Source organism: Amblyomma americanum, chromosome 1 (genome assembly GCF_052857255.1).
Source record: "Amblyomma americanum isolate KBUSLIRL-KWMA chromosome 1, ASM5285725v1, whole genome shotgun sequence".
Classification (NCBI taxonomy): Eukaryota; Metazoa; Arthropoda; class Arachnida; order Ixodida; family Ixodidae; genus Amblyomma; species Amblyomma americanum.
In genome coordinates, this window is record NC_135497.1 from 230,610,706 (window position 1) to 230,682,794 (window position 72,089).

A 72,089-nucleotide genomic window follows, 5' to 3' on the forward strand; every position below is an offset into this window, starting at 1 on the left:
GCACCACCGGTGGCAGCACCTGCCATCCCTGGGCAGTGGCGCACCGACTAACCGCTTCACCAACTGCGCCAGGAGTGGTATGAGGACTCCCAGAGATCTATGAATGAAAAGTACACACTAAACAAATTCTCACCCTTAAGGGTGCAAATCAGCTGTCCCCAGACGAACACCCTTTTGGGTGCTAAAAAGGGTGCAGAGCAGAGTACCCTTCAGTAAGGGTGCACCGCATGAAAGTATAGAGGGCGCGCATCAATCCAAGGCTTTTGCTTCAAGGGTGGATCAATGTGGAGCACCCTTCCAACATGCATTCGTAGAGGTGTTATGGAAAAATAGTACCCTTTAATGAGGGTGCAACCATTACATCCTCTAAAGTATCTTTAAGTGCACCCTTCCTTAAGGGTGCTGATCTCTGCACCCTTTTTTAGCACCGAACAATTTGAAAAGGATGTTCGTCTGGGGACAGCTGATTTACACCCTTAAGGGTGAGAACTTGTTTAGTGTGTAGAGAATGACCATTTCTGCATATGTGGGCAATAACACCATTAGTTATCGCGTCATACCGTTAAGGCGGAGTGCGGGCCGCGGTACGGCGGAGACTGGCTTCACGAAGTTAGCGCGCAGATCAGAACGGGTGCCGGCGTCGTGGCAGTGGCTACGTAGAGTGTAGGTAAAACTGCAGGAAGAGCCACGGAGAGCTAGAATTGCCAGCTGCGTGGCAACGGGTTACATCACGCCGCAGCGCGCGGCCACTGCTTTCACGAAGTGAGCGGGCGGGCTTAATTACGCCTTCTCACACGTAAGCACTCATAAGTGTCTCTGCCGACTTTTTTAATCGTTTTTAGAGCGCAGCTCTTAAAGGGGCTCTGAAACACCTTCCGAGGAGAGCACATCGACTCGCTCAATCACTGCACTGTGTTGTCATGAAAACCTGTGCCAAATAATACTCTTCTACACGCAGCAAAGGGCCCACAATCAAGTGCGAAAGTTGGCGAGCCCTTCCCGGCGACGTTTTCATGCTCGCTCCCTCCTCCGACAATCGCACCTGCGTATACACGTTGAGAGATGGCTATTGGTTAGATTCGTTCATACGTCCGGCAGCTACCGTGGCCGCGGCCAATAATGCACGTAGCTCCGGCGGGTGAGGAGGATCCGCTCCCAGAGTGGGGCCGGCAGAGGACCGCCGACCGTCCAGCGTGCAAAAAGTGACGAAAGGAGAGGGAAAGGCGCGAAGACGCTGAAATTCAAATTTTGGCTACAGATAACTCAGCTTCTAAAAAGAACATTAAAAAATTCTTGCTGGACAATATTCGTGAAGCGGCGTGCTTCTATATCCCAGGAATACCGCTACTTTATTAGAGCCCCTTTCGGAACCCATTTAAGCGCCCGTTCGTGGATTGAGCCACGTCGCCGTCCCAGCCGTCGGTGTTACCGAGCTAAACTAGAGTACCGCCGCTCTCTCGTAGATGGCGCCAGAGTGGTGCGTGAATAGAGAGCCTTAGCGCCCCGTCCTCCATCACCACTACATGAGCGGAGGTAGGGCGGAGGGGAGGGGAGACCTGTCTGCGGCGATACGCGTAACCTGAGCGACATACATGACAGTAATTAAATTACTGTAATGAAATTATGGCAATTAAATTACTTTTCTCGGTAATTTGTGAGTAGTTCATTACTTCTCTGGGCTAGTAACTTAGTAATGTAAGAAATTACTCTGGGGCAGTAATTTCACGGCAAAAGTAATTAATTAGTAGCGGAAGTACTTTTGCTGAATAATGAGCTATATGCTCCTCCTTTTATCGACCATGCTTTCGCCTCGCGTTTGCGAGTTTGAGCCTCTAAGAAAAACGTGCGGCCAGCAATAGCTAGCACTCCAGCGAAGCAGCCGACGAGGGGCGATGTGCGCGCGGGCATCAGCACCGCAGTGCATACGGTCGCACACACAGACGCGCCGCACGGCCACCAGGGCAGCTCCATAACCATGACATGCCGTATTGCACCTTCCCACAGACGCATTGCGAGTGCTTCATTGAGTGCTTCCCTCTAGACTGCTTCATATATAATTGTCACGTCGCCGCGCTGACAAGAAGTCGTAACTGACATCCAATAAACTTGGTTGTGAGTTTTCGGGAAAACTAGCTTCCGTGGCCGGATGTAAGCCTCCATATTTAACTGAAGGGCCACATAGGCAACAGCGTCCCCGCGACATGCAATTTATTTCCGCCAACGTGCCTCCAAACGAATCAGTTGAACAATAGAATTGGCAGCTTGTCTGTGCCCTGGTGCATTTCCGGAACGATTAGCGTGAACAAGCAGTCGATACACTCAGCTGTTTACGCTGACGACAAATTCTTCGAAATCAGGAGAGTGGGACCATATTACGCACTGAACGATGCACTTATTGAAGAGTGATGCGAGAAATGATACAAATTTTGCTATTAGGTTGACATCACATACTTCATCAAAGCGGCTGTTCAATGGACTAGGGCTTCCTTTCTTCAAAGAGGGGCAAAATTTCCTTCGCCCGCTTTCAAGCTTAATGGCGGTGCAAACAAAGAAATCTAAAAATTTTGTAGGTACTATAACCAATGCGCTACTTTTTATGCACTGTTTAAAAGCAATTTTTATTACTTTTGACAAGTAAACATAATGTAATGTCATTACTTTTTGAGAGCAGTAATTTGTAATGTAATTTAATTACTTCGAGATTTATATGAAAGTGATTAGTATTGTAATTTAATTACTTTTCAAAAGTAATTTTGCCATCTATGCTGAGGAGCCATGCCGCGACAGTGGATATCCTGGATCTGCAGCATCGGCGCCAACGGCCACTCCGCGCTTCGCTTGCGAAATACTCCCCCCCCCCCCCCCCCCAACCTTACATGCCATTCTCCCACCCCCGCTCCAAGCAGTGCTTCCGCAAAATGGTGGCAGAATAATTGTACGCTCTATATAATTATAGCCTGTCAATCTCATTACTTAACTACGTTCCTTTTTAAAAACAAAGCAAAAACAACAACAACAAAGTAATGTCCTCTACTCTTTTCTTCGTTTCAGCAACTTCGTTTGGTGGTTCGTGTACATCCGAACGAGCCCATCACCTTCCCTACTTCGGCCTGCTCACAGAAAAGAAGACAACGCAAACTACGTGACGAGCGCGGCTACCAGGTAACGTTTATTTTCGTCAAGCCCGGTTACATGCGCAGCGAAACAGGGCGGCGCGTTATCATATGCGTGATAAGTCGGACACACGCATCAAAATACAAGAAGGGAAGCAAGACAATGGTAAAAAAGCCAGCTCTCAGCATTTGCGAGTTCAAATAGCCAGCAATGCTAACAACGTGACATCAAAAGCCGCGGTCTGGTAGGTATGGAACATGCATTTCGGTCTCCCTGCGTCTTTCACGCGTATCCGCACGTGCGTTTCGGCCACCTCTCCTCTGCAGATAATAGACGTTTTTAGCATACCGGAGACGCACTAGCGTATACGCCTACCGGTTTACCGGACCCCTCCTGCACATGCGCAGTGGCATTGTTGGGGTGAGGGGGAGCCACTGCGCGTGCGCAAGAGGGGTCCGGTAAACTGGTATACGTCTCCGGTTGTGCGCCTCCGGTATGCTAAAAACGTCTAATAGTAGACCTCCGCAGTCGCCGTACCTGCTGCACCACGCTGTGCGAAACCAAATGCTGTCTCTGCCTGCGACGCCAGCAACACGCGCGCCCATGACGCAGGCCCGCAGAGGTCTGCTGTTACGTCGTATCGACTAGAAACTAAGACGAGTTATAAACATCGCAACGAAAGCTCACCGCAGCTTCGGATAGCTGCCATATGCAATAGATCGCCTTCAGAGGTTCTTCGTACGTAATAGGCAAAGACGTTGTTTGAGCATGCTCATCATGCACGACAACTTGGTACAATATTTACTGTGTTTGAGAAAGAGCGGCGGTTTCGTGCCCACAGTGTCGCTTAAGCGACACAAATAGAGGCAATGCCTGCTTTTATAAGCCGCGAGAGGAGGAGCACGCGGGAGCATGTGAGGGCCCATTCACACATGAGAGTCGCAGAGGTCGCGCGACTGCTTTGGTCGAAAAGCGACAGTCGCAAACGGTCGCGTTGGTCGAAAAGCGACAGTCGCGGGCCAGTCGCTCGCTGCTGGATTTTGCAGCCTCGCGACTGCGAGTCGCAAACCGCTGAACCAATCAGCGAGCGAGCCGAGCTTTCGGCAACGACGCCGCTCGCGGGTGCGCCGAGCTGCCGTAGTCGTCACTAAGCCTAGCCGGTTTCACATCGATGCCGCAGCTGAGGGCGTTTCGGAACTGACCAGCGCTGTAACCAAGATGCTACTTTCGTTACGGCTTTATTGAGAACCCCGTCTCATGATAATATAAAAATATTCTCGATTTCCGCTACGCCTTCAGCAGCGGAGAAACAGACGCCAGGCGATCGAGCCGCTTTGGGCAACAGCAGTAAAGCAGCTATGAGAAGAAATTTGCTTGTGTCCAGCAGATCGGTATTGGCCAACGATCCTCAAAACTGATTCATTTTTGAATTTCAACTTCCCAGAGCATGGTATGAACGCGAACAAACAACATATTAGCGCATTTTTCTGATGGTAGCGGCCGGCATCCAGGCTGGCTGGCAGGCCGCTTGTACGGCCGCGGTGCACATTGCCGCTATATCTTCCTCTTCGCTCAGGTCGTCGCAGCCCATTGCTAATATCGAGGGACCAGAGCACTTTCGAGGGCCAAGCGCGAGCGCAGGAGACGCGGCCAAAGCAGACGAAACTCTCGAAAGCGCGCGAACGGCGTCATTCCCGAGAGTTCTCATTTCAAACGAGAATCGAACGAGAAGGCGACCCGCAGGTTGCCCTTGGAAGTGTGAACATCGGTGTTGTCGAACTGCGGTGTAGTCGCAGGCGACTGCTGGTCGCGCGACCTCTGCGACTCTCAAGTGCGAATGAGCCCCCAGAGTCGATGGGCAAGGCAGCTGGCGCCATCTACTCACGAGGGAAGTCAACAGCACATGGAGAATGCTCGCAAGACCGTTGACCATTTACCGCTGTTTGCGATCGTTCAACGCCGCGAACAGCAAGTCTCGAGACCACGACTCCGCCCTGGATTCGCTTTTTGTGGCTGAGGGCGAGGGAGGGGGTGGCGGAGTAAACAGGGTGGCAGATAACGGCGGGCTGTTTGTTGTGCTGCAGGGGGTGAATGAAGCAGGGGCGGATTTATGTATCTTTGCTCATTATTCTCTTCAGTTCGAGTCGCCCAGCCAGAATAGCACATGACACCGCCAATACACTGAATGTAAACATCTCGACCTGTTCTTGTTTCAAACTTATCGCATATACACGGTTTAAGTGACCGCTCATCTCTTTGTTTTCAAATACACAATATTCCCATAAAAAAACGTCAAAACAGCAACGCATATTCGCGATTATAATACAGTAAACCTTCAAGCAATTAACAATGAACTTTCTAACCCCGTTAGGCTTTTTTGGTGCATATTTGATAAAAAAGCATTGCAAGAAAATTGGAACCGTTTTGGTTAGAAAGGTACATGAACTAACGGACCGGCATACCCCATTACTATTTCTCCTCATTCACAAGCACCTTGGTATAAAACGCACATACAACGACTAAGCAACAGAAAAAAAGTGATTAATCCGTTCTTACAAACGCTTTTCTTGCGATGAGCGATGGACAGCCTATTAGGTTGCTAATTCTGCATATGTTATCCGCACTAAAAAATGCGAGCGCTAACTTCCACCAAAATACGTTACCGTCTTTGCTTAATAAACCCCAAAGAAGTTTTGACGCGTTGTCAATCCTACCGACAAGAATACAATAACTTGACGTGTCTCTGGCTGTGTAATGTTACCACCTGAGGCCTGCTGTGAAGCATTAAATCATTTTTTTTTTTGCGGTAACTTCGTCATTTCACCTAACTCAACATTCCCGGACATGCCATGCCATGAATTTCTACCTACGGACCCAGTTATTATTGAAGCAATGGGCATCGAACAGATTATTGTTTTTCTGAAAGTGTTATATAGTCCCGGAATTGACAAAATCAACCCCAAATTCCTGAAAAGCACAAAACTGTATTCCTCTGTCATCTTGGCCAAATTATACCAGCAATCTCTCGATGATAGTGCCCTCTCCTCAGAATGGAAGATCGGAAAGGTTGTTCCAGTCCACATATCAGGAATTAAAGGCTCACCCTGCAATTACCGCCCTATATCATTAACCAGCATTCCGCGCAAAATACTTGAACACACACTTTAAACAAGCATCGTTAATTTTCTTGAAAGGAACTTTTACTTCAAAAGCGCTATTCTGATGGGTAAACACCGAGCAAGACCTTGGGATGCTTGTGGGTTTGCGATGCTTGAGGTTGTGCCAAGTGAAATAAATAAATAAAGATAAATCAATCAATATCCGCCACTGGGATTCGAACCCGCGGCGGCGCGAACAATTCAGCTTGCTGGCCACTGCGTGAGAGAACTAGACTATCGCCGCATTCTTTTTAAACATGGTATTTATTACACTGAAATTATGCCTGAAAGCTTTGTATATAGTTCAGGCTATTGCCGCAGCCGAACACGCCTCGTGTTAAACAGCGACACAGCCTCGCGCTGTGCATTGCGCATCGTATACTTCATCAAGTAATGCTACTATCAAACTAGTATTCCGCTTTGAGCTGTGTGGCGGCAGTGACGGACAGATGTGCGCTGCATGCGTTGGCGTGGACAACGTTGTAGCATAGAAACACGGCATTAGAGCAATACGTGTTGGCGTTGACGACACTGCTGCAGAAACGCGGCACTGGAGCATAGGCCGCTGGCTTACATTGGGTAAATTGGCATTCACGGTGAAAAAGTCGAAGGCGCGGATAACTGGCTCCCTGGGTTGGTGGACACCTCAATCGCGCTTTCAGGTACGTGGCGGTGGTGTCCACCCGGAAAAAACTGCTTTCGCACACATACCCAACATTTCTGGACAAAACATTTTTGAGCGGGAAACAGTTTATGAACGCAATTTTTTCATGTAATGTAAGATTTCAATACAACAATCAATATATCCGCCGACCACCGGTCGGCAGTCCTGAATTTTTTTTTTTTTGCTATTAATGTTTTTGCTATCGTCAAAAACGTTCCCCATATTGCCTTTCTATGGCATTCTTAACTGCTCGATGCGAGCGATGGAAACACGCTATAGGAAAGGTTTTGTTACACATCACAAGAAAGGACAATTACCTTCAATATTTCTATAACAGTATCTTACAATTTTTGAATATTCAATATTTTTGTCAAAGAATGTTGGACAAAAATATTTCCTGCTTAGCAATGCTTAACAGCCAGCTATTTTTTTACGCGTGCGCAGCATTTCTTCCGCAAGGACCTCTCTTGAGAAACGCAGCTAGAATCATCATCATCACCATCATCATCATCACCAGCCTGACTACACCTACCGCAGGGCAAAGGCCTCTCCAATGTCTCTCCAATTAACCATTGGATTAACACTAATTAATCCTGGGCGAGCTAGTATCATTGACTGATAAACCTTATATTACCGTTGACCGCCGATCCACGGCCGGTTGTGTTTTCCTCGTTTTTTAGAAAGCTTTCAAAGAAGTGTATACCATAGGTTACTCCTTTCCAAACTAAGCAAACTGAACCTTGATAAAAAGATTACAACTTGGCCAGTGCACCGCCTCTGTAACCGATTACAGTTCATCTTATTTAACAGCTTCAACTCCCTACTAAATGCCGTCCATTCCGGTGTGCCCTAAGCCTGCATTTTAGGACCTCTGTTTTTCCTTATACACCTTAACAACTTAACCAAATATGTGTTTTCTAACATACTTATTCGCGAATGATTGTGCAGTCCTTACTCCTTAGTGAAATGAACGACCAGAAGGACGTCATCATACTTCAAAATGATATTAACGCCATTTCCGATTGGTGCAATCTCTGGTTATTGGAACTAAACATTTACAAGTGTAAAGTACTGCGTGTCTCCTGCACCTCTACTACTCCAATAACGTACTCTCTCTGTAACATGAACCTGGAATCCGTGTCTTCATATCGCTACTTTGGCGGTCAGATCACGTCTACTCTCACTTGGTCCTTACATATTAATAAATTATCAGCGCTAACCGTATGCTAGGACATATGCGCTGTAACTTTTCCACTGCCCCGATGTCACTAAAACTACTGTTGTACAAATTGCTAATCTGTAGCAAGCTTGAATATGCCTAATCTATCTAGGACTCCAGCAGTTGCAACTTGATTAATTCCCTCGAATTTGTTCAAAACTACCTCCGCTCGTTTCATTCTTCTAATTATAATCGCCTGGCTAGTGTAATTTCAATGAAAAACTCGTTGCAACTTACATCTCTCACCTCAGAAAATTTCAAACAAAATTTTACAACTGCGTTTTGCATAATGACATTCTTATTTCCGCCTTGTATATCTCTCCTCGCATTGATCACGCACAAAAAGTTGGCATCGCCTTTTTTCGTACAAAAACTTCCCTCCAGTAATTCATTCCACGTACTGCACAGGATTGGAACGGCCTTTCCGGACTGCTCACCTCCATTGTTGATCATTCCCGTATTCGCAGTGTCTTAGCTAATATTGTATAACTAAGGATGTAACAAAGCTTGTAAATTATTTTAGCTTATATTGTATAACCAGGAAGCAATCATGCCTGTAATTCAAATGTTCTTGTAACCACACCCCTCCCTAATACATCTGGCCCTGAGGGTAATTCAAATAAATAAATAAATAATAAATAAATAAATAAATAAATAAATAAATAAATAAATAAATAAATAAATAAATAAATAAATAAATAAATAAATAAATAAATAAACTCTGAGCGGAAGCAGGTGGAGACTTATCTGCAATGCATTTCTTGGACATTATGTGGAGAAAAATGACGGAAAGTACGGTTTTTACTCGGAAAATTAATATTTTATATCCAGGTGTACGAGGGCATGCCAGCTGAAGCTGTCAACTCTGCACCAGCTATCATTCTTATTACTGTAGCTATTACGCCATATGTATAGTGCTGTTGGTTCTTAAGAGCAACGGAGTGGATTCCAAGACAAGGCAAGCTTAGCAGGGGGCGGCAGAAGGTGAGGTGGGCGCATGAGATTAGGAAGTTTGCAAGCATAGGGTGGGCGCAGCTGGCAAAGAACCGGGTTAATTGGAGAGACATGGGAGAGGCCTTTGCACTGCAGTGGGTGTAGTCAGGTTGATGATGATGATAAAGGTGTGGTACAGTAGCAAACAAAACGATATGATAATTTCGTTTTCGATTTTGAATTTTTTTTTACTGCATTAAAACTTCAGCTCGACTTTTATAGGAAGTCAATATCTGACTTTGTACACAATAGGAACCAGTATTTATTATCATATTAAGCAACAATTGTTTCCACAGCAGATTTACTGAACAACTGCTTTCTGCCCTGGGTGAAGGTGTCGTCCAGAACATTGCTTTTTATTACAAAATGAGGCACCAGTTTCAAGAATGCCTTTCCACAATAACCGAATGCCGTCAGCATTTCGCACGCAAGCCTTCTGCGCTGATCTTTGCCTGACACCGTCGAGGCATGGAGTCCAGGAATCTGCCAACGAACTCTGTTTCCCCACTCTTGCAGCAGCTGGTCGAATTTTTACTTTGTCCAGCTGACTTTTTTGTTCATCGGACGACGCACAAGGCGTATCCAAATGTGTTCAATTCAATTAATGTCAGCAGACGGCTTTCCCGTTCCGTAATGTCCACTCTCTCCTTCTTCAACCATTTTTTTACAAAGGATAGAAGAGTGCTTCGGGTAGTCGTTCTGTCCAAACAAATATCGAAAGCCAAAATTCTTGACCACCGAGGGGAGCCGAACTTTTTCAAGAATTTCCTTACAAACCCCTTTGCTCATGGTACCCTAAATTCGGTGAAAGAGACTATTTCCATGAGTGGAGAATCAGCTCTGTGCCATTACGTTCCCGTCTAACGAGGGAAGTCGATGGCGAGGTTCATATCAAGGTGCGATTGGTGTGACGTATACAACAAATTTCATCAATCCATACGACAAGAACTTCATTCGGATAACGAAATCTCTCTTTTCCCTCGTTCGCCTTTCTACCCCAGGTTTTCCTTTGCCTACCCATCCTAGCAGCCCAATTCTTCTCTCTGATGTGCGGATTTCGTGCTGGGCTCCTGGCGTTTAGCTCAGTACATTGCAATTGACGCCTCACAGTCCATGGAGCCACTGCAGAGCCTGATACCAGAGCGAGATCGTTAGAAATGTCGATAAAAGACTGTGGAGGGTTTTTCCGGCTCGTGCGAAGAATGTCTTTGCCGACAGTTTGGCTGGTCGATCGGGGGCGTTCCGGCGAAGTTCGAAAAAGCAAAGCTCCTCTGAATCTATACCTCTTCGCAATTTGCAAAGCCGCAGTCTGCGCTACTGTCAAATGCATTGGAAGCTCGTAATGTTTCATCCCAGAGTTGTGGCCGCAAAGAGCTGCCATTTGAACAGACTTGGTGACGTTGCGTCCGGCTTGCATTTCTCCCATTGCTGATAAAAATATCCAGTAATAGATGTAACCGCAGAGTATCTTACCTGAAAATGACAGCGCGTTAGTAATAATTCAGAATAGACGAAAAATGAGCGCAATGAGAAGCGCCCATGCAGCCCCCGCGGTGGCTCAGTGGTTATGGCACTCGGCCGCTGACCAAATAGACGCGGGTTCGATCCCGGCCGCGGGGTTCGAATTTCGATGGAGGCGAAATGCTAGAGGCCCGTGTACTGTGCGATGTCAGTGCTCGTTAAAGAACCCCGGGGGGTCCAACTTTCCGGAGTCCTTCGCTACGGCGCCCCTCATAGCCTGAGTGGCTGAGTAGCCTGAGTTGGCGCCCAACAACTCCTGGCGAAAAAAGAGGGCATTATTGCATCAAAATATACTCAGAAAAAGTGAATGGGTATTTTAACACCTAGATATCTTTAATTTGCCCCCCCCCCCCCAATTAAAATATCATATCTTTTTGTCCACAGCGGTATGTGTGATATCACTAGTATGTGGTGTTCAATAGTGACTGCGACATTGCAACTAGCGTGGAAAGCACAAGGACAGAGGCAAAAGGAACAGACGAGACAGCACGCTAGACCTACACTTTTCTTCACTGCTAGCACGGTTCGCTATGTTCCTTACAATACCTAGAAGAGAAACAGGGTTCTCTTCGGGCTCAATGCAGAATTTTGGACCAAGTTTTAACACATCTTAGACCTTTTTAGGTAGCTTCTCCAGACCAATACAAGTTATCGGTGCAGTCCTAGCAGGCAATTTTTTGCTACGGTTCCTCCAAGTAGTTAAGCTCGGCAGGCACTGCTTCCACAAAAATTCACAAACATTTGAAGCCTCACGAGTTCTCGTTCTAAGCACAGCCTCACAGTCCCGATGTACACTCACTTGCGACGAGGTGACGACGAGGTGTTCAATGTCCCGAAGCGACACATAGGCTATGAGAGCTACCGTAGTGGGGGACTGCAGATTAATTTAGCCCACTTGGTGTTCTTTCACGTGCGCTGACATTGCACAGCACACGGGAGTTTTTGCAGTCCACCTCCATCGAAATGCAGCCGCAGCGTCTGGGTTCTACCTTAAGATGAGCAGCCGAATTCCAGAGCCTCAACCACCACGGCGGGTTTTACCGGTGTCCCTAACATACCGTCGAGTCGTTCCATAACGTCGTTTGTAGTGCCAGTGATTTTGACTGTTCCTTACTTGTAAATTATGGACAAAAGTTTATGGGATGCGGGTTCGCAGAAAAAAAATTCTGGGTGGTCAGGCGAAGCAGGTAAATGAAAAACAGCAGCACGAGGGGCATGTTTTAGTGGCATCCATGCCAATCATTCATTACGTACAGCCTTTGCTAAAAATGCACAGGCCACAGGGTTGGCTGCTGGGTTGCATAGTGGAGCTCTCACAGAATCACTGGAAGCCGCAAGGTCCGAAAGGATGATGATTAAAATTCCCTTCACCCTTTAAAGCTCTGGGGCGCTGGTGATGAGAAATAAGCCAATCTGCGCATCCCAGAAGTGAACGCGGTGACCTGCGCCTTTTTGACAAGAGCTATTTAAGTTCAGTGATGACTTTTACGCACTTCGTAGAATACTATTCATTGATGAACCTTGTATTCTCGTAGAAGACATTCATATTTCTATTAGTGAACAGGCACATGCTTGAATTCGAAATTTACAGTGCACTGCGATGGCAACCAAAAAGTTCGCACCATCGGATAGGAGAATGTCGCGTTCGCGTAAAATGCTCCAATAAAAGATCTCTAATACGGCTTTTTGTTGCCATCAACTCCTCCCGTATTCGATGTAAAAAATACTGCGACAACTGTTGGGTGCCGTACGTGCTATAGCAACTTCATTCGTCTCATCAGTCTTTACACATGTTACTCGTTGCGAAATAGCGAGCATCAAGGAAGGTTTCAGTGGTTTATTCGAGTAAACAAATATTTACACAAACTCAGCTGCCTGTGTCGTTCAGCATTTTTGAACGTCCTCCAGTAAATGCAATAAAAACCTGCCACAGTTCCCGGTAGCTCAGAAATAATTACTTCGTTGGCTCAGCCCCTTGAAGCTCTTCCCTCCCTTGTTCACTTTGCGTTGGCAAGAACTCTCGCTATCGTGTACTTCTATCTAAGTGATTCACAGTTTAATCAGCGGAATATTCATTTGTGGTTGTCACAAGACTACAACTGCCAGTGTTCTTTTGCCAAACCAGCCAACACCAAACAAGAGAAGCATTCGAAAGGCTTATGTTTCGTTTTACAGATCGGCCTGTGTAGGCGAGGCATTCGTTTTGATTGCTTTCACCGGCTTTTAGAGGAAATGTGTACAGCAGAGCACTTGTAGATGTAGACGTTCAGAACCTGTTGTCTCACGCATCCCCTTTCCCATGACCTACATATTCCAAACAAATTTATTAAGGCGCTAGCGATTTTAAGACTCACGTATATGCAGAGACTCCCGGCGGCTATCAAAGATGCTGCGAATATTAGTGCTAGTTAGACGCTTAACACCGCTTGACTATGTTGTTACCGACATAAGGGCCTTCGGCAAATGGTGCATCAACGACAGCTTCTTTTGAACATGGCTAAAACGAAAGTGTTATTCAACGCCCGCAAAAATCACCCCATTTCGTTTCCACATACAGTTTTTAATGTATCTTTACTTCGCGCGTCTAAAATTGTGGACCTCGGTGTGATTTTCGAAGGCGCCCTCACATTCTTGACTGATGTTCGGTCTGTTAACCAACGAGGCCTTCGCCGATTGAGCGTTGTTTGTAGTGTCTTAAAGACCTTCAGTCATTCTAGTTCCTTCTTGAGGTTTTATATACAAGAGCATCTGCCGTCTTCTTCTTGAATATGCAACAGTTGTTTGCAACGGAAAGCGCCGACCGAGGACATAGGTCATTCATAATGTGCAAATGAAGTTTTTGTTGGTATCTATAAGCCCCGTTTTTGCCGCAGCATTGATGCCCTTCATAGCCTTCAAGCCCCTTCCCTCCCTGAGTGCTAGACGCGTGCAGGCTGGCCTCGTCTTGCTGTTTAAAACCTATGCGTGGTTCTATACCTTGTCCACACCTGCTGTCTGATATCTTCCTTAGAACACCGCTGAAAACCACTTGAAAATCTGCAATTTTCCGCGCATCCTCATCATACAAGAGACACGACCCATCCTTCAGACTACAAGACACATACAGGGAATTCGTAAGGCTTTAAGACTTTATACAAATTTTAAATATAGGCTTTTTGACTTAGAAGAGCCCTTTTATTCGGCATAGCATTGTCAGCGGTGTAGTACTTCAGAGTACAGCCAAGACGTGCCAACTAGAAGGTTGGTTAACTAATATCGAATAGTGAGCTGTTTAACTATTACTGTTGGACTCCTTAAATACTGACAGGCGTGTAGACCTCCTTAATTAATATCCATATCAGTTTTTACAATTTCGAAAACCCGTTACCCTCTACGCTCTGGCCCAACAAATTTTGGCTTTTTGGACGGGTTACGTGCCCTGGAGAGGTTGGTTTGCCTGCAAGCTTCTCGAAAGCGCAGGTATTTTGGCGCGCTGGCAGAATAAAAAAAAAAAAAGACGAAGCAAAAGATAGTTGGCAAATTGCTTTACTGATTTATAGGCTCCGGTGGGGCTATCAGTTAGGCACAACCGAGGTGAGTAAGTGCTGCGATTTGTTGAAAACACCCTTTCACGAATCCTGCTGCGCGGCGGCCGAGTCAGCGTTCCACAGCCATGGTTGGTTTTCAGGCATCGCAAATAAGCATAAAAGAGACACGAGCAGGTCCTATTATTTCTTGCTCCAAAGTTCAAAAAAATGACTTCCTGCCTAAAACCAAGAAAAGGGCGCCGTTACTAGCACTGGTAGCATATATGGCCTAAATATAGCGATTAATAGTTCTTTGCAAGTTCGTTGTAGATTAGATTACCGACTCGAAACATGGGCTAGGAGGGACGCTCGATAATGGAGAGCAGCAGATTAATTCCGTCCACCTCAGGTTCTCTAACGTGCGCTGACATCGCACAGCACATGGATGTTTTTGCACTTCGCTTTCATCAAGAGAGATAGAACGAGAAAGAAGCTCGGTCAGGTTGACCACGCGAACTGTCAAATTCGAGTCTTGGTCACAAAAGTATCCAATTACTACACTTCTCGCCCATGAGTGCGTTTGTATCAGCAACGCACCATGGCCAATCCTCCGCCGTGGGTATGCTCCATTAAGCCTGATGGCATCATCATCACCAACTGGCACTGGCTTAGGGGAATGGAATGGGGCGACATAACAGGTAAAGCCTCAGTCAAGAATGAAGAGTGCATGGCAAAGACATGGTCTATCGCGCAGGCACGACACCATAAAAACAAACATGAACAACAACAACAAAAAATACAGGGCCCGGCAGGCCTTGGGAGCTGTCGATCGCTGCGGCCACGGTCGAGGACCCGCATTTCTGTCAGCGAGCGTGGGTAATAATGTCCAGTGAACAGCACAGGTAACCTCACTCAACACTACACACTGTTTTTACTGGCGAGGAGGAAAGCGGCTTTGGCGGGAGGGAGGGAGCCTCTCTGCTCAGTGAAAGCGTTTTTGCACGCTTTGCTTGCGCGAGTATCTGAAAATCAGCCCAAAGGAGCTTCTTTCTAAAAAAAAAAAAACTACTTCATATTTTTTAAAATTAAAAAGCACCTTTTTTTGCTTCACTAAATAATTCACTGCCACACTGCGCAGCGTGGTTCTATTCAATGGAGATCCTAAATCAAACGCAATAACTTGGTGCAAGTGCACTCACTAAGCTGAATTTGTGCAAAATTTTAGTAACGTCTAGAAACAAAGCAATGGCCTAGTAATTTACAATTATAAGTTGCGCACTCGCGAAATATTAGGCCGCCGCATCATAATCGCGCTCAGTCACGCGCCAAGAGATTCTTACGCTTCCCTACGCCGTTCCTTGTGATCGCGCCTTTCCCTGTGTTTTCCGATTTGCTTTTTCCTTACTTTTCTGCAAATCGTACGGTTGAATAATAATAATAATAATAATTGATTTTTTTTGGTGAAAGGAAATGGCGCAGTATCTGTCTCATATATCGTTGGACACCTGAACCGCGCCGTAAGGGAAGGGATAAGGAAGGGAGTGAAAGAAGAAAGGAAGAAGGAGGTGCCGTAGTGGAGGGCTCCGGATTAATTTCGACCAACTGGGGATCTTTAACGTGCACTGACATCGCACAGCACACGGGCGCCTTAGCGTTTTTCCTTCATAAAAACGCAGGCTTCGTGGTCGGGTTCGAACCCGGGAACTCCGGATCAGTAGCCGAGCGCCCTAACCACTGAGCCACCGCGGCGGGGCAATCGTATGGTTGCAAATTGTTGTTTTTGTGTATTTTATTGTTCTGTTGCGTAATTTGCATTGAGGGCTACAGCTCTTGCTCACTTCTTTGCTTATTTGCTTGCAAATCATTTTTTTTCGCTTTTGAATATTACTTTTATTGTTGAAAAGGATCAGAAATAGTTGCGAATCACAATTCAACACGTTTTTGTTTGTTTTTGCTTTTTTTCGTGAAAATTCCACATCAACAAAAAATTGAGGATTCTTCGACGACCAGAGAATAAATCTGACAAATGGTGTTTCACGCATATTAACCTAGCTTGTCTGCCACTTGCACCGTATATAACACTATGAAAGAGTGCGAATTTTCTTGCACAATATCTTATTTACTGTTTTATATTTTTGTTATTTTATGGCAACATTTTTAGCCATACTGAACTAAAAAACGGCTCCACAAAATACGCGAGCGTCTGAAGCCGGTTTTGCGAAATCCATGTCGAAGCTCCACGTTTCTCGCTTCAAAGTTTTCGATCGTGAACATGATGCTTTTCCTGTGGCTTTGCAACAATACCTTGACGCTTCCATGTTTCCCATACCCTTGTTTCTTATAGATATCGCCTTCTGAACTGCCCATGACTCATTCTCCGAGAATTCCGAACACCTTTCACATGTTTCGGCTCTTGTCCCCTCTCTCTTTCAAGTCCCGTATCTCTCCAACTCTTCTCCCGGCCGTGCCTTTATTAGGTGGTGCGCTAACCACCTACTCCGCGAAAACGCATTCTTTTCTTTGTGATATTACTCGCTTTCCCTTATGCGCTTCGCTGTTCGTGCCCCCCCCCCCCCCCCCCTCCCCAAGGTCTTCCTGTCTCCACTTTTCAGCTGGAAAATTTTTCTCGCTACCACAAAAGCCGTGTAAAAGAAAATTACTCTCCCCATTGCAGTACCCCCTCCCCCTCATCAACCCCCCCCCCCCCCCCTTCCATTCGTCACAGCGCGATTCGTCACCACGGCCATCCTTGACTGACAGGCCTTGGGTGGATGGATGGATAAGGCTGAACACTTTAAATCGGGCGGTGGTTCAAGCCACCTATCCATGACTTGGGAAATTTTACTATTATTTGTTTATTTAGTACCTGCATCGCCTTTCGGCATTACAGCAGAGGGGGGGGGGGGGCACTTTCACATTCACAAAACAAGAAATCATGCACTTAACGCGTGAAAAAAGGCTTCATTTGGTAGAACATTAACAGTATGTGGCGGCGAAGCATTCCATTCGCGAACTGTTTGCAGAAAAAAACGAATATCGGAGTACGTAAAGTTTAAAAGGAAATTCATAAAGCTTTAAATTGTGGTCCCTTCGCTTCGAGACGTAGAAAGGCGGCTTCAAATATTTTGTTCTGTCTATACCGGTCTAGGAATAGAAAATATTGTGTAAAAATTTTAATCTCAGATTTCTTCTTCGAGTTTTAATTTCTGGCTACCGAAGATTCATTTTGCTTTCTGAGATACTGAGTGTCCTGTCATAATTTACAAGGACAAAGCGGGCTGCCCTATTTTGAGTTTATTCCAATTTATCAATAAGTTCTTGTGTGTGCGGGTCCCGGCACACTGATGCATATCGAGTACCGTGCGGACGCAAGCAAAATATACCTGTTCCTTGAGATGCTGTGAAACATGGCTGAAATTTCTTTTTAACAAACCTAATATACCAGCTGCTTTCTTTACGATGTAATTAACGTGCTTTGACCGCCTCACGTCAGCAGTAAGATAAACGCTTAAGTATTTATAATTTTGTTCTTTTTCAAGGCCGCATAGTTTATAGTGTATACATCAGAACGGTAAGAGCGCTTCCTCGAAAAGGTGACGTGTACACACTTTTTAGCATTTAAAGTCATGTCCCAATTATGTCATGTCATGTCATGTAAAGTCAAGTCATGTCTTGATTTTAGCCACCGATCAGATAACCTTCGCTTGGTTACTTCTAGCCGCTTAAAATCTAATTTTCCTTCACTTTCCTTACAACCCAATGCCTTGGGTAAGTCAGCCCCGCTGCCTTCCACTGTAGGGTGAAGACCTTTACAGAAAAGTATCAAGTGTTCAGCCGTTTCCTCCTCCTCTCCACAATCATCCTGAGGTCATTGTGCAAGAGCTGGACGAGGAATTTGTTTGAATGCAGCGCAAGAGTCCTCTTCCAAGAGGAGTGCAACGATTTCTTCTGATATGACTATTCAGTTCACTGGAGGACAGCTCCGTTAAGCACTTTATTGATGCTTTAGCCATGCCATAGCAGCTTGCCGAGCTTTGTTGTTCAATCTGAATCATCGGCACGCAGCAAACTTGGACATAAATGATTTTCCCAGAGCCTCTGCCACCATGCTCTTGGGTCCTATCCTTTAATTACCAGGACGGCTAGTAGTAGCGCAAGCCATTCTGCGTGCGCTAGAAGCATGATCCTTGTAACTCGATCCAATAAACTGGTCTTTTTCCTGAATTCTTCGGCACCCTCGTTTATGAATATTTGCTAGGTTGAATGGTACATCCACAGTTCCAGTCATTGGCCAATTGTTTGTTATGCTGCATGTGCCAATTTTCGAAAGCAGAATACCAGTGTTTGAAAGCTAGATACCAATGTCCGAAAGCTGGATGCCAGTGTTCGAAAGGTGGAAAGCCAATCCAATTTTCCCAGAGCCTCTGCCACCATGCTCTTGGGTCCTATCCTTTAATTACCAGGACGGCTAGTAGTAGCGCAAGCCATTCTGCGTGCGCTAGAAGCATGATCCTTGTAACTAGATCCAATAAACTGGTCTTTTTCCTGAATTCTTCGGCACCCTCCACATCCACAGTTCCAGTCATTGGCCAATTGTTTGTTATGCTGCATGTGCCAATTTTCGAAAGCAGAATACCAGTGTTTGAAAGCTAGATACCAATGTCTGAAAGCTGGATGCCAGTGTTCGAAAGGTGGAAAGCCAATCCGAGGCCTTTACTGGCCCATGTCGCCGAATCTACGCCAGTCCTGCGTTGGCCGCTAGATCGGCCGAACGTTGGCCCGAAACTGGCCTGAAAGTGCGGCCGGTGTGCCAAAGTGGTAGCGCTTTGCCTAAATGCCAATGTAGGACCGCCGTTCATGCCAATTTTTGCCAATGATCGCCCGGTCTTCGCAGGTCCTGACAGCTTACTGACGATCACCTCACGATCACTCCATTCTTGATCGCCGCTGTCCGCAGACACGAGAGAGGAATCGGCAACAGTAAGCATAACACGTTTTATTTTTTTTGCGTCGATTAACACTCTTATATATAGAGTGATCGGAAGTTTTCGTCACACGTACAGAATCGAAAAATACGCGTGAAAGTATTCGCAAACTATGACGCAAGTTTCTGCGATGCAGGCTACTGATGATCTCATGGGAAGGCGGAGTTGCGAATCCTTATAGCTGTTAATTCCGCGTTCCCGAGGTTGGGCTTACGTTGTTTCTCCTTCGTGGGTACTCTGCGGGGAATCGACCATTGACACTGGAACTGTGGTCGAATACAATTTAAATCTAGATTGGGAATACATCCACATTCATAACAGCCGCAGAGTACCTCTGAGACTAGAAAATAATCTGCGGTTAAAAATTTTCCTATTACGTAAACGAGAATTTGATTACAATACGAAATTATAAGCTCAAGAAGTTTGATGCACCCTGTCTTGATTACTACATTAAAAAGCTGATTTCATTGACTGTTGTGTGGTTGGTCAGTTGAGTATAGCACCCTGCGAGCCATGGCTTGTTGTTGCCGACTGCTGTTTCTTTACAGCCGTATTCTACTACAAGGTGCGTTTATAGTGTTCGTGCTGTTGCCATCAAGAAACAAAAATTGAGCTATGCGACTCGGTTGGGAGCTTAATCATTCTTTACGAATCACTTTCCAAAGGCCACGCACATTTGACACCTATGGACGAGCTGTCACAGACCATCGCTGTAGAACTTGACCTTTTGAGAGTTCAGGAAGAGCTTCAACATTCAAACATAATTATTCTGAACCACCATTAATCTACACGGATTTACTCCAACATTTGAGACTAACGTATACGACGAACCACATAAAAATCTAAACAGAGAGCAAGGGGTCATTTTAGGAAAATCGCAATCGAGATGCTTATATAAATACTCTGAAATTCAGTGATATGTGTTCAAATTCGTATGATCCGCTCTGTGCCTTCTGCGGTGAAGTGGCTGAGTTATACCATATGGTATGGACATGCCAGAAAAACCCAGCTCACATTCGGAGGAGCAGCTTTCGCTGGTGAACCGGGCAAGAGTCGTCGCAGGAGAAGCCAACGGGCTCCTGGATTGAGGGCCCACTCAGACATTCTATGCATTAAACGTTTTTCTCTCTCTCTTTACTTGAGTGATCACTTCCTCGTCGTCTCGGAAATCCTTCCAGCGGAGCGGGCTCTCCAAACGAACGAAGAGGATGATGGCGTTGGATGTGAAGTCGGGTGAATATGGAAGATGTGGCCCAATTTTATAGCCTTAAGGATGTCGCATGAGTCAGCGTCACCTGTGCTGAGTGAGCCCGAGCGTTGTCATAGGACATATAGACACTTTTCGGGGGCTTTCTTCTGAGTTTTGCCTCGATAACGTCTCGCAACTTGGTGAGAAGCTCACAATGACACTTTGTGATTATGTGGCCTTTGTGGGCATGATCTATGAGAGGACCACCACGGCCGTCCCAGACCACGCTCAGTATGACCTTTCCTGCTGACGGCACAGCCTTGGCCTTTTTGGCGCTGGTGAGTTCCCATGCTGGCATTCTTTTGCTTTGCGATTTCATTTCTGGGCCATAATGGTGCTCACAACACTCGTCCGTGGTGTTGAGGTTGTCGAAAAAGTCATCACTGTCGTTCCCGCAAAGATTCAACGTTTTTGCGGCTGCTTCCTTCTGCGAGTCTTACTGCATTGCCGTCAGCAACCGTGGAACCCAGCGCGCGGCAACCTTTGTCTTGTGAAGGTTGTTGTGGAGGATGTTGTGCACTAAGGCTGCACTCGCGTTAACCTGTTGTGCTTTTTGTTGAGCACTTATTCGCCGTTCAGCGTGCACTATAGAGCCTCCACTTGCGCAGGAATCTGGGGTTCACCATCGGGCGGCTGTCTGCAACCGCGTTCTTCATTTTCCAGTTCAGTGACTACTCTGGAATCCTCTACGCCATTTCACAACAGTGGCATAAGCTGAGGCATTGTCGTCGTACGCCGCCCTCGGCAGGAATCTCCGGGAATTGTGCTCCTTCAAATGTTGAAACGCTGCTCGTGCTTCATCTTTCCCAATGGACGCTGCCGGTTTTGTCGTGATGCTGCAGCGGGGTTCCGCATACTATACTGAGCACAATTTTTGTACTTCGCTAAAATCAGAGGGACGTTCGCTTGTTTTGATGTTTATCGTGAATTGCTGTTTCAAATTTATGATACCGGTAATATACGAACTTATGAACGTCGCTTGTAAAGTGCACTCACTCGCCAGCCGGCAACGCACTGCAGCTACCGTGCTAGCCACACCGACTACTCTCAGATGCATTCAGCTACCCCCGGATTTGTTACGTGGATGGATGGATGGATGGATACGGCTGAACCCTTTACATCGGGCGGTGGCTCAAGCCACCTAGCCATGTCTTGTGAATTTTACTCCTGTCTTGCTTTTAGCCACCAATCAGATAACCTTCGCTTGGTTACTTCCAACCTCTTAAAATCCACTTTCCCTTCACTATCCCTAAACCCCAATGCCTTGGGTAAGTCAGCCCCGCTGCCTTCCACTGTAGGGTGAAGCCCTTTACAGAAAAGTATCAAGTGTTCAGCCGTTTCCTCCTCCTCTCCGCACGCAATGCACAAAGTGTCTATCTCCTGGTACCTGACTCTATACTTCTTAGTCCGCAAAACTCCAGTCCTGGCCTCAAACAACAAAGAACTTCCCCTACAATTATCATAGATATTTTCTTTGACAATTTCCTGTTTAAAGGTCCGGTATGTTTCTAGTGCCGATTTCGTCAGCATCCCTGTTTTCCACAAAGCTCTCTCTGTTCCTTTAACCTTTTTCTTAACCGATAATTGCTGATTTGCCCCCTTACTGCTGTCCAGATATTTGCTTGTCAATTTTCTAGTTCGCTTTCTCCATTTCGTGTCAACATTCTTTATATACAGGTATCTGAAAACTTTCCTAGCCCACCGCTTTTCCTCCATCTTTCTCATTCGTTCCTCAAATGCTATCTTACTGCTAGCCTCTCTGCTCTCGAAAGACGCCCATCCCATATCACCCTGTACCCCCTGATTTGGTGTATTGCCATGTGCTCCCAAAGCTAACCTCCCTACTCCCCGTTGCCTAATTTCCAGCCTTGCTTGAACATCTGGCCTCATACACAGGACCGCATTCCCGGCATTCCCGAAGGTCAGGCTAGGGACCATCACCCCTTTCCAGATCCCTCTTACCACCTCATACCTATTGTAATTCCACAGTGCCCTATTTTTCATGACAGCTGCATTCCTACTAGCTTTATTCATTACATATTTTTCATGCTCTGTCAGATACTCAACACTGTTATTTATCCACACCCCAAGATACTTGTACTCATTCACTACCTTTAGCACGAACTCCTGTATTCTATGCTCGCCGCCCTCTTCATTAAATGTCATGACTGCAGATTTTTCCTTACTATACTTGAAGCCTAATCTATCTCCCTCTGTACTGCATATGTCTAACAACTTCTGCAGGTCTTCCTTGTTGTCAGCCATTATCACTATATCGTCCGCATATATTAGTCCCGGTAATGTCTGTTTAATCAATTCCCCTTGCTTGAAAAAAGATAGGTTGAAACCTAGTCCGCTCCCCTCTAGCTTGGCCTCCAAACCTTGCAGGTACAACATGAACAACAAAGGGGACAGAGGACATCCTTGTCTAAGCCCCCGCTGTATCTCTACAGGCCCTGATACATTTTTTTCCCATTTTATGAGCACTCTGTTACCTCTATATATATCTTTTAAAAGATTAATTACTCCATTTTCCACATCCAATGTGCCCAATATGTCCCACAAATGCTCCTGAGTAACGTTGTCATAGGCTCCCCTAATATCCAGAAATGCTAGCAATAAAGGCCTATGTTCCTTTTCCGCAATGTTCCTTTTCAGAGCAATCACAGGCACCAAACGACAAAAACGTAGCCCCCCTTTTGAAACCATGTGCATGAAGAGCGCACGCGAGACTATAGGATCACAGTAGTTCGTATGACGTGTAAAATGCTGTGCGAGGTCGTTAATTCCAACTCGCTTAATTCTAACTTCCTATTTATTCGAAAAAACCTTCGGTTCCCTTCTGGTTCGCATCACCGAAACTCCGCGACGTCCGGAATCTCGTATTCTACCTGTTTTTTTTTTTTCCATATGGTTTTTTCCTGATGGACAAGACATCAGGGGGAGTTTTTATTCATTCCGACCTCTTTGCATGAATTGTTTGTATAGTCCGTGGAGGTTCCGTGTACTGCGCCTCAGCCACGGGAATAACATGTTGAATTCGACGTGAGCCAAACGGAAAACACGCTCAACGCGTCAGTAGGACTTGTTCGAGCGGGCGCCTCGGCCCGTGCTCGCACTGTGGCGTCAGGTGTCCAGCGCCGACGGTCCCACGATCAGAGCGCACCTTTCCATCAGACTTCGGCGGAGAGGAAGAGAGCCTGATGTGGGTCGCTTTCCGGTCTCATTTCTCCTCATTGTGCAATCGCACCAGCCACAAGCATTGCCTGACTCGAGCGGCGACGGTGAGTCCCGCCGTGCCCTGAGAAAGCTGGCGCGGGAATTGTTGCGTTCATATGAAAAAGACATTGAGATAGAGTCAAGTTCCAGCAGCTGCGGAAACGCATTGTCACAGATTGCTTACACAGGTTCCTGCGGTGTGTTTTGTGGAGGTAATGTTCTACTACTTCTGTGCTCTTCTTCACATTGTTCGGTCATGTTTTGACGGAGGCGAAACGCAAAGGCGCCCGTGTGATATCAGTGCACGTTAAAGATCCCCAGGTGGTCGAAATTATTCCGGAGCCCTCCACTACGGCACCTCTTTCTTCTCTCACTCCCTCCTTTATCCCTTCCCTGATGATTGGTCCCGACGCGACAGGCGGGCACGCTGTTGACGGAAACGTGGCGCCATCTGTCGGTCTCATGGCGATGTGCGCATGCCCAGTCCCCGCCGAGCGCGCGTGGTCGAGGGCGACTTTGACGTTTTTTGCATAGCACGACGCGTGGCCATAGACGGTCTTTGCCTTTTTTTTCTCCGACACTCAATCGCACACACCGCAGCACCTGTCAATCAATGCCAGATTTCCAGAAAGTTCCACTGCTTGTCACACGTCACACCGTTCCTATGGCTATATCGATACCAAAGTTATACATCTTTAGGAGATTTCAACTGTTAATTACGGTTAATTACACATTTTATCATCTAATTTAACACATATACGACGTTTTTCCGACCATTCTGTGAGAATTTTCAGTATGCTTTGACGACTTCCGGTGAGTGTGACACCACACCGTTCCCGTGGCTATATCGATACCCAGATTGTACATCTTTCGGGAATCTTAAGTATTAATTACGCTTATATACACATTTTTCTATTTCATTTGACAAAAATTCGATGTTTTTCCGACCATTCTGTGACAATTTTCACTATACAAAAACGACTTCCAGTGGATGTGACGTTCCATTATTTTTGTGGTTATATCGACGTCTGCGCTATTTCGACACAATTTCGCCATTTTTGCGTATAATTATTTAACTGATTACTCTATCGTCATGAAACTTAGCTTCTAGGTTCATTTTTTCCTCCTCTATCTGAAGCAACTATTCTTTTTCTGCTATCTTTTTTAGTTCCCGAGTTAAACGTGTGACGCCCTCTGCGAACGGACGACTGTATGGTAAGGACAGTGACATATGCTGTTTACAGCGCGTAGCTTTGTTGCATAAAAAGAGAGTCGCGATCTTTTTCCTCTCCAGAATGCAATACGATATATTTCTGAACCTTTGAGACGAAGCTGAAAGGGGAAGACTGCGCTCCTACAGCGATAAAGGAACAGAAGTTATTTAGGAAAGACGAGATCTCGCGGCAATATCCTATCAGGTTTTCAGGCCGGGCGGAAATACTTTAAACGTGTTGCGACTTTTCGGAAGGCGACTATTCCCGCGCAAGTGAAGTGTTAGTAGTCGAACCACGAAGCCATCGAACAGACGCACATTGTTTTGCAGATGGCGTCGATGGGGTACTTCTGCCAGCTCTGCAGCATGCAGTTAAACGGCCCGGCGCCCTACAAGGACCACCTGAAAGGCGCCAAGCACCTGAAAAAAGTGGCCACCCACGGGAACTTGGAAGCACTGAGCGAAGGCGGAAGACCCGCCGCTGAGTCCGCCATGGATACCGACGCATCCGCGGCATCTGTTGGAAGCCCAACTATTCTGGCGCAGAACCCTCTGTTTCCATTCGTGTGCAAGCTTTGCAATGTGGCCATGAATTGTGAAGCGGCCCTGGTTTCCCATAACACCGTGAGTTGAATTCCCCCCTCCGCCCGCCAAAAAAAAAAATAGCTGGCAGTTTAGCATTGCTAACCACAGTTTTTTCCAGGTGGCGACCATGACCATGTACCTTAAAGCGCGACCGAGGTGTCCCTTGACCAATACAGCCAGTTATGCGCGTCTTAACTTTTTCATTGTCAATGCCAATTTACGCTGGCTGCGTATATGCCCAGTGCTGTATTCCTGCCACAACTTTGTCCACGCCAATGCATGCAGCGCAAATCTTTCTCACTGCCGCCACATAGCTCAAAGCGTGAACATTAGTTTAATAGCGGTATTAGTTGATGAAGAAGACAATGTGCAGTGCACAGCGCGATGGTGTGTCGCAGTTTAACCCGAGATGTGATCGGCTACGGCGATAGCCTAGCGTCCTTGTGCAGTGGCTAGCGAAGCTATCTGCTCGCGCCGTCGCGGGTTCCAATACCAGTCGTAGATATTTAGTTGATTTATTTTAAAGCGAAAGCTTTACTACTCCAGCCAGCAAGCATTTCGGCTCGTCGCGCGCCGTATGCCGTATGTCATATGCGTGGCCCACGAACGACCTTGAGCCGCCGTTGCCTAGCAACACCGCAGCCGCGCTCCAACAGATGGCGTCGCCGTCGACGCCGCTGCCGTCGCCGCTAGCTGCACGCGATGTGCTACGCAGGGGTAGAGGGAGAGGAGGTGTCGCCTTGCGGGGAGTATATATATGCATTTCGCCTTAGTGCAGTGTAGTAATAGAGAGTGCGAAAGATACGCAACAACGACAGAACGAGGCGAGGAAGAGACAACGCAACGTGCTCAAGAGACGCCAGAAGAGCGCGCCGCACGACTCGAGAAGCGTCGTAACGAAGATGCGGCTAACAGAAGTCGTGACACGTCCCGGACTGACTCCTAAACTGCGGAAGAGACCGGTTTGAGTTCTCGAGAGCGTCGGAATGAGACGCTGCGTAGACGACGCGCCGAGGAAACGAAGCTTTCGCAATTCAACTAGGGTTAACCAGAGCTTAACGACAGCCAACTTTTATTTCTTATTTTCACTTGGCACAAATCCACAAACACCGGAAGCGTATGCATCCCTATATGTTGCTCGCAAAGTATAGTGAGTCCCTTTTTCCGGCAGTGTTGGGCTAGCCGAGTGGTGTTTGCATGAGGTGTGTGAGGTGCAGCCCTGAGAGTGTTGGAGTAACCGGGTGCCACGAGCTGTCGTTAGGTGTAGAGGTGAGCTGTGCACGGGTGGCGCCATGATTTCGCCGAATCCCAGTCGAAAAACTCAGCAGAAAAATTTCGGTTGTGACAACAAATTTTCTGTAATGTTTGTGACCTCTGACCAGAAATCAGTAACAGAACTTTTGTAATAACGACATGACCTTTTGTAGTAACGACATAACTTTAGTAGCGACTTAAATTTTTGTAGTAGCGACTTAACTTTTTGTAGGGACAACATAACTTTTTGTAGTGTCAGCAGAACTTTCTGTAGTGACAACAGACATTTTTGTAGTAACAGAAATTTTTGTCGTAACAACAAATCCAACAGTATTTTTTGTAGTAAGAGCAGAAATTTTTGTAGTAACAAGAATTTTGTGTAGTTGCTACAGAAAAGTACTACAGAACTACAGACTACAGAAAAGCACTACAGAAAAAACTACAGTACTACAGAAAAATACTACGAAAGAACAGAAAAATCTGTCTTTATGACAAAACTACAAAATCTTTCGTTGCATTTTTCACATGGTTCTGTAGCCTTTCGATTGGGGTCTGTCATTAAAAGCTGTTACTGTGAAACTGCAGGACAGACACCCTGAACATTCTGTCTCTAGTAGCCTCAGCAATTCACTCAACCCTTTCCTGTACAATTAAAAACGTGCATGAATTCTGTTTTTCTCTGCACTGCAGGGCAAGAAGCACATGAAGGCGTTGTACACAGAAGAGACTATGCGTCAGGTGTCGCTTTACGGAACCATTTTCGCGGGGCCGGTGCCCGAGCCGGCACCCAACCAGACAGCGATGTCACCCACAGCACCCGCAAGCTTGCCACCGCAGGATCAGCCGATGGAACACGAAGATGATGTCGATCTGTCATGCCATTACTGCGGCATCCTTCTCTTCAAGAGCATTCAGTATAAATTGGAGCACTTGGAGACTGACGCGCACTGCAACAAGAAAATGCAGGTCATCGGGCAACTAGGCGGCACGCTGCAAGAGTAGCCGATTGTGTCGAATGTGGTGAAAGTTATTAAGCATCCGTAGTGCTACCTCTTTTTTTTCTTCTTATGAGGCAAGCAAGGACTACTGCGGTGATGGTGGCTTCGTTCGTCGGTCATGCTTTGTGTCGTCTCTGTGTGTGCTATTTGTGGGCCAACTGAGAAAAAGTGGAGTGCATATTGCAACCGCGCAAAACGACGAGGGACGAAGAGAAGAATGCACAAGACACAACGCGGAACTTCAACTGAGGTTTACTACACGGAAAACCACATATATACAAGATTCTTAATCACACCTGATAGACAGCAGACACTATCACGTGACACTGGCATGCGGGCGCGCGTGGCACAAGTTAGCATCAAGATAGTTGAATTCCTCCTTGGATAAGGATACGGAAGTAGTGCTTATGCAACGGTCATTTTCTTTTCTAATGCTGTAGGCTTCAAAAATTTCCCTGCTGAGCTGGGTCGGTAATTTTTTCAGGACAATTGTGTCTCGGTACCTGGGCGTGCAGTTACGGCAATGGCGACAATGTTTCGCCAGTTCACCGCCCCCCGCCAATGATTCAACGGCTGCGCGGTGATCCTGAAGTCAAACATTCAGGCAACACCCAGTTTGCCCTATGTAACAATTCCCACATGTGAGGTGTATTCGGTACACCACCCCTGTTTTGCAGGGAACGAACCTGTCTACGTGCTTATTGCAGCACCCGTTCTTTTTTCCATTTCCCTGCACCATAATGGACATGCCTGAAAGCTTCTTGGGCGCCGTGAAGACCACCGGGACCTCGCATTTCGTGGCCACTTTTTTGAGGCGATGTGAAATCTGGTGGAAGTACGGCATAGCCACGGGTCTCCGGCGGTGCGGTTCTTCACTTAGGCAGTGGTTCGGTGGGCATCGAGCTTCCTTGGCAAAGGCTTCTATCACCGAAGTGACCAGCTCACAAGGGATCCCGCACTAGTCAGTCGTTGTAACTGAGATTGCGCGCCGTTCTGCATTTCATGCGGGCAATTTCATGCGGGCAATTTCTGCATTTCATGTGGGCACGCTGTTCTGCAATGAAATGCAGAACAGCGTGCAATTTCAGTTACAACGACTGACTAGTGCGGGTTTCTCTTGTGAGCTGGTCACTTCGGTGATAGAATGGTGCAGGGAAATGGAAAAAAGAACGGGTGCTGCAATAAGCACGTAGACAGGTTCGTTCCCTGCAAAACAGGGGTGGTGTACCGAATACACCTCACACGTGGGAATTGTTACATAGGGCAAACTGGACGTTGCATGAATGTTAGACTTCAGGAGCACCGCGCAGCCGTTGAATCATTGGCGGGGGGCGGTGAACTGGCGAAACATTGTCGCCATTGCCGTAACTGCACGCCCAGGTACCGAGACACAATTGTCCTGAAAAAATTACCGACCCAGCTCAGCAGGGAAATTTTTGAAGCCTACAGCATTAGAAAAGAAAAAGACCGTTGCATAAGCACTACTTCCGTATCCTTGTCCAAGGAGGAATTCAACTATCTTGATGCTAACTTGTGCCACGCGCGCATGTGGTTTTCCGTGTAGTAAACCTTATAGTTGAGGTTCCGCGTTGTGTCTTGTGCATTCTTCTCTTCGTCCCTCGTAGTTTTGCGCGGTTGCAATATGCACTCCCCTGTTAACCACCAACTTGCCCGTCTTTGCCTTTTAAATGAGAAAAAGTAGGAGGATATTTATGCGTGCCCAGCACCCTAGGCAACGGACATTTTTTCGACTTGGCATGTTGACAGAGAAGGCCTACTTTTTTAAGGAAGAGACATGAGATTTGTAAGTTTGAATGAACTATGTACCATTTCATGATGTTTGAAACAAATACAAATAAACATGTTTGAGGTCTTGGATCTGCACTCTAACCAGGAGCGATGCAGACTGAATTTTTGATGAAGTTTAACAATATGTGTTAAGCGCCCGCTGCGGTATTTTTGGCAGCAAGAATGAACTTAGGGGCTATCCCATCACTATTTTTAGTTTAAATGTCAGGCTGTCCTTCGTAGGTCCTCTTATATCTGAATGGCATTTTTAGCGCAATATATACCGTCGTTTTCTAACGTTGTAGGACTAGACAAAAGCAGATTGCATTCGCTAGGGCGTTGTCCATAGTACTAATATATACGCTCGTACCGAGAGCAACATCTACAGCGTGACGTCATTGTTTTACCGAGGTAGCTTTTGACGACGTTCGGAGGCATTGTGTTGGACATTGTCCGCAATGCGAGTTTCCCGTAGCGGCCGATGTGAGCGCGCTGTAGTCGCACCGAAGGAAAGTCCGTCGAGCATCAACTTAACCTGAGGACAACGCAGCGAGCTATGGGAAGGAAAATGATTGGCGTAACGTTAAGATACAGGAAGAGGGCAGAGCGGGTCAGGGAACAAACGCAGGTTAATGACATTCCAGTCTAAATCAAGAGGTGGAAATGGTGTTGGTCAGGGCATATGTAATCCGAAGGCAAGATAACCGCTGGTCCTTAAGGGTAACGGAGTGGATGGTAGAGGCTTTTTTGTCCTGGAGTAGGCGTAGTGAATCTGATGATAATGATATAAAGCGTGGTTGCCGCATTGCTTGTAGCCTTCTTTCCCAGCGTGTGAGCAGAGGGCTGCACGTTTTTGGATGAGGCCGCTCTGCGTCGCAACAGCGATCGCAAAAGGCCATGTGGGTCTGGAAAAACGTACCTCAGAATTGGGGTACCAATGGGGCGCTGCCTACGTCCATGGACGCTGAAACAGGCTAACAGTTGTCGCGCGCGCGCGCGCGCGCGCGCGCACGCACGCACGCACGCACGCACGCACACACACACACACACACACACACACACACACACACACACACACACACACACACACACACACACACACACACACACACACACACACACACACACACACACACACACACACACACACACACACACACACACACACACACACACACACACACACACACACACACACACACACACACACACACACACACACACACACACACACACACACACACACACACACACACACACACACACACACACACACACACACACACACTTGGCTTTAATCTAAATATTTTGATACCCAAGACGTTGTATATTGCATGCTTTATTTAAAAGGTGCCAGGAAATGCTAATACCATTTATGTGCAGAAAATATGCTTTCCGACGAATGACAACGGTTTTATGCATGTCAAGAACTGTAGATGGCATCATTGAAGCAGTGCAAGGAAGCGATATGTCATTTCATTTGATTCCTACAAATGAGCAATATGTACGTGCCAGCAGATCATTCGTTTGTCGGGTTACCATATGTGTATCAGAGGAAAAGTACTCGGTAAGAAAAATGTAGTCTACATTGAAAACCAGCAAACTAGGAATCGAACACTGAACTGAAATTTTACGCACGAGTATTCGCAGGTTCAGAGAATGTATGTTCATTGCATATATTCCATACTGCTGATTTTCATCCCGTGCGCCGGATACAATTAAAGTTGCAGTGAAGGTGCGAGCATGTCGAGGTAGCATGATGCAATTTCCGCAGTGCGATTTTAACACGGCGTACATCTTTCTTTCCTTCCACACTGTTTATATACTATGGGCACTCGTTGCTTGGTCGACACAGAATTGACGTGCGCTGCACACGCATGCCGAACCAGTGGCAGTCATGTGAGATAAGAATTTCCAGTAGCAGCGAGAACCACGTGAGAGATGTTCTTCTGAATACAGGTATCCTGCATGGATCAGCTCTAAAAATAACGCGATTAGACAGCTCGGCCCACGGCGCTTCCTCTCAACCAAACGCATCGGCGGCTAGCCACACAGGACAGCATGGTGGTTGTCATCGACCCAGGAGCTAGATGGCGCTACTTATGCAATAAGGCGGTGCCCATGAGAAAATAGTTTTCAACTGGGCGCAATGCCAAACCACAGGCTACGCAGCAAAGTCGCTTCACATCGCAGTTGGCACGATCGAAGTTGCGGCCAGGATTAGATCTAGCGACCTTTGGCTCAGTAGCCGAACGCCACATACATACACTGATCATTGCGGCGGGCGGAGGACAGAAGAGTTCACTGCAAAGCATATTGACAGTTCATTCCCATTTAGGTGAAGCAGTAAAGTTTTGTTGCAAGGTGAGTTCTTGTGAGTTAAACGGGTTGCGCTGTAGCACTGACGTTCCATGAATAGTTCGCGCGGAGAGTGCGATGCGAGATTACCACAGAATCGATCACTAACGAATGGAAAGGGACAATGACATTCGAAGCTAACACTTTGAAGGTGCGTGTTCGTCGCATACAATTCACTGGGCGGCTGAAAAATGCAATGTCACGTTGCCCTCTATCATGTTAAAACGAGTCTCTATGGTTAGAGAATTTAGCGTCAAGAACGCTCAAATTTGCGAGCCTCGCTGCGCAGTGACGTCCTAGAGTTCTTGCTTTGTTTTCAGCCTACGCGAAGGCAGGGACGAGAGGGAGTCCGTGCTAAAATTGCCGCTGTTTGTCTCGACCGTCTGTCGCTGCCACCTGATACATCCATCAAGCGAGACAGTGGAGAAACCATGCCGTCTAAGTGTAGCTCCGCTGATTTCTCCGTTTTTTAGACATCCACTCAATGCCGCATTTAGTGACGCACAGAACAGGAGGAAAAAGAGGACAGTTGCTCCAACTGCAAGCCTGACTTGCAGCGTGCACTGGAGCGCTGCCATGGAACCAATAAAACCGGAAGAGAACGGAAAGAACTCCATGGAGTAAGGGTGGGGGCTGGTCCGAACTTGTTGAGCTTGGGTCAGAGGTGTCGAAACACGCCAAGCGCTTGTATATGCCGCTGAAGTTTTTGCGAAGGTCTGTGACTCACGGCTTCCTTTTTGCGGCCTTGTTAGTCGCTTGAACGCACCTTAATGCACTGGCGACGTTGCGGATCATATAGAACTTACCAAATATGGGGTAAGGGCCCGAAATAAACTTGGGAATAGGACAGGAATATGGTTTAGGTGTTTTTTTGTGCACTGAGTTACTCTTAAACTTATGTTAAGGCGGCCTTTGTACTTCCAGTGGTTTGAGAACCTTTTTTTATTTTTATATGAAATACCCTCAGGGCCATACGGCATTATAGAGGGGAGTGGTTATACAACGTAGTAAAACAGAAACATGAGCTCAATATTACAGAAGGTTGCTAGTTATACAGTGTTAGCTAAGGCATCTTGAAATAAACGGTGATCATCGATTAGTGCCAGTGGTGTGGGAAGGTGATTCCACTCGTCGGATGTCCGAGTGGAATCTTGCTTGAAGCGTCTAAAACATCGTCGCTTGAAACGAGTCCCGGAAAGTTTAGATAAAAGAACTTCGATGCTTTACGAGCCATTTAAATAGACCCTAGAACAGTGATCGATAACGGTGCAGCTTCTCCCTGCGTGAGGATTTTCTTCTTTCGGTAGGTTGCGGCGTGCTGGAAGGAAAAAAATTAGGCGTGGCGCAGCACGCGGAATGCTCGCAGCAAGGTGTCCGGATGCTTAGATTTTTTTTTTACTTTCTTCCTTGAAGGCACAGAAACCACCTTATGGGGAGCTGTTCTGCTTTTTGCCGAAAAAGAAAGCATGCCAATAGAACTTACCAAATATGGGGAAAGGGCCGGAAATAAACTTGGGAATAGGACAGGAGTAAGGTTTAGGAGTTCTTTCGAGGCATTATGAACATTATGAAAACTCAATTGAGGGTGAGGAGAGCGTCCCTATACTGACGCTTTCGGACCTATACAGTACCAGAGGTGTCACTAACGATCGACTGCGCGGTTCAAGAGAAAATACAGTGGGTTGGGCGATTTTCATAAAGACGATACGAATACACCCACTGGTACGTAAATACAACTGTCTAACACACTTAGCGCGGACGTGCAAGGCTGACTTCACATTACGCACCAGGAACAGGGCAGGCTGTGAAAAAAAAAGGATACATTGACGGTTTGGGGAAGAATACCAACTTATCTGCGCTATGGAAAGGTATACCGTACACACGGAATGCAGCGGCAACGAGAACGAGATGCTGCTGCATGCCATACTTCGTTGGAAAGCGTTCGTATTTAATTGTATAACGATATGCGGGGTTTAAAGTCTCGAAAGGATACATATGATGTGAGTGATTCCGTAGTGGAGGACTGCAGATTAATTTCGACCACCTGGGGTTCCTTAACGTGCACTGACATCGCACAGTACAGGAGCGCCTTGCGTTTCGCCTCCATAGAAACGCGGTCGGTGTGGCTGGGTGCGACTTGCGTCCTCGGGCTGAGCAGCCCAGCACCCTATCCACTGAGCGATCGCGGCAGGGCGCTGCGGGGGTGACTGTTAATACTCGAGGCGGGTATTACAAAAAAAAAAAAGATCACAATATGCGCGCATTAAATCGGATACAACTCGAAAAGGAAGCGGCAAATTCCCCTCAAAGGCCCCTCCAGCCAATGGCGTTGAGCGATTGTCACGACGTCGCTGTCAATCCGTTAATGAGTGCACTTAACACTGGCAGCCACCTGCGGTGACACGCTACAAGGGGTCAAGGTGAATAACCATGAGAACCGGTGGGCGTCATTGGCTGGCGGGCCCCTATAAAGGACGCTTGCCGCTTCGTTCTGGAGCTGTATCCGACTACTCAAAAGTTACGCGCTGTGAGGTAACTTAGTACTCACAGACGCTCAGCCAATGCGCGTAGCATTTAGTGCTAATCGCATAAACGCACACGTATACTCACACGCAGCCAGATATGCTCTGCATACGAATGTGCTCGTTGGTCGACAAACTGACATCGTCGTCATCAGCCCATCTCAGCACACTGCAAGACCACAGCCTTCTCCAGTGACCTTCAGCTACCCGTGTCTTGCTCCGGCCACGGCAACGTTAGCGGAACAAATTTCCTTAGCTGGTCAATATATCTGACCCTCTTCCACCCACGACTATACGTATGTCCTCTCTCCTGGAATCCACTGCGACATTCTGCCACCTGCTGTCAGTACAGCGCATTATTCCACGTCGATTTATTTTTAGTTTCAGCTAAAATATCTTCGACTGAAATCTGTCCTTTAATACACGTTACTTTCTTTCAGTCTCGCTAGCTGCTTAGTTGCTGGTCCCATTTCTGGCATTTCTGGCCTCCGTGTTTCGGCCCCACAGATCACTATATCCACAAAATACGTGGGTTGTGAGTTTTTAATTTCAGGGCCGTGCGTAGGCTGTTCATAATGTGGGAGTGACAGGCAAACACGCTCAATTCCACTCCTATTTCTCCTTTCACTGTATCAATCTGAATCTGCAGTGTTTACTTGGTCCAGATATGCACTCCTGAACTACTTTCACAACATTCTAGCAGAAATTGACATTAAATGACTAAAATCGTACGATTCACTGGCCTCTCTGTCTCACTGAAGTTCAGTTCTTGTCTGCAATTCCAACGCTCAATTAACCTTAAACTCGTTAAAAATGTTCACGAAACGTAACGGACGATTCATTTAGGATTTAATTACACACGGGCCTCTGGCATCATCGTCTTCATCGAAATGCGACCGCCGCAGCCGGGATAGAAGCCGCGTCTTTCGGGTCAGCAGCCGAGTACTCTAACCACTGAGCCACCGCGGTGGCTGGGAAATTTTGTGCTCACCTGACTGTGGTTGACGTTTGACAGAATGTCGAACCTGTAACGAGCTCATACGGCTTCTTCTTATGCATTTGCCTCAGAATTATACACTGATACACCGACACGGTGTATCTTCAGAGAGCAGATGTCATATGTAAATCACTTGCGCATCATACCATGCGTGAAGCTGTGCACGTACGAAGACAAGAAATATCCAACATGCTCCCCGTGTGGACTTATCAGCCTCATTTGACTCGCCTGTTTCCCACCGCCAGTCGTCACTTTCTGAGGCTGAATTCAAAACTACAGTTATAACGGTAGTGACCTGTGTACCAAGTGATACCGGAAGACGTTTTATTGCCAATATAAACCCTCGGGTCTGAGTGCGGCAGATACCCTCGTCTGACAAGCCTGTAACGGAGTAAAATAACATGCGACGCAACTATACGTAGATATTCATTAGTAGAAACTCCCAGATAGGATTGACTGCGAAATCTGCTAAAGATGTCGCAACGCTGAGGTTTGATTTGATTTCATCTGATCTGCGTGGAATGCGGCGTTAATGACTGCAATCTAAGGCCATACAGCCTCGGACGGTCACACCTTCGCTGAGACGTTCTCCCGCCGCATCCAAGGGTCGAGGCGTGCAGCGCTTGTAACGGGGACGCGCGCGGGTTTGGCGCAATTTAACAAAACGCGGGGCGGTCGAACGAGCACACTCCCCCGCAAGAGTGACGGCGTCTAGTTATCACCGCATAAATCTTTCTTTCCCCTTTGTCCGCAGCTGCCGCCGACAGTCCGGGTAAAAAGAGCGGCCCGCAAATGCCCGCCGGCCGCAAAGACACACTGGGCGAGGCGTCTGCGGCGCGCGAAGAGCCTCGGCCGTTCGATCAAAGTCGTCACTTGTGGCCGCGCGACGCGCAGCGGCGATACATCTTCATAGACGACAGGCTCCTCGACAAAAATGGCGACACGCGTGACGTGGGAACGCGCCGCCCGCGAGAAAAGGAACGCACAAGGGAGGGCGAGAGAGAAAAAAAGAAGCCCACGAAAGGAAGCCGCCCACAAGGACGATATGCGCGGCGCGTTCTTTATTCATAACGTCGTTACAACGTCGAAAGGCGCGGAAAACGGCTGCGCCTGATTTAAAGCCTTGCGCGGGAGCAGTTGCTGAAAAAAGCGAGGAGGAAGAGGTGAAGAGAGAAGAAAGAGTGAAGGGCACGTGGAAAGGTGAAAGAGAGCAGGAGAAGGATTTAATTAGCCTGACCAATTAGACTGAGTCAAGAAGAGCGCAAATCGGGGCACACTTTAGGAGAGTGTGTGTTCGCAACGCGGTGCGTTACATGGGGCTGCCTTCTTGCAAAAAATCTCCTTTCCCGCTCTTTCCAGACTTCTTTTTAAAAGCTTTGGTGCAGCGCGGTATAAAAGTAAAAAAAAAAAGGCAACTACATATCAACTTCTAACGAGCTTGCGTCAGCAAAGCAGTGCTAAAAAACGTTTAAGTTGCGCAGTGTTTGCACGAGGGGTTTCTCGAGGAGTGTGTTAGTTTTGGAGGTGAATCTGATAAAGTATGACCAGTAATCTGTAAGGGCTTCTTTCGGCGCCTAAATTAATTCTGCAGTTTCTTTATTAGGCCCCCGCATGGTCGCAGTTTCATGCGGTTATAGATATATGTATATTGCGTGGTATACTATAAGCATTGCTTTCCGAAATTTCATAACATAGATAACCGTATGATGGGTAACTTCGACAAATGAGATCTATACATAAATTTATTGTTCTGAAAGGCATGTAATCACAAAATGAAAAGCTGAACTATGTGCCGTACGCCAGCCTAAGGCGGATTCTAAATTAAATGTGTGCACCACAAGTAGAACTTACGTTGTCGTTAGATGTATCTACAGAACCGAAGGCATAACGTTAATGAAGCCTCGATCAGACTTCCACGTCGTTATTGGAGATATACATGTCAAACCACAAGTCGCGTTCTCCTCCTTGAATGTGCGCAGAGAACTGCTGCCGAATTTGCGTAGCTTTTAACAAGTAATAAGATATGTGTTTACCGCTTCTGATAGCCTAAAAGACGCTAGGCGTCTGCAAAATGAACCGACGCGCAACAGTTTTTTTTCGAATTTCGTCCCTAACATTTCCCGATCCTTGCATTTAACGCGCACCTTCAAACCAAGCGCGCAAAGATGGAGCTACACTAGATTGATCGTGTGTGGTGTGGTGGATATAATGCCTCAGTTTTCTAACCAATTGCTGACCTTTTTTTTTCGTTGAATGCTGCTGAGATGCGGCCGCTAAATTCAAGGTGCTGGTCTTGGTTTGAAAATCATTTGAACTTCACGAAAAGGAGAAATAAAAAGTCCTAGTCTGTGTTGTACACTAGTCCTCCTTATTCGATGTCATCCCATATCCTCCGCCCGCACTGCAGCCGATCCTGCCAGGGACAAAAGAATGGCGGTGTGGCGATGAAAAGGAAACGGATTATATATATGCTCAAATGAAAAACTGCACGTGCTCGTCAGTGCTCCGCGCAGGAGAACTAGCGACTTCGATTACCGAATAGCATTCGCCAAGTGATTCGCTGACGTCACAAGGATGCAGACTAGTTGAAGGCAGTCTCGCTTCCGAGGCCACCGTATTACGAAAATCGGGTTCACACTCCTAAGGAGCCCACAAAGCTCGCTCAAACGACGCTGTCATTCGGCGATTGGTTAGGGGTCTGGATGTAGTCTGTAGACGATGCGGCTAACTTGACCTCGTGCATTTCAGCTAGTCTGTGCCTCTTTCAAAGGGCTTCTCATTTTATTTTTTTTATTTTATTTACATTACCCCTCAGGGCCAGTGGCATTACAGAGGGGTAGTGGTAAATATACAAAAACAGTGAGAAAATACAGTTGGTTACAGGAATATTTAAAAAAGCATCTGAATATACAATGTTAGCTATTGCTGCGCGGAACTGCTCATAATTTACAATGCCAGCAACTTCTGCGGGAAGGTGGTTCCAGTCACGTGAGGTTCGCGGCAGGAATGACTGCGAGAAGCATTTCGTGTTCATGACACAATTCCGACTTTGAGATTATGATCAATACGACGGGATACATAAATTGGCTGGGGGATGAGGTGATCACGTAAAGCAGGATGATGAAACAGCTTGTGGAACAGGGCGAGACGAAACACTTTTCTACGCGATGTCAGTGTAGGGAGGCAGAGATTAGATTTCATAGCAGTTATACTCGATGTGCTGTTGTAGTTAGCAAGTATGAAACGTAGAGTTATTTTGAACCATCTCAAGATCATTAATTAAGTTGCCATGGGCAGGGTCCCATACAGGTGTTGCATACTCAAGTTTATATTTAGCTGTCATTCACGGGCTATGGCATCAGCAAACTCGGAACGATGAGAAAGGAACTTTCTGGAGATACAGTGCGCAAATCCTCATATCTTGAATCAGGTTCGTCATTCTTGTCGAAAGGAATTGACCACACTCCCCAGCTTGTGCAGCACATGCCTTTGTAACACGCCGCCAGTGCACGGCGGTATACAAGGTGTTTCAGGGAAGCCCGCCACTTATTTTTAAAAGTAGGGTTTTTGAGGTGAAGGGAAGTTTTCTGCGGAATAGAAATACCAGTGTTGGCGGCCGTCAAAAAACAGGCGAACCGTGTTAACTAGTGAAGTAATTAACTAAATTATAATTGTTAACTTTTATTAGTATTGTTGATAGGCGCCTGATTGCAATTAGCGACTTGTAGCCGGCCGTTAGCAACATACAGATCAGTTTTTAAAATTTTGCAAAAGCAATTACCCTCGTCGCTGTGAATCAAGACATTTGGATCATTTCTTTCACAAGCCGCCGCGCCGCGGTGGCTGAGTGGTTATGGCGCTCGGCTGCTGGCCCGAAAGAGGCGGGTTCGATCCCGGCCGCGGCGGTCGAATTTCGATGGAGTCGAAATTCTAGAGGCCTGTGTACTGTTCGATGTTAGCGCACGTTAAAGAACCTCAGGTGGTCGAAATTTCCGGAGCCCTTCACTACGCCGTCTCTCAGCCTCAGTCGCTTTGGGACGTTAAACCCCGATAAACGAAACGAAACGAAACGATTTCTCGCACAATTTGAAAACCGCGGGCTTGAGGGGAACGCGAAGCGACGTTCTTCAAATCGTGACACTGTGACGCGCGTGTCACGTGACATTCTCTGCCCCGCCCGGGCTTGCGGTGCTCCCCACTGCAGGTCACTTCGCCGCTCCACTGCGGGCGAAGCAGAGGAGACTCTCACGTGACATATGCGTCACGGAGTATCATGATTTGATGGACACCGCTTCGCGCTCCCCTCATGCGCGCCGTTTTCGAATGGTGCGAGAGATGGCCCAAGTTTATTGAGCCACAGCGGCGCGGCGAGGGTAACCACGTTTTCGAAATTGAAAATATTGGTACGGCTATTACTAACGGCCGGCTACAAGCCACTAATTGCAATTAGGCGCTTATCGGTAATAGTAAAAAATGAACTAGTTAGCTATTATAATTTAGTGAATCACTTAAATAGTTAACGTGATGCGCCTGTTTCTTGACGTCCGCCAACACTGGTTTTACTTTGTGGCAGAAAGCTTCTGTTTCCCTCGAAAACCTTATTTGTAAGAATTATAATCGGGATTCCGTGACACACCCGGTATACGTCGGTACAGGCGATCTCTCTCGGTGGAATGAAGCCATCGAAAAGCCAGATTTTTGCAGCAGTTGGAAAGCGTGATAGAGGCGTCGAAGAGCATTTTAATCGTCGAAGAGCACGCACGTGCGGTTAATCGTAAAGCCTGTTTCACATGCAAGCGAACCGCTCGCAAATTCCGCCGCCGCGGCGCATACACCCTCTCTCAAGCGGCGAAGGAAGCTCCAGCGGCTGGAGCGGCGAGGTTCGGGGAAAGGCGCGCTCACACTAGCGGGAAGCTTCCCGCACCGGCACAGCGTCAACGTCGACGCTGCCTCGCAGCTCCTCAGAATGACGCTCACACTGCCCGCGTTTTCTCGCTGCGGTTGTCTTGGAATGTGGAGAGAGGAGGCGCTGAGGGAGGACCCGAACGAGCAGAAAGAGAAGGGGATAGTCACGTGACACTAGAGAAGACTGGAAAGCGCACCCTTTTCTCGCGTCGTCATCTTGATCGTCTGCTAGCTCCCCTCCCGTCGCCCTGGCAAAGCAGCCGCCGAGTGCCCGGCCGGCCGGCCGGCCGGACGCGCGCAGCCTCCGCCTCCGCCGACGGGGTCACTGAACTGGGACCGACGTCACGGTTCACGGTCGGCGCCCATTGGCTGTTCTCGTCAGCGGCACGGGAAAAATAGGTACCGAACCCATCGCTCTGCGGGACGGCAGAGCAGCCTGTCCGCGGGAGAAAAACCGGCTTGTGCGGGAAGCGGCACGCGGAAAACGTCCTGCGTTGCGCGTTTTCCCGCTAATGTGAGCGCGCCTTAAGTTGGAAATTTTCGCGGCGGCGACGCGGCAGCACCCCATCTAAACCAATGACGGCCCGGCGTTGCCACGAGAATTTGTACGCCACACGTACAAACTTTTTTTTTTAAAAATAAATTGTATAAAGTGCTGTTTAATGCTTAAAACGCAAGAATTATATTTATTTAAATAAACTGTGAAAAGAAATTACAAAATAATGCTTATATATTACGCGTTTTTGTGTTTGCAGGCCACCAAAACAGGTTGCAAGCGCATATCTTTTGCCAGCAACATTGGTTTTCGCAGCGGTGGGAAACGCGCAGCGGCGATGCATGTGAAACGAAAGCTCGCGAACCGCTTCGCAGCGCCGCGCCGCTGTTCGCTCTGTTCGCCAATTCGCTTGCATGTGAACCGCCCTTAATAAATTTTGAACAACAGTGTCAAAAGTGAGCGTTTTCCTCACCGTCATGTCGGCACTTTGCTCTGTTTTGTGGTGCGCAGTGATTTCCCCAATCAACTGACTTGCAGTGCGGAAAAAGTGTCCTTACGTGATGGAGACCCAGCACTGCTTGACGATTGCAGCAAAATGGCGCACACCCCTATTGTTCGGTTTGTGCCTGTGAGGTTGACCAAACTGTGCATCGGCCAGTTAGAATGCAGATTCGTTTCGAGGCACCCGACATACTCCATGTATTGCCCCGTACTGAGCGCCGTGTTAATTTCTTATAGCACGATCGTGCATCGAAAGCAACAAGTGGCAATGAGTGACGCGAGTATCGCGATTATCCGGGCATGATGCCAACGCCGAAGTGAAAAAAAGATGCAAAAAGGCCATCTACAAAGACAGCGGAGACAATCCGCCGGAATGCATTCACCTTGCCACAAATGCTTCAAGCACCGAGCAGCGATCGAGCCACGCGAGCGGCGTCTGCTGCAGCCGTTGCGCTACAAAAGCCGGAACGGAGTCTAAGACCGAGTAGGGAAAGGAGAGAAACAGAGGGAAAACACGAAAGAAGCCTGGACGTGTGAGGAAAGAAGGGAAGAGTCGTTTTCAGAGTTTCATCGACTGCGCTTTCCAGGCGCGGAGCTTCGCAGGCCGGAGGTCGCTACGTCGCCCCTCAGGAGGCGAACGGCATTCCCCTGCATGGTCCCCGCAGGCGAAGATTGATCTTGTTGGCGGAGCGGATGGAGTGGAAACCCCGCCGTGCCATCAATCTGCAGCCGGCTAGACACTACCAGTCTTGGCTGAAATCCTCCGAGTCTTTTCTTTCACCTCAACAGGCACCCTGACGTGGTTGTTGCCTCGGTTGCGGCTCTGCCCGAGCCGTCGAAGTAACCGTAACCGATGCGTCGGCTATGAAACATGCTATACGTCGCTGTTAGGAAAATTCAGCCGAGAGTTGTGCGCCATGACTGCACAGCAACGTTCGTGATTAACAGAGCAACGCTAGCGTTCCTTCGGTGCAGTGCGTCGGTTTCACGCGCGAGTATAATACTCGCAGTGAAGGCGATTAATGAGACATACTAACGATTTAAGCTGAACGTCTCCTACTCTCCCACTTTGGTTTTTTCTATGCACCTCCCTCGCGCCGCGACGTCACGAAGATGCGGTGACGCTGATGTCAGTGGCGACTTTCGCACGGTATAAGCAAAACAGGTTCCGACCGCCCGCGTAGGCCGTATACCTGCCGCAGCTACCGTGAGGACGGCGCGGCTGCATCGTATCCGTGCACTGCAGAGGCAGCCCGTATACTGACCAGCTTGCGTTGCTGTGGGATCCGTGTAGTAGCATGAAAAGAAGGATTAAATCAGCATCGATAGGCTTCTCGCAGATTAATACCGCAATATGCACACTAAACAAACTCTCACCCTTAAGGGTGTAAATCAGGTGTCCCCAGACGGACACCCATTTCCAATTGTTGGGTGCTAAAAAAGGGTGCCGAGATGAGCACCCTTACGGAAGGGTGCACTTAATGATACTTCAGAAAATGCAATGGTTGCACCCCCATTAAAGAGTACTATTTTTCCGTAACACCACGAATGCATGTTGGAAGGGTGCTCCACATTGATTCACCCATGAAGCAAAAGCCTTGGATTGATGCGCGCCCTCTAAACTTTCATGCTGTGCACCCTTCCTGAAGGGTGCTGATCTTTGCGCCCTTTTTAGCGCCCAACAGGGTGTTCATCTGGGGACAGCTGATTTGCACCCTTATGGGTGAGTAATTGTTTAGTGTGTGCCGCGGTATAAAGCTTAGTGTGCGTCTAGATTGACGCTGCCAGTCAGTGCTTGCGAGAAAGATTTCGTAGCGGCGAAGATGTTACGCTCACTCGCCTATACATCAGCATAGTATGCTTAAAAAACGTAAGGAAACAAACCAGCGCACATTTAGCTGAGCACGTAATTATCACTCGGAGCCGTTTTGGTGCGCACGTAGCTCCGGCCGGCAGACTCGCGACCAAGGAATGCTCTTGCTCATAGCAAATCATATTTTAACGAATGTGAAAGTTGTACCAACATATAGGGGAGCGTTCGTTGCAATGAATATTTAAGTGGGCTGTTTTTCAATACGAGCGACATAATTATATTTGATTCATGTAGAGAGGTCTGATAAATTGTGCCGCTCTTGCGCGGTCACGTTTGTATCTTTAGAACAGCGCGAATTAACGTGCGCAAAAAGCCTCGTGAGTATGTTTAGCTCTTTTCATTGCATGATGTGTAATAAACTGGTTAACGAGGCTTTGCGTCATCGCGAAGCGTGGTTGCAAGAAAAAAAAAAAGAGCCGAGGGCGGAAATTGCCCGAGTTGCAGTGTTTTTTTGTTCTTCATTTATGTCATCGCATGACAATGACGGGCGAAGCGTACCATAAAGCACGCGGTGACATTTGCGAGCACGCCTAGCTGCGTCCAGCACACGTATAGTGTGCAAGCGAGTGGTATTTTGCGACCTCTTTTAAACCCCTGGGTTGCTCAGCAACCGATCCGTTAAGGGAGTAAGCTAACAAACCGTCGGGTGAAACACTGCAACGACATATTGGGGATAAGCTATTAAATGCAGCGCTAGCCGGCAATGCACTGCACGGCAGGTGTGTCTATACGGACGGCGAGCGCTCGTCTGCTCGGCCGAAAGAGGGCCAGAACTCACATTCACTATTGTCTTGCAGAAAGAGCATGCCGGCTTGTACAGTGTCTTAAAGACCGGTGATTTTATTCCGTGTCTAGAGCAGAAATCAACGGCACCAACGCTTTCTGTTTGCCACCAGCCACATACACAATGCTCAGTGCTGACCTCTTTCCCTGAATACGCCGTACGTATTCAACGCGAGGCTGTGTACCTCGAGCGAAATTACCAAGTTAAATGCATGAACCACTCGTGTGAGTCGAAGAAACTGAAAACGCGCCTTCAAGCCTTGAAAACCCGAGCTCAAGACCTCCCCGCGCGCCCGCTCCCAGGCCTCTTGTCTACCGCGAGCACGCTAACAACTGCAGCGCCACCTGGTTTGTTTGGAAACGTACAGGAGGTCTATACGAATATATTCTTTCGCACTATCAAACCGAGTAGAGTCGCGAAAGTTGGAGCGCTGCGCCATCTAGCAACGAAATTTCGCACGTCTATCGCCTGTGAGAACTTCGAATAGGAACTTGTGTCATTGAGAGGTTGAAAAAACCTTTGATACTATTTTTCTCCAAGCGCGTTACGCGCTGTATATTGTGAAATTAATGAGTTATTTTCACAGGCTTCTGCGCGGTGCATTCCGTGTCACCTGTTTATGACTAGCCTTAGGTGAGAAAAGTGTTTTGAGTCTATCAGCTGTTCGTGTACGTAGCTGAACTTCTGGCATATCATAGCGGCGGACCGTTTGGAAGAGAAATTTGCCGTTACTGCGCGGAACTTTGACCATGTGGATTGGCGTTAGTTGCGGGAAAATAGTGAATATTTAGCAGCTCCTCCTCCGAGAAGCTCAGGGACTTTGCACTGTCGTTACCTTAGGACAACGAATCCGGTACAACTGTACAGAATTTGTTGACCCGGATGCTATAAATAACGACTACTTTTCCAACAAACAGGATGAGTTATTTTTAGCTTCAGTTGTATATCACCCGAAAACTGCCTCTCAGAGCATTCGAAGGGTAAGGAAAATACCAAGCTTTCTAGTGCACGAAAGCTCCAAGGCTCCTCGGCAGTTCACATGCGCCGCTGTTGCGCTGTTGGCAGCTTGATGAAGTAGAGGCAGTTGATAAGATGGATATATGAAAGTGCAACTCCAGGTGCAACATTTTGCCATCGACTGCTCAGATCGTACACAAATTTACTTTTCGTCAAAAGGGAATAGTGAGCGACAAGCAGCTTCCCCAAAAGCTGGATAGTAATCTAATTGTTTAAAATCACCCAATTACCTCCCTCTAAGACGTTTTATTAGCTGTCTTCCATTTAGTGAATTTTTGAAGCAATCATACTTGCTGTATCTGCTAGTGCGGAGTTTTCTTTCGCAGTCTGCTGTTGCCTAGTAGATGCATATGACTGACCTTGCACAAGAGCATGATAACCTTAACCGCTTGTGCGACATGAAAAATAGATCAGTTTGGGCAAGATACAATATAATGTCACCCTATGTTAAGAAATTTCCTGCACACCCGGTAACAACCTTAAACAAAATATCCTTTCTCGATTAGTTTTTGCACCTGTTCCCAGCCTTATGTGCTGTTTCTTTGGAATTACGGCTATCAAAATATTTTTGGTGGCAAAATCAGATAGTTCGCATTTCGTGGCTTTGTCGTCACTTGTCCGGCAGCGAAAGGGGAATTTACTGTTAGGAGATACGGATTAAAAGTTGAAAAATTTTTCTTGCCGCTCTGATTCAAACTCGGGACTCTGTGATGACGGAATACCCGAAAATTGACGTAAACAGACATATACGTGTAGTTCGTGATTACCACTTGCGAGCGGTGCAGCCTAGCAGCAGCCGAAATGAAAACTATGTACCGCCGACCGTACATTGAAGGCCTCTGCACCAGTGTTACGATGGATCCCGTTCCCGATCTCGACAACGCGGTTCTCATAAAGAATTACGGCCTGCACTTCAGTGACCTCAACAGCACACGGCGTGCGATGCTTTTGAGTGCGGAGGAAGCGGGCCTGGTTGCGCAGTCCGAGCGCCGAGGAGTCGGCAGTGTCGGCAGCCAGCCAAAGCTTCTGGTGCGGCAGCTGTCACCGCCGAGCCACCGTCACGACTGGTGAGTAGAGACTGGTACGTACAGACGTATATAAGTTCTGTAATAATATTGCTTGTAGCGCTGGCTGTGCAGCCCAGCGTCTTGGTACGCTGACGAAGCGAACACGCCCAGCGGTGCGTTTGCTAACGTGGAGGTTCGTGCAACATTAGCTAGCCACAGGTGTTTTCCTCGTCGCAGGTGCGTGCCGCGGCATGAACTTCGTCCCTTGGAGTCCCTCTGCTGCTGCACACTTCTAAATTGAGGCGCGTCAAAAACAAAACCACACGGACACGCAAAGCGCAGGGCCGCGAAGCACGAAAGTACTGTGCCTTCAGCATCAGCGTATGTGTTTGTTTAAGCAGGCGCCATCCATCCTTGCGATTCACTTCGAAATGACCTTGATGTAAATGAAGCTGAAACGAAATAATTCACTGCAACGTAAAGAACACACTTGCATTCATGGGTCATCTGCGCGACCAGAAGCATTGACACAAAGCAGAAGCAGTGATAATGCGAATATCATAGCATACCGTGCCGAAATGCATGCAGCAGTAAAACCTATGCTGCATATTTATGCGTATTGCCACAAATATGCGCTAACTTAACACGTCTTCGCTGTCAATAATCCCGACTCCACTGAGAATACCTGCAGCAGTTTTGCTACGTTCACCAGGAAATCAATTGCGGGAAGTCGCTTTTTACAGCTGATAATTTAAGTTACTATGAGTGATTATACTTCTACCCCCGGCGAAAACTGTTCTAAATGCGACCGGTTCGCAAACCTCGCATACTTTCGAGTTGTCCATTGGTTTCCAGCACCCTCTACTGACCTTGAATTCTAATTTCTTTCTCAACACAATGCGACAAAGAAAATGAAATAACCGCTGCCTCCATTCAGTGAAGCCAGCGTAGTTGGAAGCACAGTAGCCCGTCGCCGGTTGCCGAGCGCCGTGCAGTCGCAGAACTACTGCATCACTCTCACGAAACTGCGTCGGACACACGCGGCTGCATCGGAAGCAAATCTGTATAACAGCGTGAACGTTGCAGCCACTTGGTAAGCAAAATGTCCGCTGCCTATTAAACAGTTTTGCCCCATTCTTTCGTTGCCATATCACCGCACAGGTACCACACGCATGGCACACAATACCGGACCCGCGACGGCGGACCCAACAGGGCGTCACGAGAGAAACGGCCCCGCAGGCCTGGCTATAGCGCTGTACCCTGGCTTCGGTCAAAGGCTGCCGCTAACCTGATAAAGGAGGCGCTCGCATCGACCTTCCCCATGAACGGATAGCCGCTGCGTAACCCGCGAATGTGTTACCTGGCGAAGGTTAACGAAGTCGACAGTATGAGGCCATCCCTTCTGGCACTGGGCGATACTTTTTGCCTCAGCTGGTCGGCGGCAGTGTTTTTCCGAAGCTCGCAAGTAAAGCTTACCAAGTTTTCTTGCGCTTGCATTTAAAACGATGAAGCAATCCCCGTTTAAAGCTGCGACGATTTGAAGGCTACTCCTCCTATTTTTGTGCTGTGCGGAGAAGCTTGGTGATGAAGTCATGTCGAGTAAGGTTTCAGACTTCCGGTGCCTTCGCCCATCTATTTCCGTGCTTCGTCGAATGCCGCGGAACAACGCTCTGCGGATTTTATCTTCGGTGGCATTTGATTTCTTTATTTCGGGTAAACATTCTTGCCTTGGAAATGTGCCGTTTCCTCAATGTGACGTCATCATGCGCCCCATACCCGGCGCTGCGCAGTGCCGAGAAGCCTGAGCACCACCGCGGCTTTAATCAACGATTGCATCACTATTTCAAATACTAACACAAAGACTCCGCGAGCTTTACGTATACAAGTTTCATACATTAGAGCCCTTTAAGCTCGTTGAATTATACAACCTCTTCAGTTGGCCTACAATAATAAATTCGTGAAAAACTGACGGCGTTTACGTTGCTAGGTGGCAGGATCGCGGAATTTCGTGCATTATGGTCAGCAAGTGTAAACGTCAAGTTTTTGTAACCGTTTTTTTAATACTTTTCCTCTGCCACCATCATTGGCACAATTATGCAGCTAAGCCACTATTATTACGCCAAGAAGGCTCACTGTGTTCATTTTTGCGTTATTTTTACGGTTCTTTAGAATAAAGAAAATAAAATTATCCCCACAGCAGGCGCACCACACTGCAGCGATGTTTACTTTCAAGAATAACAGTATTATAAGTGAAGTACTAGAAGGAAGGCAGCAGGAAAATAAGCAATAATGAAGCAGAAGAAATGAAAAATATAATTTTCTTTACTGAGCTCATGAAGCGGCTCTCGAAAAGCAGCGTTCGTGTTGTCGTGTTCCTTCCTTCGTCCGTGTTTTTCCTGTTCTGCTCTTTACCCGATGAGATAGAAACTAAACATTGACAAGGCAGGAAGTTCCTCGAAAAACATTTTCATCCTCGGTGTCAAAGCACAATCATACAGGCGTTAAATTGGCTAGTGCTACCTTCTTGTTTAGCTAGGCATCTCCTCAGTGTTTAAGCAATGTTCCACGAAGTGCTTCACAAAAGATACCTTCTAGGAAGCGATCCAAGCGATAATCAGCAGCTCAGTTCCTCACTAACGGCAGGATTATTGAACGCGATTACGAATTATTATTTGCGTTTCCGGCCGACCTTGTCCCAGTTCTTGAAACATGACGCTCTCATCTTCATTAGCTTTCATAATGAGGCTACGGATAGGCTGCCGAGGGCTACCAACGTCTCATCTCCAGAAGAGCGTTCACGAGCTAAAATCAAGAATGAGGGATTTGCTGTTCATTGTTCTTTTCTTTAATAAGCTTTGGTGTCGAAATTGTTGGCTGCCAATAAGAGAACCCCTTGTGCAAGATTACCGAGAAACAAAGTGAGTTAAAATTGCTCAGGGGAGGAAAATCCCCACTTCTTAATGCCATGCTAATTAATACTTGTTTCAGTCAATACCTTGAAAATGATTAAATCACTATAAAGCAGCAATATTGTTAAAAAAAAATAAGTCGCACCACTGAATTAGCACACTCTTCCAGAGAAAAGATAACGTTATTGATAATTAGTGCGTCATTAACGGCAGGTACACTCTTAGATTCGGTTAGGCAGGATATATCAGTGAGAAAAAAAACTGGATCGCTATGGGATAGAAGGAATAGCTTTGAAATGGTTGAAAAATTATCTCACACATATGCAACAGTGCACTAGGGCTGATAGCTTTGACTCCGAAAGGGTATTTATAGCTACAGGTGTGCCGCAAGGCTCCGTTTTAAGTAAATCGTCTTCTTCATGTGCATAAATGTATAGTAAATACTCCCCGTTCAGCGGATGCAACCCGCGCTGCAGTGCCGCCACGTCTGTCGGATTAATTGCGGTCGTCTGGCTGCAGCACGGAGACTTGTCATGCTGACTGAGACATTGAAACACTGCTTAACGAGCGGTGTGCTTGCTAACCTACAAAATACAAGTGAGCGCTACGCAGCCCGCAATACGACAAAAGTCGGGTTAGCAGCCGTCACCCGGTGTATTTGTGCTGCGCTATGTCGCTCGCCTGGCTTCAGTAGACAGGACTGCAGGTTTAAAAGGACGTTGCGTTGTACTGCAGCACGTTCAGCACTAGCCAGCGTGGGATTAAAACAGGGCTCAGAGCAAGGCCAAGCGTCTGTGACTGTAGTCGGCTGAGGATATATGCGCGGCACCAGGGTGTTCACCTTTCGGAGGCATAGCACACGCGACTTTGCTCGCTGTATATACTAGCGCAGCAGATCGTACTTCCACTTGTCAGCATTCGATCTTATATATGGTGCATTTCGCCCGGCATTGCTTGGCAAATTTTCCGCCAGGATAGCGCTATATATAAAGTGCCAATATGCTACGTCACGGTGCCACTTGGTCGCACAAGGCCTGTAAACTGTCGCACTGAACGAACGATTCTCTGTGGTGTACAGCGGCGCTGTGCAACCCTCGCCCCTAGGCCCCTTACTTGCCCCGTTGCGGCGTTGCAGCTTGCTTATCTCACTGCTTCGAGGAGGAACGCTGAAGCCACAAGGGACGCGTCTTCGTTTGGAGCGGACCACGAGGCGCGTGGCCCACACATTCAGAGTAGTGCGCGCCGGTTCTCATGGTAAACGGCCTGGACTCCACATACGGTCTCCGTAGACGCCAGTGTATGTACTGGTGGACGGTTCGACTGCCGATTCATGCCCGACTCAGATTGCGACTAGCAGTTTTTTTTTATCGTAATGATTGGCTTTTAACTTACAACAATGCCGTTTTTCAGTTATTGTTAAGACTAAACGCCAACAGGCAATTTTTTTTATCTATTTAAGGCAACTAACAGACTACGACGTACAGCATCGCTCGCACCTTAGATGGCGCGACAGCAGCGTCTTCATATCGGAGTTTCGGAAATTTCTCTTGAAATTCTCTTCACGTTCGGCCACAGGTTCGCGTGGTTCCCCCATGGTGTTCGATTAAGCTTGCTGAGGATGGGAGTTAAAACTATTTAATGCTTTAAATGACGTCACCGTGTTACGGTGTGTGCGGTGCGTGGCTCGTAAGTGTGCGTCACCTAGCCGCTCGCCACCATGGCACAGAAGATGGGACGCCGGAAACCCGACACAGATCGGAAGAACTTCACGAACGACGCCGCGAACTGGTGCGACGACTTGAAGATCCGGAGTTGCGCCCCCCTGAATTGGAACAAAAGGGTCAATGGCGATAGGACGCGGCCGTGTGACCTCGCGATGCCGCGATGAGGAAATGACAATAGATTCCCCCGAATTACGTCATCGCTCATTTTTTGTGTGAGAACCAGCTTAAAGATGGTCTGGCCCGAAATTTACAATGACGAAGAATGTCGCTAGTGTGTGCACGAGCGAGATCGAGAACGCAACCAACAGCAAAGAGGAGACCCCGGTTAGCCCAACCACCTCCCGCCACACCGAAGTTGCCGACCTGCAGTTCACTGTTCCAACTCTCCAGAGACCAGAGCCCACACAGAACACATGCTATACTCATGTGACGCTTCTCGTGTTGTGAAGTTTCCGGTGCACATATTCACTGAATTCTCTGATCATAAAGCTATAATGGCCACCGTGGAATAGTTATAAATTATATGCTGCAATAATCTGTTCTCTTAATGGATATGCCTTACCTTTGCGAAGACAGCTCGCAGGACATCGTGATCATCGACATGATTATCATTTAAGCGAAAGTAAATCATACAGGTAGCGCAGAAATGCGCAGCATACTCGATGGTTACCTAATTTTTCTCTTACCGTTGACTCACTTTATGTTTATCTCATGCTACACCAGAGTCGAGACAGAGCTGCCGTAGCTACACCAGTTCTGTACGACTTAGCTTAGCCGTTGCTCTCAGTATTTTGAAGACTAAAATGTTTGGGCTTCAAGACAGACAGTTCTTTCATCAGAATTTGTGCAAAAGCTTGCCAATCCGCACTATATTGGCTGACATGCCGAACTGATACTACGTATTCACACAGTACCATGACCTCTGTAGCGGTCATGGCAGTAATATCTCTCATCTCAGAAAATGATGATAATGAGAATGGTAACTACTTAGTACTGGATGACAGGAATTCAGTGGTAGTATATTAATTCGCAGCTGCAATGTTCCGAAATAATTTTTACATTTTTATTGCCACATAAAATGCACGTACATCGAGCAGAAAATTTCGCAGCATTTTCATAGTCAAGGAAAACACACTAACTATTGCGCAGACAAAGGATGATGATAATGATTACAGGTTTTAATGGCGCAAGGGCATCTAAGGCCAAAGAGTGCCAAACACGAGTTTTTTGTCGGCTCAGGCTAATATATGCAAAGATGATAAAATCAGCACCAGGTGTATAGTGCTTAAGAGAAGTGAGTATGTGCATGATTGCAGATCGTGAACACGGTGCATCAATCTCGTGGAATGGCCTAAAGTGACGTATAGCGCCTAAAAATTGTTTTAAGGTGAGTTATATACAAAAGGCGCAGACAAAGCTCCAAAATGGAAAACGCGGCAGATCGTCGTCAGGCACTTCTCCGACTCTTGGTGGTATAGTCTGCCGAAAAAGCACCACCGACAAAGAACGAAGCCACTAAATCGCGTTTAGAAGCAAAACTGTAAGCGCTTGAAAATGAAGATAAAAGATCCCGGCCGCGAAGACTCCATGCTAAATTATGTGGATGCATTTTAATCAACCTCAAGGAAGAGAAAGATGAACCTCGGCGCTCGCTTCACGGGCGCGCACCACGCGGCAACGTGCTCTCGAACTGCGTTCTGGATCCACCGTTCAACGAACGTGCCAGGCCTTCTGCGAACTGCTTTGAAGTCGTGAGGTTTGCGATTGCTTCTTCACTTGAATGGCGCCTGCGACTGCAGTCGGTTCATGCTGCCTCTTGAGCACTGCCGTGGCGTTTCCGCGTGCTCTTAAACCGCAACAGGCAGCGACGGCGGGCTTCGGAGAACGACGCATCGAAACTTGGCACAGCTGCGAAGCCTTACCAGCTGGAGTCCGGCGCAGAGCTCGAGCCCAAGGCAGTGTCCGCAGGCGAGGCGTGCCTACCCTACTGAAGGCTGGCATTGCGAGTTTTGCGGCGGCCGTGCAGCCACGAAAGTTCGAGCCGAAGCGGCGACGGCCAACCAGGAAACATCTGCCGGCGCTTCGTAAGAGCTTGCCAAGGTATGAGTCGTTTGAGTTCCCCGACGGAACTGGCGCTGGTTGGACAGAACCTGCTACAGTTCCCTTTCTCAACTCTGCACCGATTAACGCCCTGCGGTCTGTTTACATCGCCGAACACCGCCAAGAGTTGACGCAGAACAAACACCTTCTTGTTATTCTCCACCTATGTAAACTGCTTGCCCATGATAAAGGATGCCCCAGTCAACATGAACAGCTGGTCGGGATCGGAGTCGGCTTCGGGCTCAACGTCATCATCGCCCGCACCCAGCGCGTCGTGCTTCTCGTCGCGATTTGCCCGCAACATCATCGCGGTGCAGGTGGCCGCCTCGTGCTCCTGGTCCTTGACTACGCGACCTGTCCGCCCTATCGGCTTGCGACGCACCGGCCGGATTCGCTTATCGACGCTCCACTTTGCCCGTGCTTCGTTGAGGTTGGAATAAACCTTGGCGCCCCCCATCGAGATGCACGGGTCGTGGTCGGAGTCGACTTCAGGCGCAACGTTATCATCGCCGGCACCCAGCGCATAGTGGTTGTCGCCGCAAATGGCCCGCAACATCATCGCGGTGCAGCTGACCACCTCGTGATCCTGGTCTTTGACTACGCGGCCTGTCCGCCCCATCGGCTTGCGACGCACCGGCCGGATTCGCTTATGGGCGCTCCACTTGGCCCGTGCTTCGTTGAGGACGGGATAAAGCTCGGCGACCCCCATCAAAATGCACGCATCATGGTCGGAGTCGACTTCAGGCGCAACGTTATCATCGCCCGCACCCAGCGCATAGTGGTTGTCGCCGCAAATGGCCCGCAACATCATCGCGGTGCAGCTGACCATCTCGTGATCCTGGTCCTTGACTACGCGGCCTGTCCTCCCTATCGGCTTGCGACGCACCGGCCGGATTCGCTTATGGACTCTCCACTTGGCCCGTGCTTCGTTGAGGACGGGATAAAGCTCTGCGACCCCCATCAAAATGCACGGGTCATGGTCGGAGTCGACTTCAGGCGCAACGTTATCATCGCCCGCACCCAGCGCATAGTGGTTGTCACCGCAAATGGCCCGCAACATCATCGCGGTGCAGCTGACCATCTCGTGATCCTGGTCCTTGACTACGCGGCCTGTCCTCCCTATCGGCTTGCGACGCACCGGCCGGATTCGCTTATGGACTCTCCACTTGGCCCGTGCTTCGTTGAGGACGGGATAAAGCTCGGCGACCCCCATCAAAATGCACGGGTCATGGTGGGAGTCGACTTCAGGCGCAACGTTATCATCGCCCGCACCCAGCGCATAGTGGTTGTCGCCGCAAATGGCCCGCAACATCATCGCGGTGCAGCTGACCATCTCGTGATCCTGGTCCTTGACTACGCGGCCTGTCCTCCCTATCGGCTTGCGACGCACCGGCCGGATTCGCTTATGGACTCTCCACTTGGCCCGTGCTTCGTTGAGGACGGGATAAAGCTCGGCGACCCCCATCAAAATGCACGGGTCATGGTCGGAGTCGACTTCAGGCGCAACGTTATCATCGCCCGCACCCAGCGCATAGTGGTTGTCGCCGCAAATGGCCCGCAACATCATCGCGGTGCAGCTGACCATCTCGTGATCCTGGTCCTTGACTACGCGGCCTGTCCGTCCTATCGGCTTGCGACGCACCGGCCGGATTCGCTTATGGACTCTCCACTTGGCCCGTGCTTTGTTGAGGACGGGATAAAGCTCGGCGACCCCCATCAAAATGCACGGGTCATGGTCGGAGTCGACTTCAGGCGCAACGTTATCATCGCCCGCACCCAGCGCATAGTGGTTGTCGCCGCAAATGGCCCGCAACATCATCGCGGTGCAGCTGACCATCTCGTGATCCTGGTCCTTGACTACGCGGCCTGTCCGTCCTATCGGCTTGCGACGCACCGGCCGGATTCGCTTATGGACTCTCCACTTGGCCCGTGCTTTGTTGAGGACGGGATAAAGCTCGGCGACCCCCATCAAAATGCACGGGTCATGGTGGGAGTCGACTTCAGGCGCAACGTTATCATCGCCCGCACCCAGCGCATAGTGGTTGTCGCCGCAAATGGCCCGCAACATCATCGCGGTGCAGCTGACCACCTCGTGCTCCTGATCCTCGACTACGGCCAGTCAACCTTTCCGGCTTGCGACGTACCGGCCTTGTGCGCTTACGGGCGCTGTGCTTTTCCCGTGCTTCGCTGAGGACGGGATAAAGCTCGCCGGCCTACTCTAAGATGCTCGGGGTGATGCCGAAGACCTCCCACTCTCGGCGGACGCTGTCGCTGATGCACGGACGTTTCTGTCATCTGGCCACCAGGGTTTGAAAGAAGAGGAGGAGGAATTTGTGGAACAGCAGCTGGCTTTCGTCCAGGCTGAAACTCGACTTCTGCGCCCGGCGGTAGAACGCCCCGTTGCCGCACCTGCTGCACGTGAGGCACCTGGCCTTCGCGTCGTCGACGAACAATGTGATGACTTTACGAGCCACGTTATGCAGTATGATCACGCCACGGATGCAGCAGGCGATGGTCAATGGGGCGGGTTTGCCGTACTGATAGAGACGGCGGCGGAATAACCTTGATTATTAGGAGAAAGTTATTGCTTCCTTCGAAATTCGGCACTGGCACAATCTTCGTTGTGGTGACGCCGCTGCCGCCCTGAATTGTGCTGTCTTTATTCGCGCTGGTCGCTGTACTGCCTCCTCTGGAACAGCCCCGATGGGATTACAGTTGCAGTTTTGGTGGAATAGCGGCGAGAAACCGCCCCAGCCACAGTGATGCAAAAAAAGAGTGAAAGGTTCTGTTTGATACGCGAGACTTGAAATTCAAATCAGGATTTTGTCGTCGGCAAACTGCGTGTAAACGCCCAATTTTAATGTTTTCTCGTCAACTTGAACGCACTCATGCCTTATGTGTCGTGCGCTAATGTCCATTCCGCCACACCTCTTGGGTTTCAACGGTAATTCTTCTTTATGCGCATGATATCATCGGTAATATATTAAAGCTTTAATAACCAGATATGGTAAAAATGTCTGACTTCAAGCCAGTTTGATCATCATCTGGCGCATGACCGAGGCAGTCTTTCATTTTTATGAACTGAACTCAGACCTGCGTTCTGTTTTCCGAATGAGCACCAGAATCCTTCCTAACTAGAGCCAGCATTCGTACTGAGCGTAAATGGGGTTGTCTGAGGCGAGGACTTGAACCACGGCCAACGAACTTGCAGCCTCAGATACCTGTCCCTGTTAGAAACCAAACACATTTTTTTATGCAGGCTTCCTTGTGGGGTAATATAAAACAGAAGCGGCACCCATTCAAACGTGGCTTTCAAACACGGTGGCCTAATACGTGCCACTGGAGCAGTATTCGTTCGATGAAGATTGCAGGCAGTCACTGGGCACCCACTGGAGACAGCACACACATTCCCAAATCCACCAACTCCTCTCTTCCCACCCAACTGCATCAGCTGTGCAGCTACATTTCCCACGCTCTACCGGTATCTCTGGGTGTTGCCGCACCCAGTACAAGTAATCCCTATTCGTAGCCCCAACCGTTTCTTCCGGTTTGGCCGCCCTTCTGTCCAAACGTCCGAACCATAAATGAAATATTGCCGAGACTAGGATTCGAACTCGCGGCGGCACCAACAGATCAGCTTCGCTGGACCCTGCAGGAGAACCCTATGCTATCGCCGTAACCGATCACACCTTGCTGCAGTTACACTGTGAGTGTGTGAGTGAGAGTGTGTTGCAGTTAAACTGCAAAACACACTCACGCTGTGCATTGAGCACAGTCTTCTCCTTCAGCTAATACTGCTATCAAATTAATATACTCATTCTCGCGATGTGCACTGCACAACGCGTCTTCATTAACTAATACTACTATCGAACTAATATCGTCGCCAGATGCGCCGCCGACACAGCAAAGCAAAACATATGAGGTAGCCATCCTAAACACATGCATTGGTAACTACGTGAAAACCATACCACTTCTTTCTTTCACGATCCCTTAACAACTTCACGAAAAAGGCACGATAAAAACTGCAATAATAACGCTGATACGTTAGTTTAATTTCATAGGACACTTAAGCCAGCCTGCTTCAAGAGCTGGAATGGCAACAAATGACAATAAGAAATTCAGTTATGAATTATATATATATATATATATATATATATATATATATATATATATATATATATATATATATATATATATATATATATATATATATATATATATATATATATATATATATATATATATATATATATATATATATATATATAAGAAAACACGCCAGCAGAAATTTGGTGTCTAAAGTCCTTAAGTTTCCCGTCCGTCCGGGGTACAACACGATCAGCGCGGCCTATTCACTCTGAGCTGCGTACTAAGTAATTACGAAACGGGAGAAGGCGATCGAAAACACAACGGAACTAAGAGATGCAGAGAATAAGCTTCAACAAGCAACTAAGGAAAGAGCCGAGTGGCAAAGCAAGCGACACTGTGGTTCTTGACTGAAAGCCAGCCGCAATCCCCGGACGGGAAACTTAAAGGACTATGGACACCAAATTTCTGCTGGCGTGTTTACTTATATATATATATATATATATATATATATATATATATATATATATATATATATATATATATATATATATATATATATATATATATATATATATATATATATATATATATATATATATATATATATATATATATATATATATATATCAGCTGCGACACTCGTAGATTCCCAATAACAAATTTTCGCCGGGGATTACTCTAAAGCAATCCCAGGCGAAAATTTGTTATTGGGAATCTACTGGCTTTTACTAGCTTCTGCTGGACCAGCAGGAAACGTGCCCTTTTCTGTTCTTTGTACTGATTGCAGCAGGGTGCTTACTGGCTTTCTGCTGATCCAAGAAGGTCTGATCTTTTGTTAGTTGTATTGGTTCTAGCGCAGCACTTACTGGTTTTGTGTTGGGACCTGCTGGTCCCTGCTGGTAGTGTGCCTACTGCTAGTGCGTGAATTTTTATTGCCAAAGTTTAATGAGGGGAGAATTTTAATTATTAACGATTCCCCGCTAACACTTGTGGCAAACTCTTAATGGGAGGGGGGGGACATAATCATGAGCCCAAATGGTATTAAAAATGTGAGTGTATGAGCTCCACATGTAAGTTATGTGTATTGTAATGCTCTGTTGCTGCTGTAGTTGCCGCTTTTAGAGTTCGGTCGGAAATCATACTTGTGTTCCGCTGGGCAGGCCTGCATGGTCCCGCAAGATGACTTAACCATTTATTGTTGGTCGCGGGTGTATTTTCCAATTTTTTGTGTCTGCTTAACGTTTAGGAAGTTACTTTAACATGTTTTTTTTACGTTTCACAAAAGCTAGGAAATGAAAGGGCACTTTACAAATGTTTTATCCAAGCAGATATGAATGTAACATTTCAGTGCTGCCAGAGAAGCTAATGGTTATAGGAGCTATTGGTTCCTGCGTCTGCTGGGATTGTGCTAATAAACCAGTAGCGCTAGAACCAGCAGGTTCCCAGTACAAAATATTCACATGGGATAGAGGAGCCATGCCAGTGTTGCCCATACATACCCGTGAAAAAGCTTCCAAACCAAAAACACAAAGTGCAGGACTTTCCTGGGCTGCAGCGAACACATCGCTTCTGCGAACGAATTACGGCTCCGCACAAACTGAAGCGTTTTACGATACGAATCACAGCCAGCCAGGATCCGTCGTAGGACACCAAAAGCTACTATACTACGAGGAAATTGAAGTGTGAGAAAAACAGTAACGGAAGAGGTGACACGTTCCAACCGAAGGCAGCTTCCGAGTCACTTCTGTCTACGCACTTGTCGCCGCCACTTTTTAGAGCGCAACTCTTCGGCGCCCGTTCCACGCATGCGCGCCGTCGTCGTGGACGTAATCGGCAGAGCTAAAGTAAAGCGAATAGCACGTCAGCACGACGAAGGATGAAAGTAGGGCCATACCGAAGGGATGGAGAGAATAAGAAGGCGGAGGGAGTAGGGCTCGAAGAGAGAAAAGCGGAGGCGTAAGGTGGGAGGTGAAGGAGGAGTGTGCGGCGGCGACAGACAAGAGGAGTTGCGCCCAGTTTGCGCTGTCTGTAGCGTATAATGACTTTCTAAAGGCGTTCGCAGACAGCCGACGTGCTTAGAACGTTCCCCTCGACCACCTGCGCGAAAGCGACTGCGGTGGATGTGGTAGCAGGCAGCTACTCCAGCAACACCTCGATTCAGGCCGCACATTGTGGATGGTTTATGAAAAACAACCCACTGCCCTGCCTAAGTGAGGGGATTCCTTGCGCAAAGATTGTGGCACCCTTAATTGTCGCGCAGGCGCGTGGCCGAATCAATTCATCATCATCACCAGCCCGACTACGCCCACTACAGGGCAGTGGCCTTTCCCATGTCTCTCCAATCAACCCTGTACTTTGCCGTATCCCCGCAAACTTCTTAATCTCATCCGTTCACCTAAATTTCTGCCGCCCCCTGCTGCGCTCGCCATCTCTTGGATTCCACTCAATTACCTTAAGGACCAGCGGGTAGCTCGCCTTCGCATTACATGCCCTGGCCAAGCCCATTTCTTCCCCTTGATTTCGACTAGGATGCCATTAACCAGCGTTTGTTGCCTCACCCACTCTGCCCGATTTTGGTTTCTTAATGTTACACCTAGCATTTTTATTTCCATAGCTCGCTGCGTTGTCCTATACTTAAGCGGGACTCTTTTCATTAGCCTCAACGTTTCTGACCCATAGGTGAGTACCGGTAAGATGCAGCTGTTGTTTACTTTTTCCTTGAGGGATATTGGTAAATTGCCATTAATGATCTGAGAGAACCTGCCATATGCGCTCCACCCAATTCTTATTCTTCTAGTTATTGCCCTCGCACGATCCGGATCAGCGGTCACTACCTGCCCTAAGTAGACGTATTCCCTTACCACTTTCAACACCTGGCTACCAATTGTGAACTGCTGTTCTCTTGCCAGACTGTTGAACATTGGTTTGGTTTTCTGCATGTTAATTTTCAGACCCACCGTTCTGCTCTGCCTGTCTAGGTCATTGATAATGCACTGCAGCTCATCTCCCGAGTGACTCAGCAAGGTAATGCCATTGGCAAATCGCAGATTATTTCGGCATTGTCCATTAAATTTTACCCCCAACTGTTGCTGTGCAGTTGCTATAGATATCTTCCAGTATTTTTACTTTAGGGTCTTTTATACCCTGATTCCGCAATGCCTGCATGACTGCTGAGGTTTCCACTGACTCAATTTCTTTCTAGTAATCAATGAAGGCTATATAAAGGGGTTGGTTATATTCTGCGCATTCATCTGTCGCCTGATTGATTTTGTGAATATGGTCTATAGTGGAATATATTTTACGAAAGCCTGCCTTATCGTTTGGTTGATTGAAGTCTAAGGTTGCCCTGATTCTATTAGCGATTACCTTAGTAAATACCTTTTAGGCTACGGACAGTAAGCTGATCGGTCTGTAATTTTTCAAGTCCTTGGCGTCTCCTTTTTTAGGAATTAAGATTATGCTTGCGTTCTTCCAAGCTTCTGGTATGGTCGATGTCATAAGGCATTGCGTATACAGGGTGGCTAGTTTTTCTAGCACAATCTCGTCTCCATCCTTCAACAGATCTGCTGTTATCTGATCCCTTACAGCTGCTTTCCCCAACTGCATTGCTCCTAAAGCTTTCTTCACTTCCTCTTTCGTTACTGACGGGATGACCCACTGCTGCGCTCTACTGTCTCTCTCATTAACGTTCAGATTGCATTGGCTATGTGTATATTGATGTAGAACTCTTCGGCTACTTTAAGTATATTATCCATATTGCTAAAGACATTGCCCTATTTGTCTCTTAACGCATACATCAGGTTTTTACCTATTCTTAGTTTCCTCTTCACCACTTTTAAGCTGCCTTCGTTCTTTAGAGCGTACTCGATTCTTTCCATATTAAACTTCCTTATGTCAGCTACCCTTGCTCTCATTTACTAACTTCGATAGGTCTGCTAGTTCTATTCTGTCTGTAGCGTTGGACGCCCTCATGCTTTGGTGTTTCTTAATCAGATCTTTCGTCTCCTGAGATAGCTTGCCGGTATCCTGTCTAACCATCCTACTGCCTACTTATACGGCGCACTGCGTAACTATAGCCGTGAGATTATCGTTTATTGGTCCAACATTAAGATCGTCTTCCTTAGTTAGAGCAGAATATCTGCTTCAATTCAATTCAGTCTTCATTGTCCAGAACATGCTGGAAGGTTTTTAGGGCTAAAAGTTGCCCTAGGCCGCCTGACATGACTACTGAAACCTTCACTTCGCTTCCTAGAGGCGAAAAAGCGGTAGGAATACGATATACAGACCATAAAGAAAGAAGCAGAACACATCTTATGATTACTTCCCATTCGATCACATCTGAGCTCATCAATTTGCATGCTTGCAACAAACTAGAAAGCAGATGTGATAAAAATTTTAACATAACTAAAAAGGAGCAAACAAATTTTGTGTCACAGTTAGTGATTGAAAATACTCAGATTTTGTAAATTAACTTAGGTAAACTTATTTTGAAGAAAACATAATAAAATAGAGTATGTGGCACTCAATTGAACATCTCATTGACTAAAACGACAGGAAAATGTATGACACAGACAAAATACCTTAAATATTTACAAAATACAGCCGCAACTGTTTCAGAGTAATGTTATCTGTCTTGATGCTTGTTAAGAATAACAGAGACAGTATAGTGTAATGCTGCTACTTTGTAATCAGTGCAGAAATGAGGCACAAACCATGCGTCTTTGCTGCGTGTACGTGCATCATTGGCATGAGCTGTAAAGCACATGGTAGATACAAAACAAAAATCTTGTAAGGCTGTAGAACTGGAAAGAAAATATGATAGAACGCGATACTTGTGCTGGGATTGCATCTTTATTAATACGTATTTCTGAAATCAGACATGTTGACGCGAGGTATGGTATATTTGCGATTATGCCCAAGTAAGGCCCCAAAGGCTTGAAGAAAACGTTAAGCCTATAGTATTGTATGATCTTCAATGATGTCAACATGTGTATCTTTAAATGTAATAATATTTTGTAGATTGCAAGCTCTATTTCTAGATACAAAAATAATTATTTTTGTATTTTTGCATTGATGGTGATTTTATTGGCTTGCGACCAGGAAACTGCTTCGAAAGCATTTTGTTGCTGATGTGTTAATATCCTGTCCGGAGAGAAATATAGTACTATCATCAGCATAAATGAAAAATGTAGCTGTTTTTTCAATATTCATAATATTATTGATGTTTCAATCGGCGTAAGATCTACCTCAAAACTACTATTCGTAACTTGAGCCAGCCATGCACTGGGAGTAGAACCGTCAACCAGCACATACATAGGCGTCTATGGGGACCATTTACGGAGTCCACGTAGTTTACCATGGGGACGGACACGCGTTACTCTGAAATGTGAGGGCCACGCATATCGTGGCCCACTCCAAGAGACGACTCGTCCTTTGTGCTTCACACTTCCGCCTTGAAGCAAGGAGAGAAGCACGTCGCTACGCGTTCTCGCAGCAAGCAGCAAACACGGGACAGGAAGCCGCAACTGGGCATGGATTGCACCGCGCCGCTCCACACCACTGAGGGGCGCGTTTGCTCAGTGCGATAGTTTAGAGGCCTTGTGTGACAAAGCGGCAACGCATCGCATTGTACTCATCATCATCATCATCATCATCATCATCATCATCATCATCATCATCATCATCATCATCATCATCATCATCATCATCATCATCATCATCATCATCATCATCATCAGCCCTACTACACCCAGTGCAGGGCAAAGGCCTCTCCCATGTCTCTCCAATTAACCCTATCCTTTGCCAGCTGCATCCACCTTTTGCCTGCAAACTTCTTAATCTCATCCGCCCACCTAACCTTCTGCCGCCCCCTGCTCTTGTACTCTTAAGGGTAGTTTAAACGTCGTCCCAGCTTTTTGAATCAGTATGTCGCAAAATAAACCTGCGCTCATATTTCGCATAAGGGCGTATCGTAATCGTCGGTGAAGGTTTTCCTTAGTAGTTACTGTTTTGCTGGGTCATTCTTCCTCCGGAGTCTCCCTGATCCCCCTACAAGGGGAGAGCGGGAGGGTTTTGATAGTGGGTCTTTGGTTTCCGTGTAGCTATATACTAAAAACGCGCAGTCTGTGGCTCAAGCACCCCTCATTGACTAAGGCGGACGGACTCGGCCTCCGCAAAGGAAGGACGCTTGAGTCTCGACCTAAGCTATGGCTGGAAGCGCAGCAACACCGCTTTGGGGCCGCCTCAAAGTCACTTCCTTCTGTCGCTAGGCTGTTATGGCGCTGCCGCTGGCTTGTGAAACTTGATGTGAGCGCTGACGTTTCGCTGCCAGTCCCGGAGTCGCCATGTGAGCGTGAAGCTCGCTTCAGATGTACGGAGGAACAGCATCGTGCAGACCTCCGAGCTGCCAGGGCTCGCACGCAGGCAGAAGCACAAGCTGAGCAATGACAGTCGCATCCGCTTAAGTGTTCGCACTCGGAGCAATGGGGCGGAACCAGACGTAAGGCGCGTGCGATTCCCGAGGGGCGGGTGCGCAAGCTCCAAGCTGGCATGAGAGACGGCAAGAGTGATCCTCATGTACGGGCACGCCGGATAGAACCCACCGATTAAAGGTGCCAGGTCCCTCAAGATCACCTACCTACTTTAGTGGCGCATCCATCACAATCGCGCCTGATGTACTAGTTAAACCACAAACCCCGAAAATGTCGCTAGCAATACAATTATTCACAAAAGAACCACGGAAAAGCTGCTAGCGCTCATCATGCGCATTAACATCAGTGTGTAAACGCCATGTAATTTTGGTTGGTATGAAGCTTTAGGAGCATTAAAACTATTTATTTTATTAACAAATCGATGTAACGCATTAAGTACATCGCTAATGATATATACAGAAATGATTATAGCAAATGCATGAGCTAAATGTGCGAACTCAATCCCGCTGATTACGAAAGCAAGAGGTGGCGTAGCTACCGCTAGCCAGCTGCATCAGCATTTTTACTTGCATTTTGTGGAGTGTCTCGTAGTGTCTAATATAAAGGTGCGAGTTCTTGCAGTGTGCCGTGTGTTCCACATTAGAACTACCCATTCCATTTGGTTTTCAACGCCGTGTACTGCGGTGACGCGGAGATTGAAGAAAAATGCTGAAAGATTTATATGGTCTCCCCTCATTTCTAGTCTCTTGGGTTTAATCATCAGACAGGGCTGGGGAAAAGGAAAAGGGATGAGTGAAAGTCGGCACTGTTGTTCGCTCACATTTCCGTCGCCCAGAACAGCACTGCATGAGGGAAAACAGCACGTCCCGTGGAGATTGGACCCAAGTGCGCCCCAGGAACACCACTGCACACACAACACCCGTCAAAACGCTAGCAGTCACGTTGATACCTGACCACAGCGCAAAACTGCTACCACAGGGGAGAATTTCTGGCAGCATAGTAACGCAGTCAAGCAAGAAAAACAAACTATAGGCTCATTAGCAGCTTTACTGACATTAATTTATGGAAGAACACGCGTTCCGTTAAGCATATTTAAGTGTGCTTACTGACAGCAGGTTTGCTGACGTTAATGCACTACATGGTCACTCGAGCGAGCGAAAGGCCCGTTTGGACTCTTGTGTACATTGGGCTCACTCGAGGTCGCCCTTACATGCACTGCAGGACTGCGTTTGTTTCATACGCTTTTACAGGGAGAGCTGAATAAGGCACGTGCGAAGAAATCATGTCGTCGTCAGCGCTCTCTGCCTTGCCCGTTTCCCTTGCTGCCTCTGTCTCGACGGACGCCCGCCTTATATGTGTTGGTGGGAGACCGTGCGTAACGCGCGCCTACCCTGCACCCTCACCCTCACATCTCATGACTGCCTACTGCACCCGTCTGCTCCAACACCCTCAGCAAAAGCAATTCAGTAGACCTTATCCATGGTCAGTGTGAGTGTATCGCTATAAACGCAAACCCAATCAGAGTACTGAACACTGCGACTAGCAGCAGCACCCCTTCCCAACGCCCCAAATGTCGCCGAACTTGGGATTATTTCAAGGCTCGACGTCCGGCGAATTGTATCTTTAGTTCCTCTCCGCTACTGCACGTTAATAACCAGCGCTGACAGCCGGACGGAATAAAACACATGACGCGCTACAAGAAATTGTGCCCCAATACAGTTGACAGTACGCCACACACGGCGAAGTTCACGGTGGAAGTGCTGATGCAGGTGGTCGATATCAGCTACGCCACCGCTTGTTTTCATAAACAGCGCCGTGAAGTGTGACGGTTCACTTGGCCCACTTAGCTGATACATTTACTTGGTATGCAAGAAATTATTTCTGCATTCACCGGTGGCAGTGCTTGTAATCATTGCACGCAATTGTTCATAAAACTAAATATGCTTTACACTAAAAGAGCTTAATGCGAACAGATTTTGTACTGTTTTGTCAAAATTGTGGCGGAGACAACCGCGACCACGTGGCCAACGCTTGGTCTGGCTCCAATGAGCACCGAAAGAATGTGGCGGCAGTTCAGCACAAGGGGCCAAGGAATTTTAAAAGCATTTTGCCCCTTATAACGCTTTGAGTCTACTTCTTAAGTGCTCGGACCAAGTGTACGTCAGATTTGTGATATCTTGCTGTCCGGAAAAGAAAGGCTGTGTCTGTTCTGCAAGCTAGTCATGCATGCACTGTGGATGAGGGTATGAAATCGTCGGTCCTAGTTTGTTTTTGACATAAATAGCTTACTCAATGCGCGTATATATAGGATATGAGCGCGGAAGCACTCGGAGCCCCATGAATTGCGATACCAAAAGGGGGAAAGATGCGGCCGCAATAATAGGACTGAGTAACAAGTGCCTTCGATGTGGTAAAAATGCTTATTCACTTCCGGTTACTTTTGCAAAGGCAGTACATTAATCAAGCAAAATAAATTTTATGATCAGAAAAGCCAGTTATTGGCAGGAATTGCACAATCACCGACTTCGTTCGAAATGAACACGAGGTCAGTGAAAGACTGCTATTTAAGTGATGTTATAGTATTTTAAGTAACAATTTGCACAGAACATTGCAAAATTAGTCCGTATTAAACTCTATTGACACAAAAACGCACTTCATTTTACTTACAATTAAAAGCAGTGCTTTCAAATTACCGCTGCTAATGACTGCAGACTACAGTTTCAGGCATCCCAAGTAGATGCACGAACTTGCATGTCAAGTGAACCGTCCCGCCGATGTGAGCACCTTCCATCGCAAGGCAGTGGCGCATCGTTTAACGGCTATACCACTGCGTCGGGAGCGGCATGAGCACTCTCAGAGATCTACGAGTGAAAATTATAGAAATTCCAATTGCGCATATATAGGGATTAACCCATGAACGCTATCGCGTCGCGCTCTTAGGGCGGAGCTTAACTCCGATCTCGCCGATCTTTGTCTGAAGCCTGCTTGGCTTCGAAAACCGACACACAGGGGCGCTGACTATCAAGTTGATAGTCAGCGCCCGTGTGTGTCTTTCACTGTTTCAGTCGCTTGTCTTGTGCCTTGTCCTGTAAATTCACCATGCAGAACCAGCTAGCCCGTCAACACGCTCTTGTAAATTAAGCGCCTTTCAAAGTTGGGGCCGCTGCCTTGTATCGGGAGTCGAGCAGCTCTTGGGTCTTTGCGGTGGCAGTCATCAAAGCGGTGTCGAACATCTCCCTGCTCTTAAATAACCGCTTCTGCGCCCGATAGTATGCGAAGAGGGGCATTTGGACCAGAACAGCGGGCACTGTTTCACGGGCTTTTCAGGGTGGAACTGGAGAAGAGACGGAAAAAATATGGCCCGCACCTGGTATACATGAACCCGACATGAGCGAGCTGAGTCAGCGTGGGGATAAGCACGGTAATCCACACTCGACTTAGCGCGCGAAGACACGAAACTCGATGCCAGCTTGTCAAGCCAGTGAGAGTGAAGAGCGGCAGAAGGAGAGGCAAGGCCCCAGTGGTCGGTTGGCTCTATGCCTTCTCTTGTTATTTGTCTACACTTCGATTTTTTTTTCTTGTCTCCAGTTCACTGACCTGCAAGTTCAACAGCACAGGGCCCGAATTACGGAACTCGCTCTAAAGTTGTAGAGCGTTACGTCAAAATGACGACAGCATGACGACAAGGCTAGACGTCAACGCGTGACGGAACGCGGAATCAACCAATGGCTAGTAGGGTGCCGCCCCGGAAGAGTTTATTTGCACGACAAGAGGCCAATTTGCACGGCAAGGGGCCGTATGCTAATTTTTTTATAAGAATACGCAGTGAATAAAATAAACATTGTTTTATTCTTTCATAAAAGTGTATTTCACTCTCACTGCCATGAAGTAAAACAAGAAGGACATTCACTTTTGCAAATAACTGCTTTCGTGGGTAAGTTTTGTTGCCATGAGGGCGCGCTGGCAGATGTAAACACTGAACATGGCGGCCTTCTAAAAAACAGCTGATCCCACGGCTAGTTCCTGCTTTTTTAGGCGTCGTCTGAAATCAAGGTTCTATTTGGTTGTCCAAAGTGAGCGGATAACAATTATCGAAGCCAGTGAAGGTCACGGGCCTCCAGAAAGGAACCTGCACGAAACGTCGGGCCCGAAAATCGACGAAGACAACTTGAGGTAAGCCTGTGTTATTGGTTTAAAGATGCCACATGCCAAGCATATGATTTGGGTTCTGTTTCTTTCACTTTAGCAAATACAAGGCGTCCACGAAGCACGGCTTGTTGGATAAAATCAACTTTATTGGCTTCATAAACGTCTGGCACAAATGATTCAGTTGGGAAGGAGCAAGAACCAAGCAAGGCGGTTGGGCGCACGCTAACAACCTTGCTCGTTTTCGGTCGTTCTTGGCTGTGCTATAAGTTGCTGCAGCGCAGCACACGCATATGTTCCTGTAAAAACATATTAGCCCGAACTCAGAGCAAAGGTTTTTCCCTGTTATTCCCTGCTTTCGAAAAGCGGAACAGAAACTATTCCCTGTTTGTTTTCCCCGCTGTGTTCACTGCTGCAATTCTCTAAGCGGGAATTATAGTCTCGAAATGGCGCCAACACGAAGAATGCCTAGCGAGCAAGAGCTAATCGTAATAGAGTCTATGAAGAGCCATCCGCTCTTGGCTCGGGCTTCTGCCGACCTAACAAACTCATTCATACACAGCTGTTGAAAAGCGCGAGCTGTGGATCCAGCTTGCGTCGATTCTCAACAACAAGGGGTCGGCCGTTTAAAAACATGATGTCTTTGCCTTGCGCCTTGCTAGCACTGTTTATTCCATCTGTGGTGTATTTTAGTCTCGGAGGAGGTGCAGGAATGCATAGACAAGTGGTTGAGCATTATTGATTGCTTCTCTTTTGCTAGTGCTCTTTTAGTTTCATGGTTTGCCAGTACCAATCAGCCGCACCTTTTACCCTGTTACAACAGAGGAGATGAACGGGGAGCCTCAGCAAGTTGTCGACAAGACACACGGAGCCCCACAGACCGTGAGTTGGCTTTCCATTATTCAAGCTCCATACTACCCTTTCTGGCAGCTGATTGAAAGTAATAGCACTATACTCTCTGGCAGCATTTGCAGCAGTAGCCAAAATACTGCAGTGATTCTACAGTACACACAAAACTATCTCTCTCTGGCTTTGCCACGCAGTGCAGAATGTTTATTTCTCTTGCAGTGAGGCTGTGACAGTCTAGCAGTCTAGCAAATGTGCACATGAAATATGCTACTACAATGCTGCCCAAGATTGCTGTCCTGTATATTTTTGTCAAGTCCTCTAACACATTGTACCAAATGTTTTGCGTATTCCACCACGTGATGAGCACATTTTCTTTCCCGACAGCTACACCGGTGCCCTCGCCGCAGCCCTCACAGCAGCATACACCAGAGCCCCCACTGCAGCCCTCAACGCGTGCCACGCCTAGCCTTCTTGGGAAGCGACGGCGAGACGATGGGGCCAATAAGGTGCTGCGCCAGATGCTGTATGAATCGCATCGTTTGGATTCCCTTACTGACGCCCGGAACCGCCAGGACGCTGCTTTTCAGCAGAGCATGCTGGAGGTGTGTACTCGCTGCGCACACTGCACTTTGAAGAGTCGAAGCCGTCACCTGAAGCATAAATATCAGTGCTCTCTTTTGAGCACCTCTACTTCTGTTTTGACGCCTCTGGTGGGAGGTGGTTGGGACAGCTGAGTTTATGAAACTGACACGAGTCTTCTACAGCCATACTTTGTCCAAAATATCTCAGCACCTGAAATTTTACATAAAGCTTAAGCGAGATCTCAAAATTGGTTGTCAGTAATAATTTGTAATTGGAAGTATTTTTACATGCAGGCCATATGGGAGGTGACAGATGCTGTGCAGGCGTCAAATGGTCAGCAAGAGCTGCTCATCCAGAATGTGAACCTACTGACGCTAATCTTACAAAAGCAGCTTGAGCCACCTGCACCACATTGAATTGTTCATATTTATGTCATTATTTGCTTGTTTTTATTTTTATGAAAGAACCTCTTCATATGTTTATATTTATTCAAGAACATTATTTACTTCTCTGCGAGGTGCAGACTCATTGAACTATTTTTAGTTTGCTTGTTAAAATTTCTGTTTTATGTGTTTGTTTATTTACATTGTCTGCTTCTCTGTCAGGTTTTTGTTTTTGTATTTATTCAAGATCATCTCTGCCATGTGCCATAGCATCATTTTTTTATTTCTTGTAAGCTCTGCAGGCCCGGATGCTTCACACTGTTTATTTTCTTCCAGTTATGTAATTTAAGCTCTGCCAGGTGTGAAAGCCTCCTATACTCTTTTATTTTCCATTCCTTTCAAATGTTTACCTGCAGCTGTGGCAGGTGCACAAGGTGCAATTTCTAGTGCTTGTTTTCTTTCATTGCAATATGTGGGCAAGTGCAATATGTGGGGCAAAGTTGTTCTGAAGTGACTGTAGTTATGAAGGGCATCATAATATGGGGATTCTGGATAAATTTTGAACACTTCGATTTTGTGTCTATTAAGGTTGTTTGCATGTTCCTGAGTCGTTTTTTTTTCGCATTACTTTTCCTGCTTTTCCGTAAAGTGTCCATTGTGTGCATTGTAACATGTTCTATCCTCAGTAGACCCGAGGAAAAATGAGGCTTGCCAGCATTCGTCCAAAGTCGCTTCTGAACTAGTGTTGAATGCAGGCAAAAAAAAATTTGGCGGATGCTTGAGCTCCGCCTTTAAAGGTATGATGCAACAATGTTAATGTCTCTCGTTTGTGGGTCCCTTTACAACTTCAAACGCAGCCATGTTGGCATCATCGTCTGTGATACTCGTGTGTCTTTTACACGTAACATGATTTTTTAGTCCAGTAAAATCTACGAAGAGCAATGTCTTGTGTAGCACTTGCTGTGCATTCCACCAGTTATGTAATGTGTTTCAGCAAAGTGCAAACCAGGGCTACATCGGGCCTACAAGTCTGCACAACGTGCCAAACCTGTGATTACTAGCATTCAACCTGGCAGTCAAGATGAAGCTTTTTTTTTTTAAGGGGCAAACAGCGTGTTAGACTTAGACGGAAAGCAAAGAAAACATAGGACGAGTGCTCATCCTGTGTTTCCTGTGCTTTCCGGCTATGTCTTTCGCACTGTTCGCCTTAAAAATGTACAGCCAACTCACCCGTTTGGCCAGAGTGTAAGATACAACTGTTATTGTGCAATCTCTGCGCAGCACTCGACAAGGCATATGCAAATCACTGTTGATGCTGCATGCTTTTGTTTCCCTGCTGTGTGTTACAGTTGGCAAACTAGTATGAACAGCTGTGGCGAAAAAAATTATTGTGACCAATGAATAAACGTGGTGCAAAAACAAACGCTTTACTGGTTCCTGGCAGTCTCCACACCACACTTTTCCCTCGTGCACATTCATCAAACACATAGTTACAGCAAGCAACTGTTTGCCTAAGTGGGCAGGTCGACGTAAGCAACGGCGAAAGAAGGTGTACAAGGATGCATTTCACTTGTTGGACGAGCTGTTTTGGCGTGTATTTCGACTTGAGAAGAAGAAAGTGCAGTAGCTGTGCGGCAAGCTTGCTGATGCACTGAAAGGCGTACTGGTGACCACTGCCGGTGGAGCAGCAGTTGGTGTGTGCACTTCATATCTTGACACTGGAGGCTTTCAAGCACACGTAAGAAAAAGTAATTTACAAATGCTGGAATGTGGCTACCAGTGGCCAAGGGCATCATATCACACAGGGGCTCACGCACTAACAGAGGGCAATGGCACTGCCCGTAGCAAGAGTGGCTACGACAACTCGCCACGCCAGCACGGCGAGTCATTGCAGCCACAGCTGCCAGATGGTCTAGGGCTTACTGCCGGTGGTGCTGCTATTGCCGCTGCTGTTGCCGCTGCTGCTGCCGCTGCTGCTGTCGCCGCACCATCTACAGGTGTGCTTGCCTCTGCGGACGGGTTGTGCCAAAGAGGCCAATTATACGGTCTCGCATGGCTCTACCACGCAGGTAGGTCATGCGGGATCCTGTCCCCGCCAAGTACCCGGCAAGCAGAGGTGGTCCATTGTTGTCAGGGTCATCAGTAGTGTCGTCTTCGTCTGCAGTCAGGGCTGCTTCAAGACAGATGTTGTGCAACGCAGCACACGCTGCAATGATGACCACCGCCCGCTCCGGCTCGTAGTGGAGTGTCCGGTACCTTTGAAGGCACCGGAAGCGGCTTTTGAGAACACCAATGCAGCGTTCCACAACACATCGCATTGAGGCGTGTGCTGCGTTGTACTGCCCTTCTGCAGTGTTTGCACCAGGATGCCCTGACACTGGTGTGAGCAGCCACGGCTCCAGTGGATATCCACTGTCTCCTGCACGACCAAAATTTGCAGTGAAGTGTGTTGTTGCCTATGTAATAAATGATTCATATCAAGCAGCTCAAAGCCAGTATGCTGAACCAGAATTCATAGGCATGCAGAATATTCATGACTAAGGGGTACCTCTGTAAGCACAGCCTTCTAGGTTAATGATGTACTGTGATATCTTACACGACAATAACGATGTGCACACCTCTTCTGCCTTGATGTTTTACGCTTGAAATACGATTGACTTTATAACAATGTTTCTTGTGCCTCTGCACCAGCAGTAACAGTAAATACACAAAAATAAATACGATACATCATATTGTTGCATGTCATCCATGTTATAACCCGCCTCTTTTAGGTATGAGCCACTGCTGTAGCTTAATACGTGCTGTCAAAGTGCTGCTCACCCAGAAGAAACTCTCCATCCTCCAGCAGCCCGTGCTCCACCTTCCGACGCAGCCGTGAGTAGCGCCAAGAAAAGGCATCGTGACAAGACCCCGGGCAGCGAGGGTCGACCGCAAGGATCTTCATGTCTGC

The 72,089-nt window shown here is 47.3% G+C and overlaps 1 protein-coding gene and 1 long non-coding RNA gene across 2 annotated transcripts; both read left to right on the plus strand.

Annotated features, from left to right (window-relative positions):
- Positions 1–3,070: 3,070 nt before the first annotated feature.
- LOC144095546 (zinc finger RNA-binding protein-like) lies at positions 3,071–28,033 on the plus strand. The gene is made up of 3 exons (XM_077629242.1): positions 3,071–3,162; positions 25,172–25,465; positions 27,371–28,033. Exons 2-3 carry the CDS (start codon positions 25,172–25,174, stop codon positions 27,680–27,682), a joined length of 606 nt encoding a protein of 201 aa, XP_077485368.1. The 5' UTR covers positions 3,071–3,162; the 3' UTR covers positions 27,683–28,033.
- A 38,979-nt stretch (positions 28,034–67,012) lies between these two features.
- On the plus strand, positions 67,013–70,562 carry LOC144114768 (uncharacterized). The gene is made up of 4 exons (XR_013311114.1): positions 67,013–67,352; positions 68,149–68,207; positions 68,559–68,776; positions 69,050–70,562. It is a non-coding gene; the product is annotated as an uncharacterized LOC144114768 (long non-coding RNA).
- The last annotated feature ends 1,527 nt before the right edge of the window (positions 70,563–72,089 follow it).

What these genes read in the sequence shown, in the direction of transcription:
- LOC144095546 (XM_077629242.1), top strand. Translation starts at nt 25,172, where the DNA reads ATGGCGTCGATGGGGTACTTCTGCCAGCTCTGCAGCATGCAGTTAAAC. An exon ending in CCCTGGTTTCCCATAACACC is followed by an intron (nt 25,466 to 27,370) that starts GTGAGTTGAATT and finishes TCTGCACTGCAG; the next exon opens with GGCAAGAAGCACATGAAGGC.